General features: G+C 42.6%; 2 protein-coding genes and 1 long non-coding RNA gene across 6 annotated transcripts; all 3 read left to right on the forward strand.

Annotated features, from left to right (window-relative positions):
* Window positions 1-10,553: 10,553 nt before the first annotated feature.
* Window positions 10,554-25,487, forward strand: LOC118385487 (uncharacterized). Of its 2 annotated transcripts, none has more exons than XR_004826037.2 (3): window positions 10,554-10,693; window positions 20,156-22,911; window positions 24,800-25,487. It is a non-coding gene; the product is annotated as an uncharacterized LOC118385487 (long non-coding RNA). The 2 variants fall into 2 exon arrangements; XR_004826036.2 differs by having other exon boundaries at window positions 10,561-10,689.
* Window positions 25,488-33,909: 8,422 nt separating this feature from the next.
* On the forward strand, window positions 33,910-49,513 carry LOC118385493 (HHIP-like protein 1). Its single transcript, XM_035772678.2, has 9 exons — window positions 33,910-34,483; window positions 38,657-39,303; window positions 39,499-39,642; window positions 45,603-45,931; window positions 46,104-46,230; window positions 46,464-46,609; window positions 47,014-47,095; window positions 47,499-47,581; window positions 47,705-49,513. The coding sequence occupies exons 1-9, from the start codon at window positions 34,196-34,198 to the stop codon at window positions 48,856-48,858; spliced, it is 3,000 nt and encodes a 999-aa protein (XP_035628571.1). The 5' UTR covers window positions 33,910-34,195; the 3' UTR covers window positions 48,859-49,513.
* A 1,634-nt stretch (window positions 49,514-51,147) lies between these two features.
* On the forward strand, window positions 51,148-59,424 carry LOC118385500 (protein YIF1B-like). Of its 3 annotated transcripts, none has more exons than XM_035772690.2 (8): window positions 51,148-51,644; window positions 56,705-56,925; window positions 57,039-57,143; window positions 57,313-57,391; window positions 57,495-57,552; window positions 57,640-57,795; window positions 57,982-58,075; window positions 58,206-59,424. In XM_035772690.2, exons 1-8 carry the CDS (start codon window positions 51,572-51,574, stop codon window positions 58,359-58,361), a joined length of 942 nt encoding a protein of 313 aa, XP_035628583.1. In that variant the 5' UTR covers window positions 51,148-51,571; the 3' UTR covers window positions 58,362-59,424. The 3 variants fall into 3 exon arrangements, with proteins under 3 accessions (XP_035628583.1, XP_035628603.1, XP_035628593.1); XM_035772710.2 differs by having other exon boundaries at window positions 51,159-51,624; XM_035772700.2 differs by having other exon boundaries at window positions 51,163-51,614.
* Window positions 59,425-72,089: the final 12,665 nt, after the last annotated feature.

A 72,089-nucleotide genomic window follows, 5' to 3' on the forward strand; every position in this document is an offset into this window, starting at 1 on the left:
GGTCTGGATTTGGAGTCACACTCAAAATTAAAGTGGAAAACCACACTACAGGCTGATCCAACGTTACTGTAAAGTCCTTGAAACAAGTCAAAATGAGGCTCGGTAGTGTGTGTGGCCTCCACGTGCCTGTATGACCTCCCTACAACGCCTGGGCATGCTCCTGATGAGGTGGCGGATGGTCTCCTGAGGGTTCTCCTCCCAGACCTGGACTAAAGCATCCGCCAACTCCTGGACAGTCTGTGGTGCAACGTGGCGTTGGTGGATGGAGCGAGACATGATGTCCCAGATGTGCTCAATTGGATTCAGGTCTGGGGAACAGACGGGCCAGTCCATAGCATCAATGCCTTCCTCTTGCAGGAACTGCTGACACACTCCAGCCACATGAGATCTAGCATTGTCTTGCATTAGGAGGAACCCAGGGCCAATCGTCCCAGCATATGGTCTCACAAGGGGTCTGAGGATCTCATCTCGGTACCTAATGGCAGTCAGGCTACCTCTGGCGAGCACATGGAGGGCTGTGCGGCCCCCCAAAGAAATGCCACCCCACACCATGACTGACCCAACGCCAAACCGGTCATGCTGAAGGATGTTGCAGGCAGCAGAACGTTCTCCACGGCGTCTCCAGACTCTGTCACATGTGCTCAGTGTGAACCTGCCTTCATCTGTGAAGGCACAGGGCACCAGTGGCGAATTTGCCAATCTTGGTGTTCTCTGGCAAATGCCAAACGTCCTGCAGGCATGCCTTGTTAAAAGTTAATTTGTGGAATTTCCTTTCTTCTTAATGCATTTGAGCCAATCAGCTGTGTTGTGACAAGGTAGGGTTGGTATACAGAAGATAGCCCTATTTGGTAAAAGACCAAGTCCATATTATGGCAAGAACAGTTCAAATAAGCAAAGAAAAATGACAGTCCATCATTACTTTAAGACATGAAGATCAGTCAATCCGTAAAATTTAAAACCCTTTAAAGTTTCTTCAAGTGCAGTCGCAAAAACCATCAAGCGCTATGATGAAACTGCCTCTGATGAGGACCGCCACAGGAAAGGAAGACCCTGATTTACCTTTGCTGCAGAAGATAAGTTTATTAGAGTTACCAGCCTCAGAAATTGCAGCCCAATAAATGCTTCACAGAGTTCATGTAGCAGACACATCTCAACATCAACTGTTCAGAGGAGACTGCGTGAATCAGGCCTTCATGGTCGAATTTCTGCAAAGAAACCACTACAAAAGGACACCGATAAGAACACAAGCAATGACATTAGACCGGTGAAAATCTGTCTTTTGGTCTGATGAGTCCAAATTTTTGATTTTTGGTTCCAACCTCCATTTCTTTGTGAGATGCAGAGTAGGTGATCTCGCCATCACGGTTGACAACTCCATTGTGTCCTCCTCCCAGAGCGCTAAGAACCTTGGCGTGATCCTGGACAACACCCTGTCGTTCTCAACTAACATCAAGTCGGTGGCCCGTTCCTGTAGGTTCATGCTCTACAACATCCGCAGAGTACGACCCTGCCTCACACAGGAAGCGGCGCAGGTCCTAATCCAGGAACTTGTCATCTCCCGTCTGGATTACTGCAACTCGCTGTTGGCTGGGCTCCCTGCCTGTGCCATTAAACCCCTACAACTCATCCAGAACGCCGCAGCCTGTCTGGTGTTCAACCTTCCCAAGTTCTCTCACGTCACCCCGCTCCTCCGCTCTCTCCACTGGCTTCCAGTTGAAGCTCGCATCCGCTACAAGACCATGGTGCTTGCCTACGGAGCTGTGAGGGCAACGGCACCTCAGTACCTCCAGGCTCTGATCAGGCCCTACACCCAAACAAGGGCACTGCGTTCATCCACCTCTGGCCTGCTCGCCTCCCTACCACTGAGGAAGTACAGTTCCCGCTCAGCCCAGTCAAAACTGTTCGCTGCTCTGGCCCCCCAATGGTGGAACAAACTCCCTCACGACGCCAGGACAGCGGAGTCAATCACCACCTTCTGGAGACACCTGAAACCCCACCTCTTTAAGGAATACCTAGGATACGATAAAGTAATCCTTCTCACCCCCCCCCCCCTTAAAAGACTTAGATGCACTATTGTAAAGTGGCTGTTCCACTGGATGTCATAAGGTGAATGCACCAATTTGTAAGTCGCTCTGGATAAGAGCGTCTGCTAAATGACTTAAATGTAAATGTAAATGTAGGTGTACGGAATATCTACACATGTGTAGTTTCCACCATAAAACATGGAAGAGTGGTGGGGGTAATTTGCTGGTGACACTGTCTGTGATTTATTTAGAATTCAAGGCACACTTAACCAGCATGGCTACCACAGCATTCTGCAGCAATACGCCATCCCATCTGGTTTGCGTTTAGTGGGACTATCATTTGTTTTTCAAAAGGACAATGACCAAGAAGGAAAGTGACGGGAGTGCTGCATCAGATGACCTGGCCTCCACAATTACCCGACCTCAACCTCAAACCAACTGAGATGGTTTGGGATGAGTTGGACCGCAGAGTGAAGGAAAAGCAGCCGACAAGTGCTCAGCAAATGTGGAACTACTTCAAGACTGTTGGAAAAGCATTCCACGTGAAGCTGATTGAGAGAATGCAAAGAGTGTGCAAAGCTGTCATCAAGGCAAAGTGTGGCCAGAATCTAAAATATATTATGATTTGTTTAACACTGTTTTGGTTACTACATGATTCCATTTGTGATATCTCATAGTGTTGATGTCTTCACTATTATTCTACAATGTTGAAAATAGTAAAATTAAAGAAAAGTCTTGACTCAGTGGTTATGTCCAAACTTTTAACTGGTACTGTATACTGTATATTTCTTTTTTTTTTGGTGAGGGGAATTGATTGGCCGGCCTACAAAAGGGGGACATGGCCCCGGCCCACCAGTAGCATGGCAAACCAGTCCAATTAATAGGGGATAACATAGAGGAGCAGATGAAGTTACTTATATAACCCAGAGCCCTGTTTTGAGGCGATGACAAACCCCTGTGTTAACAAAAATAATCTACGGTTAATTCCCTCACGAAAAAAAAGGGATCGTCCATCCACACACACACCAGATAATCTGACAGTGGCGGAGCAATGGACACACTGCTTTGTGCTGCTCACTGGGATGAGAGAAGAGATGGAGGATTTAAGAGCTATTCAGGCGTTGAAAAGATGAGGGTGCATTAGCGGAATCTGATGCCCTCAGAATGGACATTCTATCCCAGTGCTTAATACTGACCATAGGTTTACATACACACCAATAATCGTTCCATGCTACTTTAGTACAAGAGAATCACCATGGTTATCCACCATCACATGGAACAACAATAGGACATCATCACATCCTCCTTTTGAACGCACAACGTCTCCTGACCTGGAAATCAAGGGACCGTAGTGTTCCGTTCAATTATGACTAGATGAAACTCAAAACAATGCTTGTGTAGCGGCCTCATCTCCCACCAATGAAATGTATACATGTATACAAATACATCTCATGCGATGCTCTCAACTCAGCCGTTCTCTTAAGCATGATGAACATGCATGTGTAGAAAAGCTTAACAGTGCTGGTATATCAGTTCAACAGAGGAGGGTGTAAGCAAATTGAGCTGGATAGACCATGTCCAGGGAAAGAGTGATCAAAGTGTGTGTGTGTGTGTGTGTGTGTGTGTGTGTGTGTGTGTGTGTGTGTGTGTGTGTGTGTGTGTGTGTGTGTGTGTGTGTGTGTGTGTGTGTGTGTGTGTGTGTGTGTGTGTGTGTGTGTGTGTGTGTGTGTGTGTGTGTGTGTAAGAGCGAGTATGTGAGCAATGGTTGAAAAAGTACCCAGTTGTCATACTTGAGTGGAAGTAAAGATACCTTAATAGAAAATGACTCAAGTACAAGTGAAGGTAATCCAATAAGAAGTCTAAAACTATTTGGTTTTAAATATACTTAAGTAAGTATTAAAAGTAAATGTAATTGCAAAAATATATTTAGGTATCAAAAGTAAACATAAAAGTATAAATAATTTCAAATTGCTAATTTTAAGCAAATCAGACGGCACAATTTTCTTGTTCTTTATTTATTTACAACGACACACTCCAACACTCAGACATAATTTACAAACAAAGCATTTGTGTTTAGTGAGTCCACCAGATCAGAGGCAGTATGGATGAGCAGGGGTGTTCACTTGATAAGTGGTAAATTGGACCATTGTCCTGTCCTGTTAAGCATTCAAAATGTAACGAGCACTTTTAAGTGTCGGGGAAAATATGCAGTGAAAAGTACATTTATTCTCTTTAGGAATGTGGGGAAGTAAAAGTTGTCCAAAATATAAATAGTAAAGTACAGACACCTCAACAAAATACCACACATTTCTTGTTAACAAACTATAGTTTTGGAAGGTCGGTTAGGACGTCTACTTTGTGCATGACACAAGTCATTTTTTCCAACAATTGTTTACAGACATATTATTTCACTTATAATTTGCTGTATCACAATTCCAGTGGGTCAGAAGTTGACATACACTAAGTTGACTGTGATTTAAACAGCTTGGAAAATTCCAGAAAATGATGTCATGGCTTTTTGACATAATTTGAATCAATTGGAGGTGTACATGTGGATGTATTTCAAGGCCTACCTTCAAACTTAGTGCTTCTTTGCTTGACATCAAAAGAAATCAGCTAAGGCCTAAGAAAAACAACTTGTAGACCTCCACAAGTCTGGTTCATCCTTGGGAGCAATTTCCAAACGCTTGAAGGTACCACGTTCATCTGTACAAACAATAGTACGTAAGTATAAACACCATGGGACCACGCAGCCATCATACCACTCAGGAAGGAGATGCTTTCTCTCTCCTAGAGATTAATGTACTTTGGTGCGAAAAGTGCAAATCAATCCCAGAACGACAGCAAAGGACCTTGTGACGATGCTGGAGGAAACCGGTACAAAAGCATCTATATCCACAGTAAAACGAGTCCTATATAGACATAACCACAAAAGGCCGCTCAGCAAGGAAGAAGCCACTGCTCTAAAACCGCCATAAAAAAAAGCCAGACTACGGTTTGCAACTGCACATGGGGACAAAGAATGTACTTTTTGGAGAAATGTCCTCTGGTCTGATGAAACAAAAATAGAACTGTTTGGCCATAATGACCATTGTTATGTTTGGAGGAAAAAGCGGAAGAACACCATCCCAACCGTGAAGCATGGGGGGTGGCAGCATTATGTTGTGTGGGTGCTTTGCTGCAGGAGGGACTGGTGCACTTCAAAATAGATGGCATCATGAGGAAAGAAAATTATGTGGATATATTGAAGCAACATCTCAAGACATCAGTCAGGAAGTTAAAACTTGGTCACAAATGGGTCTTTCGAATGGACAATGACCCCCAAGCATACTTCCAAAGTTGTGGCTTAAGGACAACAAAGTCAAGGTATTGGAGTGGCCATCACAAAGCCCTGACCTAAATCCTATAGAAAAGTTGTGGGCAGAAATGAAAAAAGCGTGTGCAAGCAAGGAGGCCTATAAAACCTGACTCAGTTACACCAGCTCTGTCAGGAGCCAAAATTCACCCAACTTATTGTGGTAAGCTTGTGGAAGGCTACCTGAAACGTTTGACCCGAGTTAAACTATTTAAAGGCAATGCTACCAAATACTAATTGAGTGTACGTAAACTTCTGACCCACTGGGAATGTAATGAAATAATTCAAAGTTGAAATAAATCATTCTCTCTACTATTATTCTGACATTTCACATTCGTAAACTAAAGTAGTGATCCTAACTGACCTAAGACAGGGAATTTTTACTAGGATTAAATGTCATGAATTGTGAAATACTGAGTTTAAATGTATTTGTTTCAGGTGTATGTAAACCTCTGAATTCAACTGTAAGTAGTACTTTAAAGTATTTTCACTTTAGTACATTACACCACTGACTTTGTGTGTGTGTGTGTGTGTGTGTGTGTGTGTGTGTGTGTGTGTGTGTGTGTGTGTGTGTGTGTGTGTGTGTGTGTGTGTGTGTGTGTGTGTGTGTGTGTGTGTGTGTGTGTGTGTGTGTGTGTGTATATGAGTGTGCAGTTGACATTTTTAGAAGTGAGGTAAAACAAGTCTGTGTACCCCGTCCTTTCTGCCCTCGCTCCAGGCCAAATCCAGCCACTTGTCATGTTCCGAGTGTATTTCCCTGGTCAGGGGCTCTTCAATAAAAGATAACACACGCCCATTTATTTTTCCTGTACGTTTTTGCCAGTGAATGTTCTGAAAACAAATTGTGGACAATATAGCTCACCTCAAGAGTAGGCTACACACCGAGACATGCCAAATCAGTGAGATTGGACTTTAAGTGGGTGGATAGACTGGTGTGATGTAGAAAAGTCCACTGTTGTCTCTGTCACTTCATGAAGACATCCTTTCAATTCAATTCAAGGGGCTTTATTGGCATGGGAAACGTGTTAACATTGCCAAAGCAAATGAGGACACCCTCACTGACATTTAGATGGACAATTATAATCCCCCACAAAATCTGTTTAGGTCAATGTTGGAAACTCATCACTACATATAGTACTTTACACTTGTCATTGGGGTAATCTATCTGTAGAAAACTGGGTCTGCGCTTTTCCCTATTTGTTTTGTGTATACTTTCTGTCACATTGACAGTTTAGACAACAGAATGCCACACTATTCGCCCCACAGCTCATCTCTTTCTAGCTGAAGCTGCTTGAAACATACAATATTTATATTCCACATTTTTCAACAATAAATATGCCCAAGACTCTATTGTAGACTGATGCCTTTTCTCTTGCTGATGCTCTTACCTTTAAAATGTGTCCACCACTTTGTTTTGAGGCAAACTACTAAAATGGGACAAACAGTAAATTTCTGGAACAGATTACCTATCGCTGAGACTGATGTTACAGAGGGGAGAAACATCTGCTTGCTCTGCAGCCTTTTCCCCTCGCTTCTCAGAAGGGGCAGGGGAGACAAGCCACAGCCCCTTCAATTTCTTCTATATAACAGCACTTTAGAGCTGGCTAATTACACTGTAAACTGTCTGGTTTCGGTCAAAGGGCTCTGTACTGTAGCAAATTGGGCTTGTTTTTGTGGTTGTCAATGTATTTTTAACACCCGTCATAAATGTACGAGGGGTAGAAGGAGCTGTGATGATGCTGTTCATGTGAGAGAGTCGGTCCATTGTTTCCCCAGCGTAGAATGTCATTACATAATTGGTACCTTTTGAATATTTTAGCTTCTTTGTGATGGCATCCATAATTCATGTTAATGCAGGCGCAACAGGCTGGTGGTTACATATATACAAGTCCTTATTTTCTTGTTTTGCTTCTCTCCCTCTTTTAAACACAATCTTTTACTAAATAATAGTAAAAGATTTACAAAATACAATTACAATGTACCCTAAAGCCAAATGTATCAAAATAAAATACTAAATACTTTTGCAAGTACAGTATCTATTTTCAAAATACATTTGCAATTTTCCCCCTTAACCTCAAAAATATTCCCAGTAATGGTAGCAAAAATGTTTGACTTGCTATGACTGTGATCTGTGGTTGTTTATCTACTTTAGTTGAATGCACTGGATGTAAACCGCTCTGGATGCTAAATGACCTAAATGTAAAAATGACCAAGCTAAGCGTCAGCATAGAGACAAAGTAGAGTCGCAATTCAACGGCTCAGACACAAGAGGTATGTGTATGTGGCAGGGTCTACAGTCAATCACGGATTACAAAAAGAAAACCAGCCCCATCGCGGACCAGGATGTCTTGCTCCGATACAGACTAAACAACTTCTTCGTTCTCTTTGAGGACAATACAGTGCCACTGACATGTCCCGCTACCAAAATCTGCGGACTCTCCTTCACTGTAGCCGACGTGAGTAAAACATTTAAACGTGTTAACCCTCGCAAGGCTGCTGTTCCCACATGCTTCAAGAGGGCCACCATTGTTCCTGTTCCCAAGAAAGCTAAGGTAACTGAGCTAAACGACTACCGCCCCGTAGCACTCACTTCCGTCATCATGAAATGCTTTGAGAGACTAGTCAAGGACCATATCACCTCCACCCTACCTGACACCCTAGATCCACTCCAATTTGCTTACCGCCCCCATAGGTCCACAGACGACGCAATCTCAGCCACACTGCACACGGCCCTAACCCATCTGGACAAAATACCTACGTGAGAATGCTTTTCATCGACTACAGCTCAGAATTTAACACCACAGTACCCTCCAAACTCGTCATCAAGCTTGAGACCCTGGGTTTCGACCCCGCCCTGTGCAACTGGGTACTGGACTTCCTGACGGGCCGCCCCCCAGGTGGTGAGGGTAGATAACAACATCTCCACCCTGCTGATCCTCAACACTGGGGCCCCACAAGGGTGCGTTCTGAGCCCTTTCCTGTACTCCCTGTTCACCCACGACTGCGTGGCCATGCACGCCTCCAACTCAATCATCAAGTTTGCAGTTGACACCAAATGTGGTTGGCTTGATTACCAACAACGACGAGACGGCCTACAGGGAGGTGGTGAGGGTCCTCAGAGTGAGGTGTCAGGAAAATAACCTCACACTCAATGTCAACAAAACAAGGTTGATGATCGTGGACTTCAGGAAACAACAGAGGGAGCACCCCCTATCCACATCGACGGGACAGTAGTGGAGAGGGTGGAAAGTTTTAAGTTCCTCGGCGTACACATCACCGACAAACTGAATTGGTCCACCCACACAGACAGCGTGGTGAAGAAGGCGCAGCAGTGCCTCTTCAACCTCAGGAGGCTGAAGAAATTTGGCTTGTCACCAAAAGCACTCACAAACTTTTACAGATGCACAATCGAGAGCATCCTGTCGAGCTGTATCAACGCCTGGTACGGCAGCTTCTCCACCCACAACCGTAAGGCTTTCTAGAGGGTAGTAAGGTCTGCACAACCATCACTGGGGGCAAACTACCTGCCCTCCAGGACACCTACACCACCCGATGTCACAGGATCTTTATGATCATCAAGGACAACAACCACCACTGCCTGTTCACCCCGTTATCATCCAGAAGGCGATGTCAGTACAGGTGCATCAAAGCAGGGTCCGAGAGACTGAAAAATAGCTTCTATCTCAAGGCCATCAGACTGTTAAACAGCCACCACTAACATTGAGTGGCTGCTGCCATACATGTAAAACATGTATCACTAGCCACTTTAAACAATGCCACTTAATATAATGTTTACATATCCTACATGACTCATCTCATATGTATATACTGTACTCGATACCATCTACTGCATCTTGCCTATGCCGTTCTGTACCATCACTCATTCATATATCTTTATGTACATATTCTTCATCCCTTTACACTTGTTTGCATAAGGTAGCTGTGGTGAAATTGTTAGGTTAGATTACTCATTGGTTATTACTGCATTGTCGGAACTAGAAGCACAAGCATTTCGCTACACTCGCATTAACATCTGCTAACCATGTGTATATGACCAATAAAATTTGATTTGATTTGAAATTACCACTTTCAAAGCATGCTGGGTATTATTGTTCTAATGAGCTCCACCCCCAAATAAGTATACATTTGAATGACTAGAGATGGGCAAAGATAAATCAAAATGTATCTTATAAAATACCATAAAGAAATTATAAAAATAAAATACTAAATATTGTTGTCAACAATACATTTTTAAAATACAGAAAATATATTTAAAGTAGGCATAAAAATGTATAAAAATAATAGACTATTTAAGTAAAATATCCTCTGCAGTTGTCAATGGAACAAATACATGTGTGAACACCGTTTTTTCAATTTCAACTAATTTTAGAAATAGACCATATTTTTTTTATCAGGACTGCTGAAAAGTATTTAGAAAATACAAAATACAGTTCTCTAGTGTATATTGTTACAAAATAAACTGAACTGTAGTTCAAGCCAGTGAATTAAAAATGGCAAAATACTCAAGTTATTTAAATACGTATTTCAAATACATAACATTCAAATACGTAGCATAATACTCCCCATCTCTGATTAGTATGACCCCACACCTTCTGCAAGATGAGCTCCCTTCATCCCTCGATTCACGATCGGCTCTTTTCATGTGTCTCCATCTCCTCTCAACCAAGTAATATTACATAAGATCATAATGCAACTACCGCTCCATTGCCTGATTAGCCACCTTCTCTCCCCTTCCCTGAATGGAACCGAGAGTTTAAACTTATTAGTCCATCAGAGCCAAGGCCCACAGCAATGTCAGGATGTCTACTGTGCATGTCAGGAGTCCATCGTGTCAACTGTCTTTGCAGGGCTTTGCACATTAGTGTAATAATGATATTATTTGCAAAGGGGGAGGCTGCTGGGGAAATGGTGACTTAGTGTGGCTGTACCCAGGTCAGATCCAAGGTTGGGACTGGGACCAGGTGGACTTTGTTTGTTGGGGCTTTAGATTCCCAGAGAGTTAGCTCTAAGCGACCGCATCATTCTAGATTGACCTTAATCTGTTTACTGAAGTCCCACTGCTAAATGATAGACTCACCCCTGTTTCTCTGCATCCCTTGCCCCTCCCTCATGCAGACCAGACCAACACAACCATGACTTAGTCTCTCTGCACTGGTCCAATCGCTGCTCAGTGCCGTCTGAGTAGAGCGCTCTCCTTTTAAATCCCCCTCTCTGTGGTGAATCAGCACTCGCAGCACAGCCCTCCGGTGATACAGCAGGTGGTAGAGGAGTCTACTGAAACAGCCTACAGTAGGTACTCACACCTTCTCTCTCTTCCTTTTTCCCCACTCTCTCCCCCTCCTCAAATATTACGTCTCGTCCCCATCACCCGTTCCCCTGGGTCGACTCTCGACTTTGTGTGTGTCTTTCGTTGTCCCTGCATCCTCTAACGTAGCTCAACTTTGCACTTTGCTTGTTTGGCTGACAGTGTGGCGAATGCGGTTCACGGTGCAGTCAGTTTCACTTGAAGCGGCTCTTGTGCTTTCAATCACCTTGCCTAGTGATTGTAATGCACATCGAAGAACGAACACATGGGCAGAGATTGTTTGGGACATGCTAAACAAAGTACGATTGGTGCATGTGACTTGTGAAATGCATTAAAAAGTTAATAGTGCATGGCAAAATGACCTAGGCTTTTAGCATTCTGAGCTAGTTGACTGACTCTCATGACGGACTTTACATGGTGGTATTAACATTTAAGCTGATATAACCGTCACTTTCATTTTTGCTGGGTTGACAACAGCCCCATTTATGTCAGTCGTTTCTCTCCCGTGTGAGTGGAGACGTGGTAAATAAATCATTAGACCAGGGATTAAATGTTGTTCTCAGAATTATTCTGACACATCCCTATGTCTTAAGATGTTTTGGAATTGGAAGCATGACTTTGCATACAAAATGTCAACAAACAAGACCAATAGGTCATAACTGCTAGTTGTCTTACTCATTGATGTTGCGATACAGGGGTAATGAGGATAGATAGTTAAACTTCAACCATATATAGATATTTAGTTATTTCTGTCTCTGTCTTGACTACGAAACCAAAAAGGGGAACTACAGGCACTCAAATCTCTTAAACGGCCTTCCTTTATTCTCTGTAAAATCTTGGCACTAATAAAAAAAATACATTTTAAGAGGTTTATGGAGATTTATTAGCTTTTTTTTTTTCAAACATTTTTATGAAAATGGAATGTTATACAAGGGCCCAGAAATGTTTTTTTTTTTGCAATTTCACTTGTTTTTAAGAATCTTAAACACAACCAGCAATACATTTTCTCATCGTCGTTGTGCGTTATGGGGGCTCTGAAAAAACATGAACAAAGGCTCTAAAAACACGAAAATACACCTCACTCAAAAAAGCTCTCAATATAGTGATGCAGGTCTTTACATGTTGTTCACATCAAATTGTGTCGTTCCAAACATTTTCCGCAACGTTATTTTTATTTTATTTATTTCACCTTTATTTAACCAGGTAGGCTAGTTGAGAACAAGTTCTCATTTGCAACTGCGACCTGGCCAAGATAAAGCATAGCAGTGTGAACAGACAACACAGAGTTACACATGGAGTAAAACAATTAGCAAGTCAATAACACAGTAGAACAAAAAATGGGCAGTCTATATACAATGTGTGCAAAAGGCATGAGGAGGTAGGCGAATAATACAATTTTGCAGATTAACACTGGAGTGATAAATGATCAGATGGGCATGTACAGGTAGAGATATTGGTGTGCAAAAGAGCAGAAAAGTAAATAAATAAAAACAGTATAAAAACAGTATGGGAATGAGGTAGGTGAAAAAGGGTGAGCTATTTACCTATAGACTATGTACAGCTGCAGCGATCGGTTAGCTGCTCGGATAGCTGATGTTTGAAGTTGGAGAGGGAGATAAAAGTCTCCAACTTCAGCGATTTTTGCAATTCGTTCCAGTCACAGGCAGCAGAGTACTGGAACGAAAGGCGGCCAAATGAGGTGTTGGCTTTAGGGATGATCAGTGAGATACACCTGCTGGAGCGCGTGCTACGGATGGGTGTTGCCATCGTGACCAGTGAACTGAGATAGGGCGGAGCTTTACCTAGCATGGACTTGTAGATGACCTGGAGCCAGTGGGTCTGGCGACGAATATGTAGTGAGGGCCAGCCGACTAGAGCATACAAGTCGCAGTGGTGGGTGGTATAAGGTGCTTTAGTGACAAAACGGATGGCACTGTGGTAGACTGCATCCAGTTTGCTGAGTAGAGTTATATCCATTTTGTTCGACGCAAGCCGTTACCAGCTGTCCATTCTCAGAGTAACCTGCTGCTACAGGTAACTGCCAAAATAAAGGAAACACCAACATGAAGTATCTTAATACTTTGGGCCACCATGAGCTCATGGTGGCGTTGGGCTACCAGAACAGCTTCAATGTGCCTTGGCATCGATTCTACAAATGTCTGGAACTTCCTGTGTGGATGCGTCTGCTTTTCATATACTTTGTATCCCTCATTTACTCAAGAGTTTCCTTTATTTTGGCAGTAACCTGTAGACCGGACAGAGAGGTATCACTCGAGTCGCAACTAAATTGAATATAACGTCGCGGATAAAGTTTGTAATCACACAATTTCATGTGTACAACATCTAAAGACCTGCATCACTATACTGAGAGTGTTTCCGTTTCTAAAATGACATATTTGGGTGTTTTTGGAGCATTTGTTCATTTCTTTTCAGAGCCTCCGTTTATGAGAAAATTAATCGCTGGTTAGGGTAAGTTCCTGAAAAACAAGTGAAAGCAACAACAACAAAAAGTGGCTGGACCCCCTCATTCACTCAATTGTTTCCTTTATTTTGGCAGTGAGAATACAAGTTAGTGTGGTAGCCTTCTGTTGCCTAGCCCTGCACAAGGGGCAATCGACAGGGATGTAGCTGTAGCGCTGAACGGAGAGGTATTGCTCGAGTCACAACAAAAATAGAGATGTGGTAGTGAAAAAGCAAACGTCTCCTGTAAAGGTTGCTTAGAAATGATTGTCCCTAGTCTAAATTGCATTTTAGTTCTTCTTCTTCCCTGTCATCGCTATTGGAATAAAGAGTATCTGGAGCACAGCAATTGAGTGGAGACAGATGATGAACCTCTGTTGTAAGAGATCACTTAAGTGCTGCTATGCATACGTGAATAACTATGACGTTCAGGATGTTTCATAGATATGTTCTTTCATCCTTCACACAGGCCTCCTCTGTGTGACCATGTGAGTTGATATTTTCTATTCTCTCTTAGAAGATGATACCTAAACCATCTGGATATTGTCTTCCATAATACAAATAATTTTCCACTGTGAGAAAGGTCCTTGTTTAGAAATTTCGCTTTGACACCATGGGCTGTACCCGAGCCTTAGATTAGGTTTCGTTATCTGCACTGATAATTGGTGAGGTGAGGGAGACTTTATTTCAACCCTGCAGGCGCGACACAAAACGCAGAAATACAAAATATAATTCATGCCTTACCTTTGACGAGCTTCTTTTGTTGGCACTCCAATATGTCCCTTAAACATCACAAATGGTCCTTTTGTTCGATTAATTCCGTCAATATATATCCAAAATGTCCATTTATTTGGCGCGTTTGATCCAGAAAAACACTGGTTCAAACTTGAGCAACGTGACTACAAAATATCTCAAAAGTTACCTGGAAACTTTGCCAAAACATTTCAAACTACTTTTTTAATACAACTTTAGGTATTTTTTAACGTAAATAATCGATACAATTGAAGACGGGATGATCTGTGTTCAATACAGGAAGAACAAACTGAAGCATGCTTTCTGGTCACGCGCCTCTATCTAACAGTACACTTCAAGTGACCCTCATTTAAGATGGCCGTACTTCTTCATTACACAAAGGAATAACCTCAACCAATTTCTAATGACTGTTGACATCCAGTGGAACCGATAGGAACTGCAAGAACGTCCATTAGAAATCTGGATTCCCAATGAAAGAGAGTGACCTCAAAAAAGAAATCTGAATGGTTTGTCCTCGGGGTTTCGCCTGTTAAATAAGTTCTGTTATACTCACAGACATGATTCAAACAGTTTTAAAAACTTCAGAGTGTTTCCCATCCAATACTAATAATAATATGCATATCTTACCTTCTGGGGATTCATCCGGACGTGAAAATACTACCCCCTGTCACCAAGAAGTTAAGTAAAATCATGCAAAACAACACAGTCGTGGAGCCTGTATGTTATTAACTTCAACATTTATTGTCCCTGTCATGACACTAGAGGTAGACCGATTATGATTTAACGCCGCTACCGCTACCGATTTATTGGAGGACCAAAAAATGCCGATACGATTAATCGGCTGATTTCTTTTATTTATTTGTAATAATGACAATTACAACAATACTGAATGAACACTTATTTGAACTTAATATAATACATCAATAAAATCAATTTAGCCTCAAATAAATAATCAAACATGTTCAATTTGGTTAAAATAATGCAAAAACAAAGTGTTGGAGAAGAAAGTAAAAGTTCCTTGCTCAGAACATGAGAACATATGAAAGCTGGTGGTTCCTTTTAACATGAGTCTTCAATATTCCCAGGTAAGAAGTTTTAGGTTGTAGTTATTATAGGAATTATAGGACTATTTCTCTCTATACCATTTGTATTTCAAATACCTTTGACTATTGGATGTTCTTATAGGCACTTTAGTATTGCCAGTGTAACAGTATAGTTTCTGTCCCTCTCCTCGCCCCTACCTGGGCTCGAACCAGGAACACATCGACAACAGCCACCCTCGAAGCAGCGTTACCCATGCAGAGCAAGGGGAATACCTACTCCAAGTCTCAGAGCGAGTGACGTTTGAAACGCTATTAGCGTGCACCCCGCTAACAAGCTAGCCATTTCACATCTGTTACACCAGCCTAAGCTCGGAAATTGATGGGCTTGAAATCATAAACAGCGTAATGCTTGAAGCACAGCAAAGAGCTGCTGGCAAAACGCACGAAAGTGCTGTTTGAATGAATGCTTACGAGCCTGCTGGTGCCGACCATCGCTCAGTCAGACTGCTCTATCAAATCATAGACTTAATTATAACATAATAACACACAGAAATACGAGCCTTACGTCATTAATATGGTCAAATCTGGAAACTATCATCTCGAAAACAAGACGTTTATTCTTTCAGTGAAATACGGAACCGTTACGTATTTTATCTAATGGGTGGCATCCATAAGTCTAAATATTCCTGTTACATTGCACAACCTTCAATGTTATGTCATAATTACGTAAAATTCTGGCAAATTAGGTGGCCCAAACTGTTGCATATACCCTGATTCTGCGTGCAATGAACGCAAGAGAAGTGACACGATTTCACCTGGTTAATATTGCCTGCTAACCTGGATTTATTTTAGCTAAATATGCAGGTTTAAAAATATATACTTCTGTGTATTGATTTTAAGAATGGCATTGATGTTCATGGTTAGGTACACATTGGAGCAAGGACAGTCCTTTTTCGCAAATACGCACCGCATCGATTATATGCAACACAGGACACGCTAGATAAACTAGTAATATCATCAACCATATGTAGTTAACTAGAGATTATGATTAATTGGTTGATTGTTTTTTATAAGATAAGTTTAATGCTAGCTAGCAACTTACCTTGGCTTACTGCATTCGCGTAACAGGCAGGCTCCTCGTGGAGTGCAATGAGAGGCAGGTGGTTAGAGCGTTGGACTAGTTCACTGTAAGGTTGCAAAATTGAATCCCCGAGCTGACAAGGTAAAAATCTTTCGTTCTGCCCCTGAACAAGGAAGTTAACCCACCGTTCCATGGTCGTCATTGAAAATAAGAATGTGTTCTTAACTGACTTGCCTAGTTAAATAAAGGTGTAAACAAATATATAATAAAAACATTTTTAAATTGGCCAAATCGGTGTCCAAAAATACCAATTTCCGATTGTTATGAAAACGGCCCTAATTAATCGGCCATTCCGATTAATCGGTCGACCTCTACATGACAACACACATCTCTGGTGGCCCTGGGGTGCCCTTACCTGTGTGTTCCTCCCAGGGTTTAATAGCACACTGAAATGGGATGACATAATCAAAGACATGATTTTTATTTAGCTGGGATCTCCTCTCGTGTTGTGACAGGAAGCAGAAGCTTGTCAGTTAGGCTCCCCAGCCTGCCAGTGAATGCTTGGCTCTTTTCCCATTGCCTTGTTACAGAGTATTAATTACAACTCCTAACAGCGATCGCTATTGATGAACCTCAAGTCTTAATTTGCTCCTTCCGTCTGTCTGTTTCAATGGGTTTCTCATTGGCCTCTAGGGACAGACAGAGCTCATTGTGAGCCAATCAAAGTAATTTGTGTCATTCCCTCACTGGGCCTGTGTCTCTAACAGTCTTTCACAGTAGCTCAGGGCCTTAGACACATCCTCACCATTGAGAGGCATTGGGCAGGTTTCCATTAACCCGGGTTTATTTGACAGAAGCAATCATTGCAACCCGTGTAATGGAAACGGCAGATATAGGAGACATTTTCTAAAGATTGACGACATTTGTTGTCTTAACTATTTATTGTGACAAATTATAATGGAAACTGTTTTTCGAATACATTATGATTATCAAATACTTTTGAAGGTAGGTTAGGCATGTGATGTCATAACATAATTATTAGCAAATTTACCAGATATTGAAAACCAGTCTATAACTGGTGTGACCAACATTTGCCTTATGCAGCACGACTCATATCCTTTGCATAGAGTTGATCAGGCTGTTGATCATGGCCTGTGGAACGTTGTCCCACTCCGCTTCAATGGCTATGCGAAGTTGCTGGATATTGGCGGGAACTGGAACACGCTGTTGTACACGTTGATCCAGAGCATCCCAAACTTACTCAATGAGTGACATGTCCAGTGAGTACAGTGGCTTGCGAAAATATCCCCCCTTGGCATTTTTCCTTTTTTGTTGCCTTACAACCTGGAATTAAAATGTATTTTTGGGAGCTTTGTATCATTTAATTTACACAACATGCCTACAGCTTTGAAGATGCAAAATATTTTGTATTGTGAAACAAACAAAAAATAAGCCCCAAAAAAACTGAACTTGAGCGTCCATAACTATTCACCGCCCCAAAAGTCAACACTTTGTAGAGCCACCTTTTGCGGCAATTACAGCTGCAAGTCTCTTGGGGTATGAGTCTCTAGACTGAAACAGGTTTCCCCCAAGAATTTCCATGTATTTAGCATCATCCATCATTCTTTCAATTCTGACCAGTTTCCCAGTCCCTGCAGATGAAAAATATACCCACCACATGGTGCTGCAACCACCATGCTTCACTGTGGGGATGGAATTCTCGGAGTGATGAGAGGTGTTGGGTTTGATCCAGACATAGCGTTTTCCTTGATGGCCAAAAAGCTCAATTTTAGTCTCATCTGACCAGAGTACCTTCTTCCATATGTTTGAGGAGTCTCCCACATGCCTTTTGGCGAACAACATACGTGTTTGCTTATTTCTTTCTTTAAGCAATGGCTTTTTTTCTGGCCACTCTTCTGTTAAGCCCAGCTCTGTGGAGTGTACGGCTTAAAGTGGTCCTATGGACAGATACTCCAACCTCCGCTGTGGCGCTTTGCAGCTCCTTCAGAGTTATCTTTGGTCTCTTTGTTGCCTCTCTGATTAATGCCCTCCTTGCCTAGTCCGTAAGTTTTGGTGGGTGGCCCTCTCATGGCAGGTTTGTTGTGGTGCCATATTCTTTACATTTTTTAATAATGGATTTAATGTTGCTCCGTGGGATGTTCAAAGTTTTGGATCTTTTTTTTATAAGCAAACCCTGATCTGTACTTCTCCACAACTTTGTCCCTGACCTGTTTGGAGAGTTCCTTTTGTCTTCATGGTGCCCCTTGCTTAGTGGTGTTGCAGACTCTCGGGCCTTTCAGAACAGGTGTATATATACTGAGATCGTGTGACAGATCATGTGACACGTAGATTGCACACAGGTGGACTTTATTTAAGTAATTATGTGACTTCTGAAGGTAATTGGTTTCACCAGATCGTATTTAGGGGCGTCATAGCAAAGGGGACTATTTTGTGTATGTCCATTTACATAATAAAAATCCATTTAAATACAGTTTGTAATGCAACAAAATAGGAAAAACACCAAGGGGGATTAATACATTTGCAAGGCACTGTATACAGGCCATGTAAGAACTGGGACATTTTGAGCTACCAGGAATTGTGTACACATCCTTGCGACATGGGGCAATGCTTTATCATGCTGAGGTGATGGCGACAGATGAATGGCACGACTGATGGGCCTCAGGATCTCGTCACGGTATCTCTGTGCATTCAAATTGCCATCGATAAAATGCTATTGTGTACTTTGTCCCTAGCTTATACCTGCCCATACCATAACCCCATCGCCATCATGGGGTACTCTGTTCACAAAGTTGAGTCATCCGTAAAAAGCACACTTCACTAGCGTGCCAGTGGCAATCGAAGGTGAGCATTTGCACACTGAAGTCAGTTACGACACCAAACTGCAGTCAAGTCAAGATCCTGGTGAGGACGACGAGCATGCAGATGAGCTTCCCTGATCCGGTTTCTGACAGTTTGTGACAACTCTACACAACTTTAACTGTTGATCAATTGAAACTTTGGTGGACACCAAGTTCTCCCTGATCACTCGTCATGATAGGAGGTGTAGTGGAGGGAGCCCGGTGGTTCCTCCTGGTTCCTCTCTCTTCTTATCAGTGGCAGATGGGAGTAAGAGAATGATGACCGTGTCCCCTCCTGATGGATTGAGCCTGTCCCTGTGGAGACTGTGGGGGCAATGAGGCGCGGGGACAAGGAACAGCTAAATGATTGAGCCATCACTACGTGCAGTTGTCCCGTCTGGCTGGTCCAGCCATATGTTAGAGCTGGGTGGGCCAAGTCAGACTTTAGCTGATAAATGGGTGTGTGTTTTAAGCCAGGCAAGGTGAAGAGGGGTGAAGAAAACAAACCTGGCCGTGTCCTCCGAACGTTCCTCAGAATAACAACAGGAACACTCTTGTCTGGTGAATCATTTAGCTAGTTCAAGGCTGCACATTTGCAAGGATCACAAAGAAAAAGCCACAGCAAATATATTTTCCTTTCATATTGTATATGGTTATGAAATCCCGTAGGTGGTTTACTGCACCTTTTTAAAATTGTTCATGGATTTTAATCGCGAGTGGTATAGTTTAAACTCGGTAAGTTATTTGAGGACGTCTTCCGTACAAACATTGGTGAGTCCCATAGGAGAGAGGGAGACGATGCCTGACTGTGTTGTACAATATAGGTCATGCAGCTGTGATCGTCAGAATAGGACACAGGGTAGAAATGCCACAGTGACTAACCAGATGCTCTGGATTGTTCTTGTACCCCTGTCTGCCCTCACAGCACTCAGGGTATTCCCGTTCACATCATACAGTTCACATTGTACATGGCATGTTCCCATAGTAGCTACATGCACATGTCTCTCCGACACGTGTTTCTATTCTCATCTCCCTCTATCGATTCCACTTGATATACCCTTTTAAAACACATTTAGTGTTCAGTACTTCATTAACTGAGTGGTGGACCTCATTTTGTCAACCTGTTACCCTCCAGATGCTATTTTTGGACAAAGGGTTTAGAGAGCTACTGTACATATAGCCTGTCTCTGATATGCTATTATCCTGGCCTCGATCCAAGTCATCTTCTCATCTCGCTCTTTTTTTTGTCCCTCAGCATTTTCCGGCTGTGAGTGGGGCCTTCATGGATTCCCCGTACAATGGCAACACGTCCCTCCAGACCTCCACCTCCAACCTCAACGCCAACTTCTCCCGGCCGACCGAGGCGGAAGAGGAGGGCAAGTACTCCAGCGACGCCATCTGGCTTTGGGTGGCCGTCATTGCAACCATCGGCAACATAGTAGTGGTAGCAGTGGTTTGCGCCTGTGCCTTCTAAGACCCGTTAGTTACAAGCACACAGCCGAACCTCCCTCTTGCCACCTTTTCCCCCTCCTCTTTAACCTGTCCCCTGTATTCGTTTTCATCTGGTATGTGTCCATCCGTAATATTAAAGCCAAGGGCCTGTTCTGAGGGTCGACGGAGTATGATCGCGGAAATATAGGGATTGATTTAACTGATGTTCTGTAGGACTATGAATGCGTTTGTAAGTCTGGGAATGAGAGAGAGAGACAATCCTCTGGAGTTACCATACCGTATCTTACCTAAAGCCTATGTCTCCCACTGTGTTTTTTTGGGGTATTTTTATGATAAACGGGGAAGTGAGCTGATGTGGGCTGTGCCTTTGTATAATGAACATTTTGTAAATGATTTATGGAAATGGGCATTGTATAAAGCGGCCTCCCTTCTGCTTTCCAATCGGAGGGATCACCAGAGGTCAGCCTAAAGGAAGGGAAGTGGAAGTGTAGGGAAGTGGGAAGTGCACAGGGAACGTGTACAGCTGTGAGATCCCCTCTGCCTATGATTCTGAACAGAACACCACCCCATATATCTTTGTCTGGTTGATGTCATGTGCCTGTTTGTCTGAAATGAATGTGTTGATACTGCTGTCTTGGTCCAGGTCTCTCTTGAAAATATATATATATTTTTTTTGGGGGGGGATCTCAATGAGACCAACCTGGTTAAATAAGGGTGATATAAATAAACACGGTATCAGCAGTTCCCGTTGTGGTTGGCCACTGTCTCGGAGACCAGTGGAGAGATATGTGACAGATGGTGGCCGGTAGGAGTGCTGAGGGGACAGCAGAGGGGCCCAGGGCAGACTTGGCAGTACCCCCAGTACTCGGTGTTCTTTCCTGTGACTGCTGCACCACTGCACTACCATTCACCATTACTGCTCTGTCCTGTCCTCATCGGCCTCTGTGATAGAAATCTCCCGAAGCACTTTATAAAAACCCAATAAACTGGGGAGTTTTCTTCCATTTTAACTGCAGTGTTCTGGGCTCACCTGTTGCATCTCTGCAGTGGCTGTAGACCTGTGCCAGTTGAACTATGCAGTGATGGCATCCCACTGGGCACACACTGGTTGAATATGGCACGTCATTTCAATGAAATGTTCCCCGTGGGATAGCTGTGGATAATGTTTTATAAGTGAGACCGATGTACACAAACACAGTATCACCCACAAGCCAAAATGAGGGAATTAAGTTGTCAGCACACATCTTATGTTATACCACCCCTGCTGACATTATCTGCATTTACGGAGCCACCAATTACATCGCACTAAATCACTGAGCCGCCCACCATAACCAGACTATCCCAAATGACCAGACCGCCGCTACGAAGGCCCCACGCTGTTGAGCTAGCAATGAAATGGTTTCGCTCCTGTCATAAGAAACCCCATTGCTGTTAACGTTAGTTTTTTGTTGTTGTTGTGCCAGGCAGGCAGAATCTCACATTCACCTCAGATTGTCTCTCAGTAGACTAGTGTGTGTAGGTGGCAGCCTCCCCAGTAGTTCTGTGCTGTGCTGTCTCCCATGCACCCAGCGGAGTGGGGCCACAGACTTGTCAAGCGGCAGGGCTGTAATGAGACGTAAATGCCTTTCTCTCTCTCTCTCTATCTCTTTCCTAAAGCGAACACTGACCTCTCAGTTGCGCTGCGGTGATCAGAGCAGATCTGATCCCTGCTGCACTCGGCTGCGCTGAACAAGGATAGTGCTTCAAAGTGCATTTTTAGTGTGTGACTTCCTCATTTAATCAGCACTCGTTGTGATTGAAAGGGAGAGGAGGAGAAGAGAGGAGTGGCCGCATGGGATTGGATTTGTAACTTCCATGTCATCGCTTTGAATTACAGGACTTTTTTTGAAGTACAATGGAAAATAGATCTTTTTTTTTATTGAAACCAACGAAGTGGAATAAAAGGTTTTAAGATGGAGAGATTTAGGATCAAAGGTCAGGCTGAGACATCACTCATCACAGCTAATTGCCCTGATCTCACTGTACAGTAGAGTTAATGAAAACAAGAGACAGATTCATCATGGCGTCTCTGAGCGGTCCTTTTCAGGTTCCTTAGAGAGCTTAGTCTGAAGAAACCCGAGGGAACAGTAATGCATCGTCTCTTAACCATAAACAACAACAAACCAAAAAACCGCTACTTTCTCTATTGCACAGCATGGGGCGTCATAAGTATCTGCTGGCAATAACTCAAGATGACGCTAACAAGTTAGTATTATACATCCCCACTATATGTAGTTACTTTAATACCGTAACTATTCTGAAACAACATGCATATGAACTAGGTGAGGAATCCCAAGTTAGCTATAATATGAATTTCTTCTACCCTTGTGTCGGCTGTGTGCTTTGACATGGGACTGGTTAAGGCTCAGGTGCCCACTGTCTACGGCTCGAATTATGTGTCTGAGCTGACTAACACAACACCTCCCCGTCAACTGCTTATTGACCATGGACGCCACTTGACCACCATGGGACGATGGTCCTCCTCCACACGACGAGACGTCATCACAGCCTCAAGCCCAGGTACCGCGTGACCCCGTTTGCAACACCACGTAGGCACGGTTCACCGGACACAGGCGAATAAAAGCTAATCCTGTACTCCAAAAAACATTCCGATGGAGATTCTCTATTGAGCCTAATGTTTAATTCCAACACTAGGCTTAAATAGTGTCCGGGAAACTGCCCTTTTACTGTTTTTAAGATTTACTTTTAATTACCGCCTCCAGGTAAAAAAGTGAATTGTTGAGCAATACAGTATGCATCTGCCTGTTAAAGGGAACAGTTCTTTTTTTTAGTGTTGGGGAACTTGGAGTGATGCTTCATTCATAATCACATTTGTTTTCATGTACTGTTTCTTTATTTCTATAAGTCAACATTACTTCAGTTGTACTAAGCCTACTGTAGATCTTGAGTTTAAACATTCTTATTCCTTCTAATGGATTAGTAGTGCATCTCAATGCGGTGTTAACTGAGAGCATGTGTAGACTTGTCATCATGTATCCTCTACTGCATTATATGATAAATGTCACATTCGTAAAGAAATACTACTATGACAAAACTCATGTAGTTACAGCTGTTAAATGGGGGAGACGTGGCCATAGGGTGCTCCCTCCACCAACAGATGCATTTCACCACGTTTGACTTCCTCCCTCCATAGGCCCAGAGGGGACTGCTTAATTACAGCCCAAAGAGCACTGCACGTTCCATCCTCCTTCTCCTTTCCCCTCTGTTCTCTCTTCTTCCACCCCTCCATCCATCCATCCATCCATCCATCCATGCAGAGCACTAGACCGTGGTGTCTGCGTTGGCACTGACCTCTAACTCAAGGCAGGGCACCTTATGCCCACATGCCTCTCTCTTCCTTCCCAGGCAGCAAGAAATAGTCCGGCCGTTTCTGGGGATATGGACGAGTCACTCCTACGAGAGGAGAATTGTAGGAGCAAGGGAGCAGCTGGGTATATAAGCGAACACACATACAATGCTATGATGTCATTATGTGCTCTCAGGGTTTGTATTTGTTCGTATCTTTCAATAGACTTGAAATGTTTTACACCATTTTTCTCACCATGGTCCTAATTTTTCTCACCATGGTCCTAATTAGCAATGAGAACATTTTATAGGGGCCATTAAAAGTGGAGCTAGTCTTCCTGGGCTAAATGAGTTACGCTTCAATTTTGGGCTCTAATTCAATCTTTATCTCTGAAGCGGTACAGATTGCGCAACAGAAATGTAAAGGTCATTTCCATATGAGCCAACGTATGCAGCCTTTACCAAGAATACAGTCGCCACTAACATTGCCTTTAAATTTCAAGCACACTGCTACACTGAATTTCCCCGATACGGATTGAATAGAGGCCTGAGGCGAATATTCTCTCCAATTACACGAGTTATAATTTCGCTTTAATTAATAAGCACTGTATTGTCTAATGTCATAGTTATTCACACACAGTCAAACATGCTTACTGCTGAGGTATAGCCCTAGACTATGTTGCATAAATATGCTGCCCCACACTAACTTGGAAGTTCTATAATTCATAAGCATGATAGTCTTTGTAAATATTTAATAGCTTATGAATACAACCGTTCACATATCGTGATTTACCCATGTATGAATTGACAAATGACCTAGCTAGCGGGGGGTAATGAAAATATGTTGTTGCTATGGTAACGCCCTCCATAGATCACCTCACTTTTGTGGTGTTCTATTGCTCTGGGGTCCTAAGCATCCCGGCCTCTCATCCTCGGCGGAGTGTTGCATTATGCAACGAGGCTACGCTGCATGTTTTTATTCAGTCGGAGGTATGAGAATGCTTCTTGCCTTGAATGCTGCCGGATATCATATGCACTCCCTTCCCTCCTGATTCACAGCGGCTCCCTTAACCCGTGGCTTGTTTGTGTTTTGTCTCTGCAGACTCCCAGGAATTGTCCATCCTTCCTCTGCCCCCAGGAACACATAGGCTCATTAAAAGCAGACTTCCTGTATCCTCAGTACAGCAGAGACAGTATGGGTGACTAGGGGCTGTGACTTTTTTTAAAGCACATACAGGGAACCCATAAAGACTACATGGGGGCTAGGAGGGATATTTTGGAGGAGGTGGGACTTGAGAGGTGACGGACATCATATTCATGACTTCAGCAAATAATAGCATATCTTATCCAAGGTTACTTAGTAGTTGACTTTCTTTTAGAATGTGCTGTGACTCATAACACTCAAAAGAACGTAGAAAGTGAAACCACAGTAGGAAAAGAGCAAGAACCTTCTGGAGTCCTATACGTCTTGTTTTAGAAATGGATACCTGACAGCGATTCACACATTCATTACAATGAATGGAGATGGATATACATCGACTTTGTCGACTCTGAACAGTTGAATTCTACTTTTCTGTGCATCCAGTTGCAGGGTTGTACGTTCTGATTACCTCCCTGTAGGTGTCAGGGTTACCACTATGAAATACTGATTATCAAAAGGCTATTGGCCTAATACAGTCACTGTGTTTGTTAAATTCATTCACAATGTTCATTCACAAAAGCATTCTATAACAATTACTTCATACAAAATACTGCAGAGTCACATTACTGCAATGTGTTTTAAATGATATTTCCCGGGGGGGGGACTTCCCATAAATATATGACCTACATTCCTTGTATAAAAAAGGAAATGAAACATTTAGGGATTTCTTTAATTTCAGTGTGTAATCATGATTGCAGTGTACAGTATAAGCACTATGAGAGTTATTGAAACCAGTTTTATTTGAAACCTGATATTTGAGGCTCGTTATTATTTTGTTCCCATGCTAGATTAACCAAAACACACACACACACACACATTGTGGCTTGCATTACATGAGCCAGGATTCAATACGTGTACCTTTTTATAAGGATAATGGTTGTGTGCACGTCAGTAAATTAGACCAGCTCTGTTGTTCATATGCTCCTCATTAGTCCCAACATCCAAGCCATGTGTGCATGCTCATTGGAAAGACATCTTAATATGGAAAACACTTAAATGCAGCTGGTGCGAGACCACGTGACAGTTCAACAATGATCATTTTTTTGTGTTTTCAATTTCTATTGTGATATTTTGATTTAGTATAAGCTTTTACTCACCTAGCTTGTTTGCACGTGTTGGGTTATTTCCATCCCAACATTATGTTCGTTGACTACTCTGCAAGCTGCGTTCCAGTAAGGGATATGTAAAAAATCATGATCTTATTTGATGGAATATTGATTGAATGATGAATTACTTTGTACATGAACAAATATGTACAACTAATGTTTATTCCTTTTGAGGAATATTTTTTTTGTAAACTTTTTATCGATCGTGTATTTTTTCCCCCAATGTTTTAGTAATTCAGTCCGTGCAGAAACATTGCTGCTAAAAGCCTTGATGTTTTTATTTTTTATTTTTACACACTTGCAAGCGAACAGAAAAGCGTTAGAAGGAGATGTGTTTTTACCTGCATAATTCAAAATCTATATTGTCCGTTAACCTCATGGTTTTACCATCCTTTATAATTCCATTAAATTGATAGGAATGTGAAAATGATGGGCTGTCCTGTTCGGTTATTCTTCATATGAATGTGAATAATATCACAAATTCTGTCAATGTCATGCTCATATCGGGTTGAATCCACAGTGGACTAATTTCATCCTCTGAACAAATGTTTTCCCCCAAACTCCTTGTAATGGATTACTCATCAGAATTTAAAGAGGGGACATTTTCTTGTTCTTTCAGAATTAGCTCTGAAATGGCAACTCCAGTTCAAAACTGAAATCAGCTTATTCATTCTGGCACATCCACACTCAAGTGGCCATCTGGAGATATGGAGTGTTATAATGCAATATGAAATTAATGTGGCTTTTTCGATTTCTCATATATACAATTAAAAACGGCAATCAATTAGTGTCAGTAGCAATTTGACTGAAAATTTAATCCTGGGCTTTTTCATGGCCATTTGAGCATTTTGTCAAATATTTTTTCTCTGAGAGCAACTGGGGTAAATCACGAGGTAAAAGCACTACATCCAACTCAGGCTTTAGAGCTGGAACCACCTTGGATTGTGGGAACTAACTTTGCTTGGCTGATAGGTTACATAATAGGTCAGGAAATGGATTTACATAGGAATTAGGAATATTAATGCCAAAAGTATTGGTATATTAGATTTGAAATGCATGCTTGGTTAGTTTTATAGTACGGTAAGCAATTGATGTGTATACGTAAGAGACACTGGGTGTGTGTTTTGTACTGTTTGGGATGTTTTGGCTCCTGGCAATCCATGATATATGTGTAGTCACGCCATGATGTGTCTTTGGGGAGAGAATATGCACACATTGGGAATACCCTTCTCTGTTCGTCCACTGGGCATTCTAAAGCTTAACAAAACATGTTCATTTGCTGCCATCCCCATGATGTCACAGCAATGTACTGTAAAGTGCCATCCTCAACCCTCAATACAGCCTCCACTGGTCACTGGTCCACAATGAAATATCTGTCCTTTTGTTGATTTTACCACTGAAAGGTACCTTGTAATTCAGGTCAGAGTATCTGGATTGCTACAGTCTACACAGACACAGTAAAACCATACGTAGCTAAAAATGTTCAGTCGCTGGAGCCGGGTTCGAGACCCTGTCGGAGCTACTCCCGAATTCGCTACATTGACGTCAGAAGTCGGGATGGTGCCTGGGAGGCCATCGCAGAGGCGTGTTCACGTGAGGAACTTGGTATAGAGAAGCTTGGGGACACAGTCTCTCGAAGGAAGTGGGGGTAGTGTAGTATGATTGATCGAGACACACAAATGAACTCTAAAGGTTAATACAGTCAGTCGTCTCATACCTTTTTATCACCACTTTTATCAAGTGTTGGAATTGCGTAACAATCATGCAGTCACTGTTAATCAAACCAAAATGTAACTTCATTAGAAATAATTGTTAGTGATGCTAAACTAAAGGGTGGATTTGGCTGTGTATCATTCTGAAAAAGCAGCGCAGTATACTGGTTTCCCCTGAACGACCCCAGACACATGACTTTCCTGTGCGAGCCGAATGCACCCTCTCCCTCCTTCACTCACACGGTCTGGCTCTTAGGTTGGAGATGGAGGGAAGCGTCAGAGCATGAAATGCACTGCTCCAGCGTTGTCTCTGGAGTTAATGGATACTCAACCCTGAGATGATACTCTGAGGCAGGCAGGCAAGGAGAGGAAGAGGACGATAGCAAGATATACACTGAGTGTACAAAACATTAGGAACACCTTCCTAATATTGAGTTGCACACCCTTTTGGCCTCAGATCAGCCTCAATTCATCGGTGCATGGACTCTAGAATGTGTTGAAAGTGTTCCACAGGGATGCTGGCCCATTTTGACTCCAATGCTTCCCACAGTTGTGTCAAGTTGTCTGGATGTGCTTTGGGTTGTGGACTATTCTTGATACACACTGGAAACTGTTGGGTATGAAAAATCCAGCAGTGTTACAATTCTTAACACAAACTGGTGCACCTGGCACCTTCTACCATATCCCATTCAAAGGCACTTAAATATTTTGTCTTGCCCATTCACCCTCTGAATGGCACACATACACCATCCATGTCCCAATTGTCTCGAGGCTTAAAAATTATATTTAAAAAAAAACATTTTTTATAATATGTTCATTATTTTCCAATAGATTACCGGCCAAAAAAAAAAATACACTGATTGAAGTAGATTTAATAAGTGACAATAAGGGATCACAGCTTTCACTTGGATTCAGCTGGTCAGTCTATGTCATGGAAAGAGCAGGTGTTCTTGATGTTTTGTACACTTCAGGGCAGTCTAGAGCCCCACCTGTTTATAGCAACAACAAAAAAACACAACTAATAATTGTTTGCCTGTTATTTTGGCATTAATACGTGTCACATATCAGTGTGCAAACAATGAACATTGAGTTATTAAAGCCGCATACAAACTCAGTCTCTTCTTTGCTTTATTGAGGAAAGCTGCTCCAAAATGCCGGTGTGTCAGCCGAGCTCAGTGCTTTCTGTGGTCCTGGGGCAGCCAGCGGAAAATATGTAGTGTAGGGGTTGGTAATGTTCTCTACTTGCGCCGTGATTGGCTCAGTATTCTGTCACTCATGGGGACACTACGTCACCGCAAAATCTATGTGTAGACCTAAACAAATTCAAGCCCCTTGGATGCTGTTATAGAGTTACATTAGAAGTGTCCATCCAAGAAGGCTCAAGGTCAATGGCCACAGGTAAAATGATGTCAAATCACATATCTACAGTAGCTTTGATTGGAATAATCATGTCAACATCATACTTTCAAAATCTTAGCTAGCAAGCTAGCAGTCATCACGAATCAAGTCAACAATCTACTGGCAAATCATTTTCATATGACGAGAAATAATTAAGTTAAATGATAGATTAAACGTATCCGTGCTTATCGCCCATTGAACATGAACATTACACAAGTTGGAAATGGAAAATTCAATGAGTGGTTTGGAAGAAATCAGTGGCATTCTCTCAAGCAGCTTCACCTGAAATGCTTTTCCAACAGTCTTGAAGGAGTTCCCACATATGCTGAGCACTTAAAGCGACAAGTGTTCAATGACTATGTACAGTGCCTTCATAAAGTATTTACAACCCCTGGATTTGGTTGTGTTACAGCCTGAAATTAAAATCAAATAAATGTATATTTTTTTGTCACTGGCCTACACACAATACCCCATAATGTCATTTAAAAAAAAAATACTAAAAAATGAAAAGCTGAAATGTCTTGAGTCAATACTCATTAAAGCCCTTCGTTATGGCAAGCCTAAATAAATTCAGGAGTAAAAATGTGCTTAACGAGTCACATAATAAATTGCAATAATAGGGTTTAACATGGTTCTTGAAGGACTACCTCATCCTTGTACCCAACACATACAATTATCTAAAAAATAAAAGATATTGAATATGCCTTTGAGCATGGTGGAGTTATTATTTACACTCTGGGTGGTGGATCAATACACCCAGTCCCTACAAAGATACAGGCGTTCTTTCAAACTGATTTGCCGGAGAGGAAGGAAACCGCTCATAGATTACGCCATGAGGCCAATGGTGACTTTAAAACAGTTACAGAGTTTAATGTTTGTGATAAGAGAAAACTGAGGATGGATCAACAACATTGTAGTTACTCCACAATACCAGTAGTTTAAAGTACATAAGTAAAAATAATTGAAAATACTACATACTACTAATTTAATATTTATATTTTGGACAACTTTTACTTCACTACATTCCTAAATGTCAGGTGTGCTCCCTCTCCGGCCTCTAGGTCACCAGGCTGCTCGTTTATGGCGCAAACCTGTCACCAGCGCCACGTCCATTTGCGCATAATGACACTCACCTGGACTCCATCACCTCATTGATTACCTGCCCTTTACATGTCACTCCATTTGGTTTCTTCCCCAGTCGTCATTGTTTCTGTTCCTGTTCCATGTCGGTGCACTGTTTTGTTCATTTTTTTATTAAATGTATTCACTCCCTGAACTTGCTTCCTGACTCTCTGCGTACATCGTTACAGATGTACTTTTTACTCCATATATTTTCCCTGACACTCAAAAGTACTCAATACATTTTGAATGCATAGTTGGACAATAAAATGGTCTAATTCACACACTTGTCAAAAGAACATCCCTAGTCATCCCTACAACCAATTATTTAGCGAACTCACTAAACACATGCTTCGTTTGTAAATTATGCCCATGGCTATCCATACATTTAAAAAAAACAAGAAGATGATGCCGCCTGGTTTGCTGTCACGGTTTTCATATGGTGAAGGAGAGTCGGACCAAACTGCAGCGTGTCGATTGCGATCCATGTTTATTGAAAATAAACGTGAACACGACTAAACACAAATGCTACAAAACAAATAAACTAAACGAAAACCGAAAACAGCCTATACTTGTGTCAACTAACATCGAACAAGGACATCAAGACACTCAGGACAATCACCCACAATACAACCAAAGAATATGGCTGCCTAAATATGGTTCCCAATCAGAGACAACGATAAACACCTGCCTCTGATTGAGAACCACTTCAGACAGCCATAGACTAACCTAGAACACCCCACTAAGCTACAATCCCACTATCGACACACCACATACAAAAACCCATGTCACACCCTGGCCTGACCAAATACATGAAGAAAAACACAAAATACTATGACCAGGGCGTGACAGAACCCCCTCCCTAAGGTGCGGACTCCCGAACGCACCTCAAATCAATAGGGAGGGTCCGGGTGGGCGTCTGTCCATGGTGGCGGCGCGGGACATGGACCCCACTTCACAATTGGCTTAGTCCGCCTTATTGTCCGCCTCCATGACTTTCTCACCATGGCCACCCTTATCAATGACCCCACTGGACAGAGGGGCAGAAGCTCTGGTCAGAGGGGCAGAAGCTCTGGACAGAGGGGCAGAAGCTCTGGACAGAGGGGCAGAAGCTCTGGACAGAGGGGCAGAAGGTCTGGACAGAGGGGCTCTGGCGCCGGACAGGCGGGAGACTCCGGCAGCAGCGCCGGACAGGCGGGAGACTCCGGCAGCAGCGCCGGACAGGCGGGAGACTCCGGCAGCAGCGCTGGACAGGCGGGAGACTCCGGCAGCAGCGCTGGACAGGCGGGAGACTCCGGCAGCAGAGCCGGACAGGCGGGAGACTCCGGCAGCAGCGCTGGACAGGCGGGAGACTCCGGCAGCAGCGCTGGACAGGCGGGAGACTCCGGCAGCAGCGCCGGACAGGCGGGAGACTCCGGCAGCAGCGCTGGACAGGCGGGAGACTCCGGCAGCAGCGCTGGACAGGCGGGAGACTCCGGCAGCAGAGCCGGACAGGCGGGAGACTCCGGCAGCTCAGGAGAGGCGAGGCGCACTGTAGGCCTGATGCGTGGTGCTGGCACTGGTGGTACTGGGCCGAGGACACGCACAGGAAGCCTGGTGCGGGGAGCTGCTACCGGAGGGCTGGGGTGTGGAGGTGGTACTGGATAGACCGGACCGTGCAGGCGCACTGGAGCTCTTGAGCACCGAGCCTGCCCAACCTTACCTGGTTGAATACTCTTGGTCGCCCTGCCAGTGCGGCGAGGTGGAATAGCCTGCACTGGGCTATGTAGGCGAACCGGAGACACCGAGCGCAAGGCTGGTGCCATGTAAGCCGGCCCAAGGAGACGCACTGGGGACCAGATGCGTAGAGCCGGCTTCATGGCATTTGGCTCGATGCCCACTCTAGCCCGGCCGATATGTGGAGCTGGAATATACCGCACCGGGCTATGCACCTGCACTGGGGACACCATGCGCACCACTGCATAACACAGTGCCTGCCCGGTCTTTCTAGCCCCCCGGTAAGCACAAAATACTACGACCAGGGCATGACATTTGCTTGGTATGAGGACTTTTAAATGATTTATACTTTTACATTTGATACTTAAGTATATAATACTTTTAGACTTTTACTCAAGTAGTATTTTACTGGGTGACTTTCACTTTTACTTGAGTCATTTTCTATCTTCTATCTATCTTTACTTTTACTCAAGTTTGGCAATTAGCTACTTTTTCCGCCACTGCACAATACTAACCTAATTGACAGAGTGAAACGGAGGAAGCTTGTACAGAGTAAAAATATTCTAAAACATACATCCTGTATGCAACAAAGCACTAAAGTAATACTGCTAAAATAAATGTGGCAAAGCAAATACAAAGTGTTATGTTTGGGGCAAATCCAATACAACACATTACTGAGTACCACTCTCCATATTTGTATTAATAGTGGTGGCTGCATCATGTTATGGGTAAGCTTGTAATTGTTAAGAACTGGGGAGTTTTTCAGGATAAAAAAGAAACAGAATGGAGCTAAGCACAGGCAAAATCCTAGAGGAAAACCTGGTTCAGTCTGCTTTCCACCAGACACTGGGAGATTCATTCACCTTTCAGCAGGACAATAACCTAAAACACAAGGCCAAATCTACACTGGAGTTGTGTACCAAGAAGACAGTGAATGTTCCTGAGTGGAAGAGTTACAGTTTTGACTTAAATCTGCTTGAAAATATATGGCGAGACCTGAAAATGGTTGTCTAGCAAAGATTAACAACCAATTTGACAGAGCTTGAATCATTTTGAAACAAATAAGGATGAGACATAACTTTTTCTCTAAAAATAGCATTCTGTGGTATTTAACTAATTCCCAGAAAGCAGATGAACTCACTTACTCTGTCTCGCAACCATTTCACCTCAATAAAGCACTAAACACGGACGACAATGCAAGGTCTGAAAACATCCTAGAAGGAATTAAAAATGATGATACCGATTTGAATAACCAATATTTGATTAATGAGCTTGTCCTCTAATTATATGGGGCTGTATTTATATCTTGGGATGCATATGGTTTAATATCCACATGTTCAAAATGTGTAATTGAAAGAGGAAATATAAACAGTTCCTAAGTTGTTACCAGAGTGTGCTCTGCAAATGTGTCACATCTGAAGCCAAGTACATGGGAGGGAGGTGGCTGAGTCAAAATGAAAGACATACAACAGTGGTATTTGTATACTCTGTAGGTCTAGGACACAACCCTTAGGAACTGTAGCAAGTCAATTCAAATGCTGTCTTGCCCCTTATCGCTCGCCTCAATTCACTTTAGGGTGGATTTTCAGTTTCAGTTGGAACCAAGTGGTTCACAAATGCCTGTTGAATAACGGCAGAAGCCTATATCAGACAGCGTTATCCATGTGTACTCCATCGTATACATACAGTTTCGTATAGGCTTGTTTGTGGTGTGTGGAGGAACCATTGCTCTCCTCTTTCAGCACAAGGTCCCGAGTCATTCAACCACACACACCCCAAGTCTATTCCCCTCAGTGAGGCAGGGGAGAGAGGTGTGTGGGAAGTAGAGAAAAGGCGGAGTATGTAGAGGGGGAGGGAAGCTACAGCAGGGTGATAAAGATAGGCTGCAATGGGAAAGAATGCCATGTGTCTGTGGAGGACAGACAGAGAGCGAGTGAGGGAGAGTAAGGGGAGGAGGGAGCAGAGGGAGGGGGCAGAGGGAGGGATGGGAATAGGATCTGAGTGGAGAGTGGAAGCAGCGTGGCTGGCCGGGGCTGACTGCTGAATGAAAGGGCCTGTTGCTCTCCACCACCGTTCGTTTTTTTTTGTCCCACAAAAGAGCACATGTCCAGAGCAAACATAGGAAGGCTCTCCAACAGTCAGGCACCAGGGGGAAGGGACAGAATCACCACTATACACAGACCTTTTGGAATTCTGCATCACTCCATTACTTAGCCCTACAGGTGGCAGGGTGAACTACCATTGCTATGAGCGGGGTAAGTGTAAAGGGAGTTGAGCTGATGTCCCGGTGGCTGTTGGTCCTACTGGTCCTACTCGCACCCCGACATGGGAACACACACCCCCAGTGCTTGGATTACAAGCCCCCCTTCCAGCCACGGGAGCCTCTGGTCTTCTGTAAGGAGTATGCCAAGTTTGGTTGCTGTGACCTGGAGAAAGATGACAAGATCTCCCAGAACTTCTACAAGATCATGGACTACTTTGACTACTTGGGTTACGTGACCTGTGCGAAATACATACGCACCATCCTCTGTCAGGTAAATTGAAGTCTGTCAGTAGTCAGATGTTAGCTAATGACTCCTTCTCTGAAACAGTCCACAAAATTGCAGGATATTTGTAGAATGGATTACCTTCTTGCACGGTTTTAAAACCTTTTCACTTGTTATAAAATTCATCACAGGACATGAACAATGTATACAGATTAAGCTATCGCATTTCATGAAACTATATTTCATTCAGATTTGTACAACCCTGCGCTAGTGAAATGTATGTGGACATCATGATAATAACATACCCCAGGCCTTTCCAAATGTGCACGCTGTAGATTGGAACAAATTATAGTTGGAGGTATTATGTAAGACCTTGAGTTGACTGTTCGAGCATGAGAAACGACAGCACTGTTAACAATGGTGGATTTAGGGTCCTGAACCACAGTAGCACAACATCACTACTGTAAACGGATGACTTGTTTCTCCTCTCCAATGATGAGAATCACAGCCCCTCACAGGAGGTCGGTGGCACCTTAGCTGGGGAGGACGGGATTGTGGGAATGGCTGGAATTAGTGGAATGGTATCAAATACATGGTTTCCATGTGTTTGACGCCATTCCATGTACTCCGTTCCAGCCATTATTATGAGCCGTCCTCCCCTCAGCAGCCTCCATTGGTGGAAGTGAGCTGTTGTGCTTGGCTCTCAGCTCTCCTATCAGCCATGCTGAGATACAGGCAGTGTGGTCAGTGGCTGGAGACCCAATGCCTAGGGCCACTTAGCCAGGGTAAACTCTGCTCAATGATGCCCTTTGTCCGAACAGTTATCATAGATACAGGGGGCTGCTTGTGATCTGTCAAGAGGTCCACTGACCACCAGCGAAACATTGATTTCCTGTCTGGCCACTGAACAGGATATACAGTATCAAATTTTCACTGGAGGGAGGGAGGGAGGGAGCGCAGGAGGGAGAAGCAGGTGAGGAGTTGAATCCAGCTGAAGTAGTTGAAGGAACTACAACTTCTACTTGTGGTGTGATTAAGGCTGACTATTGGGATACAAAACAATTAGTAACATTGACGTCAACCATTTAACTCAATATAGCCTATCCTATACCTCCTTCCCAACGTTGGAAGCTGAGAAGTCTCACATTTACCGTGATCGTGGCAACGTGGAACTCTGAAGGTTTGTCCTATACGATGTGGCACATGTGCACTCTCTCATTACCGCCCACCTCTTTTGGAAGGAGGGCCTTTTTAGAGTTTAGAGTGTTCTTTGAGTGTATTTATGTTGACTTTTGGTGACTTATGGAGGAAAGGAAACCAACACACACAGCATTAACCCTACCAGCTCATCCTGCACTGTGCAGTTAACCTTCTTTACAATCACAGTGTTTGTGAGTGTGCTAATCTAGGTTTTTTCCCCATGCTAAACTGTACAAATTCTAATGCCACATCTGGTTGTCATCTCTGTGAACAAAAGGCACGTGGATTTAAGTTTGACGGATTGCTGTTGTCAGAACTCCCTATCCCATCCAACACCGGCCTAATTTACAGTATTTCCGAAGGATTTAAACAGAACGTTATAGTTCTGCATTATCAGGGCTGCCTACAGTAGAGGCCAGAGGAGTCAACACCCATTTGATGAAACGAGATGAAACAGGGCAAAGAACAATGACCAGGGTGCAGTTCTTCAAAAGTTATCTATCTGGATTAGGATTACATGCATAGAAATATAATGGCTAGAACTGTCAAATCATTGACTTGAATGTGGACTCCAATTCTGCTCATTCTATTTTATATGCATAGATTTTTTTTATATGCATTTAACATTTTTTTTAAACTTGGCCCTGTTGATTTTGGGCTGAATTACACAATAAATTATATGGTTAAGGGTAGCGCTGGTATGTTTATTACACAGAGTCATAGAAGGGTAATTGCCACCTAGAGGTTTGTGTCTCCAGTGCCTTGAAAAAGTATTCATCCCCGTTGGCGTTTTTCCTATATTGTTGCATTACAATCTGCAATTTAAATGTATTTGTATTTTTATTTTATGTAATGGACATACACAAAATAGTCCAAATTGGTGAAGTGAAATTAAAAAAATTACTTAAAAAACAGAAAAGTGGTGGTGCATATGTATCACACCTTTGCTATGAAGCCCCTAAATAAGATCTGGTGCAACCAATTACCTTCAGAAGTCACATAATTAAATAAAGTCCACCTGTGTGCAATCTAAGTGTCACATGATCTCAGTATATATACACCTGTTCTGAAAGACCCCAGAGTCTGCAACACCATCAAGCAAGCGGCACCATGAAGACCAAGGAGCTCGCCAAACAGGTCAGGGACAAAGTTGTGGAGAAGTACAAATGAGAGTTGGGTTATAAAAAAATATCTGAAGCTTTGAATATCCCACAGAGCACCATTAAATTCATTATTCAAAAATGGAAAGAATATGGTACCACAACAAACCTGCCATGAGAGGGCTGCCCACCAAAACTCACGAACCAAGCAAGGAGGGCATTAATCAGAGAGGCAATAAAGCCCAGACCTCACTCCAATTGAGACTCTGTGGTATGACTTAAAGATTGCTGTATACCAGCGGAACCCATCCAACTTGAAGAAGCTGGAGCAGTTTTGCCTTGAAGAATGGCAAAAATTCCAGTGGCTCGATGTGCCAAGCTTTTATAGAGACCTACCCCAAGAGACTTGCAACTATAGTTGAGGCAAAAGGTGGCTCTACAAAGTTGTGACTTTTGGGGGTGGTGAATAGTTATGCATGCTCAAATTTTCAGTTTTGTGTCTTATTTCTTGCTCTTTTTTTTAAATTCCAGGTTGTAAGGCAACAAAATAGGAAAAATGCCAAGGGGGATGAATAAATTCGTAAGCCACTGTATGTTTGGCGTAGTTCAATAGCATCTTAGATTCAGACTCAGAGATTCCCTTTTTTCACCTTGGTTTGAAATTGAACCAAATAAGCATGGCATGATATTAACCCTGCTTTGCTTAGCTTCACTGAACACTGGGCTCTTTTGATACAATTTCTCTGGATAGTTCCAAAACATGTACAAAGGAAATGGGACTCACCATGGCCGGGTTTGTTTGTAAAGACATGAAAGGGATTGCACCCTGCTGGGAGATAGCTGGGAAACTATTTCAGATCTGCAGAAACAAAATGAACCCCTCAACAAGAGCCAAATCTAGATATTTTAAGATCTAACAGAAATGATGTAAGTAATAATAAAAAAAAACATTTACCACAAGGTGCTATGATGGGATATATCATACATTTTGTATATAATCAAGGCATTTCATGCATGCTTTTATGTTATTTTTAGTGGCTATATCCCCACATTTGTCAGCTCTTACCTACTAGTTTTTACTGTACCCCCAACTCAAACACACAGTGTGGCCGTGCATAACACACATACCACCTCCAGATTGCCCCCTTTTGTTGACGTCACTGCCTGACATCATGTGACTGCATAATCCACCTAAACAATTTATGGTCAGCAACAGATTTCAGCCCAGAGTTGGCCAGTGCTGTTGATTTTAAAAGCTTTGATATTGAGTTTTTGAGCAGTGGTTTGAGGGTACCTTTTGAGAGAGCATATCCCAGATTTAAATATAAAGAAGTAAATAAATACTCAGCAGAACTCCAGAACACATTATGCCCACTTTGCCTTAGAATCATATGATATATCATTCATCAGAGTCTTTGTAACAGAACTGTCTTTTTCAGTACCAGTCTTTAAGGTGGTTTATATGTTTTGCATAATTGTCCCAACGGTTTACCAGTGTTAAAATGAGTGTAATTTTGTGTCTTTGACGTAATAAGGGATTGGACGTTCCAAGATGCATTTAAACAGGCCTTATTTATTTCGAGAATAGTTATTACTAGCTGATCTGGTTAGTACTGGGATGAGAAGAGGACATGCTGAATTACAAATGTTTTCAAGCTTAGGGAGAGTACATCATGAAAATAGCTGCACAGTATCACGAACAGACATGGCATAGTATTAACCTGTGGACTATACTTTTGAAGATTATATACGACATTACACAAATCAAGTGGCTATATACTACAGCGTAAGCGGTAGCTCATTATGAAAGTTATCAGCCGATAAGGTAGGTCTACTGATCATGAAGTTTTGCTCAAAAGCGTGTGTCGTCCAAGCCCCAAAAGCTCTGCCACTTTCAAACAAGGTTTCCTTATCCTTGCAGGAGTGCTCTCCCTACTCTGCCCACCTGTATGATGCTGAGGATGCCAACACGCCCATGAGGGAGCTGCCAGGCCTGTGCGGAGGTTACTGCTCTGAGTTCTGGCACCAGTGCCGCTACACCATTAGCCTGCTCACCGATAACAACGCCACGGTGGGCATAGAGGAGGACCGCAATAAGTTCTGTAACTTCCTGGAACTCAAAGACAGGGAGTACTGCTACCCCAACGTGCTCTCCGACGACAAGCTCAATGCCAACCTGGGAGATGTTCGGGCGGACCCCGAGGGCTGTCTGCAGCTGTGTCTGCAGGAGGTGGCCAACGGCCTGAGGAACCCGGTGGCAATGGTCCATGCCGACGACGGGACCCACCGCTTCTTTGTGGCCGAGCAGCTGGGCTACGTGTGGGCGTACCTGGCCAACGGTTCCCGTATTGACCGGCCCTTCCTCAACCTGACCAAGGCAGTGCTCACCTCGCCCTGGGCGGGGGATGAGAGAGGCTTCCTCTGCATGGCCCTCCACCCGCGCTTCACGGTGGTGCGGAAGGCCTATGTCTACTACTCTGTGTCTGTGAAGAAGGAGGAGAGGATCCGCATTAGTGAGTTTACACTGTCCGCTGATGATATGAACCAACTAGACCACTCCTCAGAGAGGTAAGAGAAGTATCACCAAATGGCATGGACTGAATCAGAACCTGTGGTGTCATCGGCTCCATTCACATGAATGCATTTGACATTTTGAAACAAATCTGAACGAACCAGCAGATTTGAAATAGAGATCTGCAACTACACTCATCCCATCAGATTTCTAATTTAGTGATGTTTAGTCATGAGTGGTTTTCTTTGTAGAACTATTTTGGAAGTGGTGGAACCTGCCTCGAACCACAACGGGGGCCAACTTCTCTTCGGGCACGATGGCTACCTCTATATCTTCATCGGTGATGGCGGAAGAGCAGGGGACCCCTTTGGCAAGTTTGGGAACTCCCAGAATAAGTGAGTCACTGTGCTCTATACATTTCAAACACATTCAGGGGAAACAAATTAGTGGATGACATTTAGTAATTTAGTGTATTTCTAGCCTTCACCCCATGTTGATGTTTTTGGAAGGTCAGAATGATATGTTTGCTTCAGAGACGTCCATTTTTCAAGTGTTGAAGGTACAGTTATCATTCAACTAAGGACACCTAAACAGTAGTGTTGGAGTATTAGAGATAGTAAGTGGATGGAAACGCTTAATGTGATGTGCTGGCTCTTTAAAGTATACTTATTTACAGACAAGAAATTACGGGAAAAATAAGGGTTCAAAACATTCAACCTATAGCGTGACATATTTTTTTTATGCCAGGAGAGTTCTAAAGCTACAGTAAAGGGGACCATAGGGCACAGTTAGTATTTTAGTGTGTTTGTAAACTGTAGTACTCAACTCTCACACTATGTGACCTTCTCATATGATACTACAGTGATACATGATTCTATAATTAGGGCTAGGCGTCCCGCTAGCCGGACAACTTCCGGTGAAACTGGAGGACGGCGCAATTCAAATAAGTAATCATAAAAATCATGGATTTTAAACATTTAGGTACATACAAGTGTCTTATATCGGTTTAAGTCTTGAATTCTTGTTAATCTAACTGCACTGTCCGATATACAGTAGCTATTACAGCGAAAGCATGCCATGCGATTGTTTGAGGATGGCGCCCCATATCAAAATATTTTTCCACAGGCACAGGTTTCATAAATTCACAAATAGCGATGAAATATTCACTAACTTTTTGAAAAATTTCCTCTGATTTGTCATCCAAAGGGTCCCAGCTATAACATGTAGTGTCATTTTGATTAAATCCTTATTTATATCCCAAAAAGTCAGTTTAGTTGGCGCCATCGATTTGAGTAATCCACTCGTTCAACCTGCAGAGAAAGGAATCCGAAAATCTACCCCTGAACTTTGTTTCAACAAGTCAAAATACATTTCTATTTACTCCTCAGATACTCTAAAATGTAATCCAACTATAATATTTCTTACAGAAAGAAGTATGTTCAATAGGAAATCAATTTTAGCAGGTGTGTCTTGTCTTCATGGCTCACCCAAACACGAATTTCCAGGATTGTGTCCCTGTACTAAAACTGATATTTCTTATTCGTTTTGGAAGTTACAAGCCTGAAACCTTGAACATAGACTGCTGACATCCTGTGGAAGCAATAGGAATTGCATAATGGGAGCTAGAATTTAGTATGCCCCTATACTTTCCATTGTAAGAGCATGATCTCTCAAAAACAAAAAGGATTCTCGTATCTATTGTGTTATATTCTCTTACATTATTTTAACATTTCTACAAACTCCGAAGTGTTTTCTTTCCAATGGTACCAATTATATGCATATCCTGGCTTCAGGACCTGAGCAACAGGCAGTTTACTTTGGACACATCATTCAGACAGGAAGTGGAGAAAAAAGGGGCCTAGCCCAAAGAAGTTTTTAAAAGAATGGAAAATCCTGTTGCCATGGTAAATGTCTAGTAATTATTATATTTATGGTTGACTAATACACATCATAGATTAACTTTATGTCTGAGTTGTCACAAGTTTAATATTACAGAATATTAATTGACTCCAGAGGGTAGAAGAATATTTTACTAGAAACTTTGACGAGACATTTCTCTAGGCCTTGAGGGAGTGACACATTTATGGATTTAAGCTCAACGTTTTCCAATTACATTTATACAGGACCTTCAGCAATGCCACTCAGCAGCTATTCATGGAAGTGCGATTTTATGACGCTACTTGTCAGTGGTGCCAACGCTTTGGCAAAATTGGGAGAGAATCGCCATGTATGACCTAAACCCCCGAGCATTTGACATGACAAACATTCAGCTCAACGTTATGTGTGCATTTATGCAGACAGAGACGGTACAGTTGTTCAAAATATTAGCCTTGTAGGTTTAGCTTTCTCCTGGCAAGGGCAGGGGTTGGCAGTGCCCAGAGTCTACAGAGTGTCGCAGGGCCATTCAGAAATGACTCAAAGCCTCTATAGTTATAACACAATGGCAGAATTGTACACACAGTGATATTATGAAAAAAAACATCACTGAGCTTTGGACAGTGTGTCTTAGAATGCATTTTTATTTTGAACCATGGGCAAGGACAGGGCATAGCATTGCCAGTCAGGTCCTAAGGGAGTGCCACCCCCACAGAGTATTGGTCAGTGGCCAGTGTCTGGACCTGCAGTGCCAGGCCAAAAGTAATACTTATGGGGAATGTTGTCAGACGATGTCTGGCCTTTTCGTACCATGTGATAATCACTAAAGTCTTGTGTAGTTGAGCTTTAAAAGGGACGTTTACCTCTCCTTTTAAAGACCTGAGTGGAGGTAAAATATCTGCTGCTCTGTTCAGAATATTACAACGTATATGTAAATGTGGTGCAGAGGAGGCTGGTGAGAGGAGCTATAGGAGGAAGGGGCTCATTGTAATGGCTGGAATGGAATAAATGGAACAGTATCAAACAAATCACAAAAAATATGGAAAACGCATGATTGATTCCAGCCATAACAATGAGCTCATCCTCCTATCTTCAACAGCAGCAAGACGTACAGTAAGAGCAGGTGCTCTAAATCAAACCTTGTTATGTGTTATTCTCAGAAGAGGGTAATGTCTAGTTTATAGTTGGGTAGCTCTAGTGTATAGCAGAATGCATGCATGCGGAAATAAGGGGATCTTTACATCACAGCTTTACCACGGGGGGCGGTACTTACGGTAAAGGCATTCTATTGAGTTCCATTGGGTGGAAACATCCCTTTCAGTTCATCGCAGGAGAAGAAAGATGAGCAGAGGGTTCCTTGACAGCCAATGAATGGGAGGCCAGGGATATGAGGGTTGTGGAACCTGCCAAGGCTAATATTTACACAAGACGCGACGCTGTGGGCCGCATAATAGTATGTGTATATGAGAGAGAGAGAGAGAGAGAGAGAGAGAAAGAGAGAGAGAGACAGAGAGAGAGAGAGAAAGTCATTGTTACAACACTGTATATATATATAATATGATATTTGTAATATCTTTATTATTTTGGAACTTCTGTGAGTGCAATGTTTTCTGTTCATTTTGATTGTTTATTTCCCTTTTGTATATTATTTACTTCACTTGCTTTGGCAATGTTAACATCTGTTTCCCATGTTAATGAAGCCCCTTGAATTGAATTTGAATTGAATTGAGAGAGAAATTCCACTATTTATTTGGACAGTGAAGCTAAAATGATTAATTTGGCTCTATACTACAGAATGTTGGATTTGAGATTAAATGTTTTATATGAGGTGACAGTACAGAATGTCGACTTTTATTTGAGGGTATTTTCATACATATCTGTTTTATCGTTTAGAAATGCAAGCACTTTATGTATTTAGTCATAAGTATTTGGATACATCCACTTATAGTGTTAAATATAGTCAAAAGTTTAAAATTAGGTTCCATTTTCCTAGCACACAATGACTACATCATACTTGTCTACTCTACAACCTTGTTGGATGCATTTGCAGTTTGTTTTGGTTGTGTTTCAGATGATGTTGTGGTCAATAGAAATGAATGGTAAATAATACAAAAATAATTATTGTAAATAAGAATAGAACATGTTTCTGGATACTTCTACATTAATGTTGATGTTACCATGATTACGGATAATCATGAAGGAATTGTGAATAATGATGAGTGAGAAAGTCACGGAGGCATAAATATCATTCCCCCAAAAATGCTTTAGGGTCATGACCTTTGTGCATCTATAACTCATCATTACACTAGCCTGGTCTCGTAGACTAGACGCAACATAGTAAACAGAAATCCGAGACACTCAAATTAGCATGATATGTTACGTTTCGTATGGTTACATAAGACAGATGGTTACTTAAAGCAAGAATGAAAGTATGGCAGTATGTATGATGCGAAAGTCTAGCAACAAAGGTTGTGAGTTTGAATCTCATCATGGACAACTTTAGCATTTTTGCTAATTAGCAACTTTTCAACTACTTACTACCTTTTCAGCTACTTTGCAACTACTTAGCATGTTAGCTAACCCTTTCACTAACCCTAACCTTAAACCTTTTAACGAACCCTTCCCCTAACACTAACCTTAATCCTTGTCCGTAATGAATTTGAATCTCATCCTGGATAACTTCAGCATTTTAGCTAATTAGCAACTTTTCAAAGACTACATTTCTTTCTACTTTGCAACTACTTAGCATGTTAGCTAACTCTTCCCCTGACCCTAACCCTTTAACCTAACTCCTAAACATAACCCTAACCCATAGCCTAGCTAATGTTAGCCAGCTAGCTAGAATTCATTATATCATACATTTTGCAAATTCGTAACATATTGTACATTTAGCAAATTCACAACATATTGTACATTTAGCAAATTCACAACATATGGTACATTTTGCAAATTCATAACATATAATGCAAATTGTAAATTGTGACATACCATACGAAATGAGTGATGAACAAATTAATACATGTCATATGAATTGTAACATACAGTGCCTTAAAAGTATTCACCCCCTTGGCATTTTTCCTATTTTGTTGCATTACAACCTGGAGATTAAATTGATTTTTATTTGGATTTCATGTAATGGACAAACACAAAATAGTCCAAATTGTTGAAATTGTTTTAAAAAAAAAATCTAAATTTTAAAAGGAAAAGTGATGTGTGCATATGTATTCAACCCCCTTTACTATGAAGCCCATAAATAAGACCTGGTGCAACCAATTACGTTCACAAGTCACATAATTAGTTAAATAAAGTCCACCTGTGTGCACTCTAAGTGTCACATGATCGGTCACATGATCTCATTATGGATACACCTGTTCTGAAAGGCCCCAGAGTCTGCAACACAAGTAAGAAAGGAGCACCACCAAGCGAGCAGCACCATGAAGACCAATGAGCTCTCCAAACACGTCAGGGACAAAGTTGTGGAGAAGTACAGATCAGGGTTGGGTTATAAAAAAATATTAGAGACTTTGAACATCCCACGGAGCACCATTAAATCCATTATTAAAAAATGGAAAGAATATGGCACCACAACAAACCTTTTAGCTCACCAGAACTCACGGATCAGTCAAGGAGGGCATTAATCAGAGAGGCAACAAAGAGACCAAGATAACCCTGAAGGAGTTGCAAAGCTCCACAGCAGAGATTGGAGTGTCTGTCCATAGGACCACTTTAAGCCGTACACTCCACAGAGCTGGGCTTTATGAAAGAGTGTCCAGACAAAAGCCATTGCTTTAAGACAAAAACACATTGGTGTTCTCCAAAAGGCATTTGGGAGACTCCCCAAACACATGGAAGAAGGTATTCTGGTCAGATGAGACTAAAATGTAGCTTTTTGGCCATCAAGGAAAACGCTATGTCTGGAGCAAACCCAACATCTCTCATCACCCCGAGAACATCATCCCCACAGTGAAGCATGGTGGTGGCAGCATCATGCTGTGGGTATGTTTTTCATCTTGAGGGAAACCTGTTTCAGTCTTCAAGAGTTTTGAGACTGGGACGGAGGTTCATCTTCCAGCGGGACAATGAACCTAAGCATACTTCTAAAGCAACACTCGAGTGGTTTGAGGAGAAACATTTAAATGTCTTGCAATGGCCTAGTCAAAGCCCAGACCTCATTCCAATTGAGAATCCGTGGTATGACTTAAAGATTGCTGTACACCAGCGGAATGTTGTGTAAATCAAATGATACAAACCCCTCAAAAAATCTATTTTAATTCCAGGTTGTAAGGCAACAAAATTGGAAAAATGACATGGGTTGCGAATACTTTTGCAAGCCACTGTATCATACTAGAGTGTCTCAGATTTATAAAATGGTCTGAGACCAGGTTGGATACACAAACACAAATGAAAAACAACGACAGAAGCACACACTAAAACGCTCGCACATTTTCATATGAATAAACTGCACCCCATGTGTGCGTAGGTCCACTCTGTTGGGCAAGGTGCTGCGTCTCGATGTGGACAACAATGATGACATGGACCCCTACAGTATCCCGTCGGACAATCCTTTCCTGGGGGAGAAGGACTCACTGCCTGAGATCTATGCCTACGGGGTGCGTAACATGTGGCGCTGCTCCATCGACCGGGGCGACCCCATCACCGGGCAGGGCCGTGGCCGACTGTTCTGCGGGGACGTGGGGCAGAACAAGTTTGAAGAGGTGGACCTCATCGTCAAGGGTGGCAACTATGGCTGGAGAGCCAAGGAGGGCTTCTCCTGCTATGACAACAGGCTGTGTCGCAACTCCTCTCTTGGTAAGTAGGCTACTCCTCCTACAGGCTTGGTAGAAGTGGCAGGCTGATTCTCTATCAAGCATCAGTTCATTTTAAGTTCAGATATCTATTAAATCCCTTAAGCGGTGAAAACATTCTTGCAGCATGTTTCCAAAGCGAGATGTATTGTTGTATTAAATTTTTTTCTCCTCAGATGACATTCTACCTATTTTCGCTTACCCCCACAAACTGGGGAAGTCGGTCACTGGAGGCTACATATACCGAGGCTGCCAGATGCCTAATCTCAATGGCCTCTACATATTCGGGGATTTTATGAGTGGGTGTGTGTTTATACAACATAACCTACATTTATCCAATGTTATACCGATTAATATGCTTAAAATGTTCCATAGATTGTCATGCCTCGAAAAGAAGTTGATAGACAAATGTTCTTAACATTGAAAGATCATTTCCAAATGTTTCAAATGCATGAAAACAATAGCATTACAATAGTTTTTTTGCCCTAACACTCACTTGACACATGCACAATCTGAGTGACTACTTGTCTGCCTAGGCGCCTAATGTCACTGAAGGAGAACCAAAGCACTGGGAAGTGGGAGTACAAGGAGATCTGTATGGGAAAAGGCCAGACGTGCCGATTCCCCAAACTCATCAACAGCTATTACAAATACATAATCTCCTTTGCTGAAGATGAGGCAGGTAACCTTGACAACTAGCTTTGCATGTTTTTGTGTCTCTTTGTGTTTTGTTCGTACTGATCCGTACATAAAAAGGCCATTAGGGGATGCATGCTGCTTGTGAATTCACTCACCCAAGGCAACCATGATAAATTGCTTCTCTGAGTTATTTCATGATGGGCGCCTGCTGCTTTTGAACAGCAATAAAGAAATAAAAACACCCAGTTCAAACCCAGTGGTGCACAACTTAGTGCATGCTCTTTAACTTCAGATACGTTTCAAAAAGCAATCTTGTTCAGAATTCCTGACTTCAAAGCTGATTAGAGTGGGAAGAGGTTCAAAAGAAACGGTCTGTCTTCATTTCACTTTGAAAGTGTTGCATATCTTTGTGCTGGGTCTTAGATCCTTTTCCCCTCTTGTTTCTAGGGGAGCTGTACTTCCTGGCAACGGGAGCTCCCAGTGCGTCTGCCAGAGCGGGGGTGATCTATAAGATAGTAGATCCATCCAGGTATTAAACTAGGGTCCCAATGTCCCAACAGCCAGGGGGCTCTGGGAATTAATCTTGAATTAATTAAAGATTCCCAAAACAGATATACCTTTGCCAGATATACTAATGTCTATTGTCCATCCAATTATTTATGTGGTCTTCAATCCCCCTGTGTTTGTTTAGTACATATCTTACTTTAACTATGTAATCACAAATGTAATCGCTCTGTGTCACGCTAAAGGGAATATCTGCTAAATCCTTTACCCTGAAATGCAATTTACTGAATATAATGTGCTTATCTATGATATAATAGTTTTTTTTTCATGTGGTTATGATAACGTATGATTAAAATCACACAATACTGTATTATTAGGAGAGTTATCATGAGCAGCTTTGGAATCAATGGATTTCTCTCACCATCTAGGAGAGCACCTCCAGGCAAGTGCAGCTTCAAGCCCACTCTTGTCAAGATTAAGGGCAAGCTGATTCACTTCCACCCGACGGAGGGTAAGTGACACCATAAACAAACACGAGTTGCTCTGTGTTTGCGGGCTATCATGAGTCATAGTGCAACACATCTCGATCAGTGCTCTAAAGGGCTGTTTCTCTCGCTTGACTTCCTCTCTACAGAGTTTGTCATTGACAAGAAGCCGATGACCACCGCTGTGCCCACTACTACGGCTAGAACAACAGCTACTACCACTCTCCGTACTCCTCCGACCACCATGCGTTCTACGACGACAAGACCTACCTACAGACCGCCAACTGCAACCCTGAAGGCTACCGCTAAACCTGCAACGACGCGGGCTACAGTTAAACCTTCAACGATGAGGGCTACTATTAAACCTCTGACGACGCGGGTTACAGTGAAACCTTCAACGATGAGGGCAACTATTAAACCTCTGACGACGCGGGTTACAGTTAAACCTTCAACGATGAGGGCTACTATTAAACCTGCAGCAACACCTTCCAACCCCACCTCAATGCAGCAGAGGCCTACTGGTACCGCTACACCTGCCCTGACCACCTCATGGAGGCAGGTAGTGACGGCCAGGCCAGGTCATGCCACCACTCTTTCCCGGCAGAGAATGTCGTTGTCCTACACCAGGCCCACTGTTACCCCGAAGCCCCGACCACGGTTGACAACTGAAGCCAGAAGGCCCTCTCCACCAACAGCACGACCCTTGACCCGACCACAACCACACGACACGGTCAGACCCCCACCACTAGGGGATACGACCAACCGGCCCCAGACCACACCAAGGCCCATGTACTGTACAGCTTCAACAAAGCCCACCACCCAGAGGCCTAACTTCACCCTCTCAAAGGTCCAGGACAAGCTCCTGAAAGGCCAGAGTGACAAGATAGACCGTTCCACAAGGAACCGGTTCAACAAGAAGGACCGGGGCTCCCAACCTGGGAAGCAGCGGCGCCGGAAGCACCGGGCCGGGTCTGTGAGGCTGATCAGTGCAGAGCAGCTATCGGACCGTGGGAGGGTGGAGATTTACATACGGGGGGAGTGGGGTACAGTGTGTGATGACTTGTTTAATAGTAAAGCGGCTACGGTGGTCTGCCAGCAACTAGGATTCCCTGTAGCCCTGCGTGTGGCTAAACGGGCGGAGTTGGGGGGCGGCAGTGGCAGTATCCTGCTAGATGATGTGGAGTGTGAAGGCACAGAGAGGACGTTACTGGACTGCAAACGGGCAAAGGTGGGCAAGCACAACTGTGCACACGATGAGGATGTGGGGGTGGTGTGTGGCTACCACCACGACGAGGATAAATAATGAGCCAAAAGACGTCTAACTGGGGGATCATTGCTTACTCTCCTGTGCATGAACAGAATCTTCCTCTATGTACTGTACATCAGGGCACAAATTGTGGTCAGACACATCTCACCCTTCTACTCCCCCACACATACTCACACACACTGCGAATTCAAGATGATTAACAACAATTGTTGATTGTAGACTAGACATCCTGATACTTTACTTCAGAGGCAGAATCCCTTTCCTTCCTTGCCTCTCTTCCAGAAAAAAAGTGTATCACTTTACAATACTGTCCTCTGCTGGAAGAAATGGCATATATTTTGTTGAAATTATATTTTTTTACATTGTAGGAATTGATAATTACACACACACACATATATATATATATGTGTGTGTGTGTGTTTTCTTTTTCATAAAACAAAATTCTACATGTGAAGAAGTGATGTCAAAATAATAATGATAATGAAAAGGAAAATGCTGGACAATGTGTGCTTTATTATTGATTATATACAGTATGTAAACTGTTTAAGGCCATTGAGATGAATAAATAGAGATTTCAATTGAATTCTTGCTTCTCATTTCTACTATTTCTAAGCAAGCATACCCATGGACAACCCGATAAAACGATACTGTTATTCAGAGGACTAATGGCTGCGTTCACATGCTAGTCGGAACTAGGAAACTCAACTTGCTAATAGGTTGTAGTTATACATGTTTCCGACTAGCACTTGAACGAGGCATAATGCTGGACGATAAGGGAGAAGGGTGGTTTCATGTGCTCATGGTAAATGGAAAACTGGAAGTCTAAATCCGACATGAAAGCACCATTTTCTTGTTTTTATTTACGGCTAGCCAGGGGCACACTCCAACACTCAGACAATCATTTACAAATTAAGCATTTGTAAGAGCCGGCAAGAACAGAAGCATTAGGGATGACCATGGATGTTCTCTTGATAAGTGCTTAACTTTGACAATTGTTCTGTCCTGCTAAGCATTCAAAATGTAAAGAGTACTTTTGGGTGCCCAATGCTGTGCCCAATGCTGCCCCTCATCTCTGATTCTCTGCTGGGTGGGCTATATCAAGTGCGCCTATAGGCTAAGTGTGGTCTCAACCAAATTATCCATAGCCTGTAAACTATAGGCTACGAAATGCATGCCTGGAGAAGCACAGAGCAAAGTTATATTTCTAAGATGGCTGCTGGGATTGTGTAAATAAAACTGGGGTGCATTACACACTGCAATGGATATTCCAACACTGAGTCCAATGTCTGCTCTGCTCTTGCTGATCAAAAAGTTGTTGTGTTTTGCCTTACCAATGGCTGTCCTGTGTAGGCATATAGTGGCAGTCCAGGAGAGTCAAAGGCTTTCAAAAAAATGAGGCCTAGTCCATCTTGCGCATGGACAAGCCTATAGCCTATGTTCCGTTCAGTTTGAGAAAGAGAGCAGGAAGATGAGGAGGACCTGAGGTCAACTTTGATAGCTTGCTACTACTATAATTGATTTCATTAAAAGCAATATGTTTCTTGCCCATGTCAGCCTATTTATCAGAGTTATTGACCTCACAATAAGCCATATTTGAGTAATTTACATTGTGGTGCTGAAGCAGAAGCCGTGGCACAATCAGTCAGAAATGGACAGCTCATGATGCTGAAAGTAGGCAACTGAGTGGGCATAATTCATTTAATCCATCTTCATTTTAGATTTTACTAACAAGATTTTACTAGTTTAAGATTTTGAAGAAAATAAAATGAATGAGATTAAATAAAGTGATATGTAACATCGCTTTGGTCCGATGCTTTTTAAATAGGAACAAGCTGTAAAATACCCATGAAAGACATGAATCCGATACATATGGGGATATCATTGTTCCGTTTCTTGGATATTCAGAGGCTGAGCTACAACCTTCAATAGCCGAGGAGACAATACATTTACTTTGCTTGAGAATTAATCAAATTCTGTCACTATCAATTGACTAAACTGTTTAAACCAAGAGAGCTGGGTTTACTTGTGACCTCTCATTGGGTTAAGCCATGGAAGAAGAGTAGCCCGCAATTAAAGCTTATATTTGTTCTGCGTTGGTATGCCTACTCTGTCTGGGGTGGAAAGGTAGGCCTAACTTTTGAAAGTACAGCACCATGCTCAGATTGTATTATTTGCAAACAGGGACAGTTTAATTGCAAACAAGACACACTGATTTGGCGTTGGAGAAATATGATAAAATGAACAGATGCCTAACCTCTCTGTCCATTCTTATCTTGTAATTTCAGGTAACGTGTGGTATTAAAAACAGTTTCCGCTATTATATAACATAAAGTAGAATTGCATGAAATGTTTATAAAAGGCTATTTTTCATGTTACTATATAGGAGATCTTTCCACCCCTACTCTTGTCTATGGTAGTCTGCAAACCCACAACGGTTTGGCCCGCAGCCCTGTGCGCTATCAAAATGGCCATGTAATGACAAATACGTGTCTAAAACTGCATATCTAAGACTATGTATGGTCTGTCCAAGAAGTGATGGTAAATGGTAGACGTAGAAATAAATGAATTATAGTGGATTATTTCGATTGGTCCACATTTTTCCTGGAACAACTTCGTCTTGTCTTTTACGATTCTATCATTGGCCAGTTGACACATGGGTGTGGCTGTGTACACATTTTGTAGGAAGCATATTGAATGGTTTCATATCAGCGTTTTTATAGACGATATCCGAAACTACCTGTAATAATTGATGGACATGGATTACACCGCAACCCAAAGTGTGTCCAGACAGCGTAAGTTAACGTACGTTGATCAAACTATTGGTAAGATGTCTGAACTTTTTGGCCTAGAAATGTATCTAACCGGCATGCTAATACTAATAGTAATAGCTAGCTAACAAGCTAACTCACTCGATGGCTGCTCTTCAAGCCAAAGCTAAACTAACTATCTGGAAAATGTTCCTAGCTAACTTGCTTTTTGTGTGTCATATGCGGTGTGTTATCAATCATGACAGCTAATTTCTTACTAATATGGCTAGCTAACGCCATATTGCACAATACTGAGTTAGCTAGCTGGCTGGTTGTTAGGCACGTCATTAGGTAAACTATCTGGTGACGTTGTCATATTCCATGTAGACAGCGAATCTGAAACATGTCTGATCAGTTTCGGGCCACATTATTCAGGTGTAGGTTAGAAGGTCGCGCTATTCGCTCTCAAGAGTTACGATTTCAATCCTTCACGTATTACCTTGCTCCTAAATTGGGACATGGGACTGTGCCTCTTGTTTTGTTAGCTTCTTGTTGGTCTCCGCCCAGTGTTCAATCAGTACTTGTTCCCAATACACAGTATTCTGTTCCATATTTTGTTGCGTTACATCCTGAATTCAAAATGGATTCAATATTTCTTTCCCACCCATCTACACACAATACTCCATAATGACAAAATTAATACATGTTTCAAATAAGCACCTTTGGCGGTGATTTACAGCAGTGAGTTTTGGGGTAAGTCTCTAAGAGCTTTGCACACCTGGATTGTACAATATTTGCCCATTTATTAATTGTTAAATTCTTCAAGCTCTGTCAAGTAGATTGTTGCTAGACAGACATGTTCAAGTCTTGCCAAAACTGTAACTAGGCCGCTCGGGGACATTCAAGTCAAATTGTATTAGTCACATGCACCAAATACAACCGGTGTAGACCGTCCTTACAGTGAAATGCTTACTTACGAGCCCCTAACCAACAATGCAGTTAAAAAAATGTAAAATAAAATAAAAGTAACAAGTAATTAAAGAGCAGCAGTAAAATAACAATAGCGAGACTATACACATGGGGGTACCGGTACAGAGTCGATGTGTGGGTGTACCGTTAGTTGTGGTAATATGCACATGTAGGTAGAGTTATTAAAGTGACTATACATAGATAATAACGGAGAGTAGCAGCAGTATTCTAGAAGGGGGGCTTCCTTTTAGGGCCTTCCTCTGACACCGCCTGGTATAGAGGTCCTGGGTGGCAGGGAGCTTGGCCCCAGGGATGTACTGGGCCGTACGCACAACACTCAAATTTGATTTGATTTGATTTGCCTTGCGGTCGGAGGCTGAGCGGTCGAGATCCTCTCGATGGTGCAGCTGTAGAACCTTTTGAGGATCTGAGGACCCATGCCAAACGTGAGTGCTACGGGTCGGTAGTCATTTAGGCAGATTACCTTAGTGTTCTTGGGCACAGGGACCATGGGGGTCTGCTTTAAACATGATGGTATTACAGACTCGGAGAGGTTCAAAATGTCAGTAAAGACACTTGCCAGTTGGTCAGCACATGCTCGCAGTACACGTCCTGGTAATCCGTCTGGACCTACGGCCTTGTGAATGTTGACCTGTTTAAAGGTCTTACTCACATTGGCTGTGGAGAGCGGGATCACACAGTCTTCCGGAACAGTTGGTGCTCTCATGCATGTTTCAGTGTTATTTGCCTTGAAGCGAGCATAGAAGTAGTTTAGCTCATCTGGTAGGCTCGTGTCACTGGGCAGCTCTCGGCTGTGCTTCCCTTTGTAGTCTGTAATGGTTTGCAAGCCCTGACACAACCGATGAGCATCAGAACCAGTGTAGTGCAATTCGATCTTAGTCCTGTATTGATGCTTTGCCTGTTTGATGGTTCGCCAGAGGGCACAGCGGGATTTCTTATAAGCCTCTGGGTTAGAGTACCGATCCCTGAAACTGGCAGCTCTAGCCTTTAGCTCTGTGCGGATGTTGCCTGTAATCCATGGCTTCTGGTTGGAGTATGTATGTACGTACGGTAACTGTGGGGATGACATCATCGATGCACTTATTGAAGAAGCCAATGACTGATGTGGTGAACTCCTCAATCAAATCAAATGTATTTATATAGCCCTTCTTACATCAGCTGATATCTCAAAGTGCTGTACAGAAACCCAGCCTAGAAGCACGGTGGCTAGGAAAAACTCCCTAGAAAGGCCAAAACCTAGGAATAAACCTAGAGGAACCAGGCTATGAGGGGTGGCCAGTCCTCTTCTGGCTGTGCCGGGTGGAGATTATAACAGAACGTGGCCAAGATGTTCATAAATGATCAGCATGGTCAAATAATAATAATAATCACAGTAGTTGTCGAGGGTGCAACAAGTCAGCACCTTAGGAGTAAATGTCAGTTGGCTTTTCATAGCCGATCATTAGGAGTATCTCTACCGCTCCTGTTGTCTCTAGAGAGTTGAAAATAGCAGGTCTGGGACAGGTAGCACGTCCGGTGAACAGGTCAGGGTTCCATAGCTGCAGGCAGAATAGTTGAAACTGGAGCAGCAGCCGGACCAGGTGGAATGGGGACAGCAAGGAGTCATCATGCCAGGTAGTCCTGAGGCATGGTCCTAGGGCTCAGGTCCTCAGAGAGAGAGAGAGAGAGAGAGAGAGAATTAGAGAGAGCATACTTAAATTCACACAGGACACCGGATAAGACAGTAGAAGTACTCCAGATATAACAAACTGACCCTTGCCCCCCGACACATAAACTACTGCAGCATAAATACTGGAGGCTGAGACAGGAGGGGTCGAGAGATACTGTGGCCCCATCCGATGATACCCCCGGACAGGGCCAAACAGGAAGGATGTAACCCCACCCACTTTGCCAAAGCACAGCCCCCACACCACTAGAGGGATATCTTCAACCACCAACTTACCATCCTGAGACAAGGCTCAGTATAGCCCACAAAGATCAGTCCAAAATCTCTTTATATCCGAAAACCTCCGTTTTGTCTGCACATTTTCTTCAGTAATCCACAGTCACAACAGGCAGACAAAAAAATCCAAATTGTATCTGTAAAGTTCATAGAAACATGTCAAACGATGTTTATATTCAATCCTCAGGTTGTTTTTAGCCTAAATTATCGATAATATTTAAACCGGACAATAACGTTGTCAATATAAAAGGTAAACAAGAAAGGCACTCTCTGGTCGCGCGCATGTAAAAGCTCTTTGACATGGCAGGGTCCACTCATTCAGACTGCTCTTACTCCCTCATTTTTCAGAATACAAGTCTGAAACTATTTCTAAAGACTGTTGACATCTAGTGGAAGGCATAGGAACTGCAATTTGAGTCCTAAGTCAATGGGTACTGTAATGGCATTGAGTAGAAAACGAAGAAAAAAAAATCCTACTTCCTGAATGGATTTTTCTCAGGTTTTTGCCTACCAAATCAGTTCTGTTATACTCAGACATTATTTTAACAGTTTTGGAAACTTTAGAGTGCATACGCTTTCTTCTGGGCCTGAGTAGAAGGAAGTTTATTTTGGGCATGCTTTATATCCAAAATTCCAAATGCTGCCCCCTACCCTTGAAGTTAAATCCATTATTAAAAACTGGAAAGAATATGGCACCACAACAAACCTGCAAAGAGAGGGCCGCCCACCAAAACTCACGGACTAGGCAAGGAGGGCATTAATCAGAGAGACAACAAAGTGACCGAAGGTAACTCTGAAGGAGCTGCAAAGCTCCACAGCGGAGATTGGAGTATCTGTCCATAGGACCACTTTAAGCCGTACACTCCACAGAGCTGGGCTTTACGGAAAAGTGGCCAGAAAAAAAGCCATTGCTTAACCTCTTTGGAATAGGGGGCAGCATTTTCACTTTTGGATAAATAGCGTGCCCAATTTCAACTTCCTGCTACTCATGCCAGAAATATATGATATGCATATGATTAGTAGGTGTGGATAGAAAACACTGAAGTTTCTAAACCTGTTTCAATCATGTCTGTGACTATAACAGAAAGCGTCAGAGCTATGGGCCATTTCACTCACAAGACAAAATGGGACATGGATTGGCTCCACTTAATGGAATGGAATTGCAGTCATGAGAACGGCTAAGAGTACCATGGTAAACTTACTGATTTGGTAAAGGATATGAAACATTAGGGCTACCCATTTCAATAGGTCAGAAATAGAGAATCAGAGATGTGCTTCTAATGAATGACAAACATTGTATTTCATTATTTAGGCCTATAGGCTTTTTTGAGACAGACTAGAGCTGCACGATATGGACAAACATCTATATCGCGATAAATTGGCACGATAATGAGAAATTGAATAACTTTAAAACAGTGTGCACCAGTTACTTTTGTTATATGGAGCTTAACTACTACTGCTACTTGTAATATTGTACCATTTGTCCAGTTAGCAATAGCCCATATTAGCAGACGTATTTCATTTCAAACTTCACATTCCTATACTTAAAGTTATTGATATCTGTAAAATCCTCGGTTTGGTTGGTACCGATCATTTTTGGTTTATCGTCCCGGTTCTACAGTAGACCACGAGTGGAGATCTATAAGTGTGTCTGTTTTTGAAGTTTAATTTTGAAATTGAGCCTACTTGTCCTGGTTGACCTCTCTCTCTTTGAGAAAGAGGTTCCTAATCTCAATTGATCTCGTTGTTAAGTATTAATATTAAGATTAGTCTACGGTGCAGGCCAATGGATGTCTGTGAAAGAACAAAGTATACATTGATAGGAAGTGGCTGGGGTGACATAAGGGTGTCCATCTGCTTAGTGGGCGATGTGATTCTGCACTCGGGATAAAACACACCCAGAATTGATGACTGAGAACAGGGTTTATCTTACACATGGAGTGAAGAGACCCCTTTATAGGCACTGTCTGCTTAGGCCAGGCTATTTGTTGAATTGTGTCAATGTGCACTGCATAGCTCCTCCTTTTGCAGCTACATTTTGGGTTGTCCTTCAAAATGCATTGGACGTTTGCCGTTCGCCACCTTACAGCTTCACGTAACATCACAGGTATTAACGATGCATGCTTGTGTTGCACAGTACTTGCAGCCTGTATTCCCCACTCCACTGACCAGAATGTGCTTTCATCCACCTCTGGTGTGACAGATCCCGAAACGATGAGCACGTCAATGGACAGGACAGACCCCAGTCAGCTGTTTGATGACACCAGTGCAGCGCCGGGGGGGCAGCCCACTGGGTTCCAGGGCCAGGGTGTTGGGACGATGGGCCACCCCGGCCGGACCCTCCTCTCAGACCCCATGTCCAACTTGGCCATGGCTTACGGGAGCAGCCTGGCCAGCCAGGGCAAAGACTTGGTGGACAAAAATGTAAGACTCATGGTAGTGACAGTACATAGCTGTGGTACCAGTTAGTAAGTAGCAACATGATGTGTCATTAAGTGGGCCTAAATTGTCTTAGTTTTGCTCCGTTTCATCTACAGCTGGATCGTTTCCTCCCCATCTCTAAGCTGAAATATTACTTTGCCGTGGACACAGTTTACGTGGGCAAGAAACTCAGCCTGCTCGTCTTCCCCTACATGCACCAGGTACTGATGCCATGTCACCCTGTGTTACTATGGTCACCATCTGTTGGTATTGCTTGTGTCCATGTCCAGACTCAGAGCTACCAAGCTGATACTGAACTTATGCCCTAGGATGACTCTCATTGAATAGGTGACTGAAGAAGGTGTATGTTTTTGTTTTGCTTTTGATTAGAACTGGGAAGTGAGCTACCAACAGGACACCCCAGTGGCTCCACGCTTTGATATCAACGCTCCTGACTTGTACATTCCAGGTAAAGGAGATTTGGTCAGGTCTACCACCCTGACTGAAACTAAACAAATAAAACCTGCAACTAGCCTATTATTGTTTTAACATTGCTTTATATTATTTTGCAGCAATGGGTTTCATCACATACATCCTGGTGGCTGGGTTAGCGCTCGGAACACAGAACAGGTAAACTGGTCCACTTTGCACCTTTCTTCCCAGTTTTCTGTATAAAGAGTATCCTGAAATGTATATCTACCCTAATCTCCCCTCTAGGTTTACCCCTGAGATCCTGGGCATGCAGGCCAGCTCAGCCCTGGTGTGGCTCATCATGGAGGTGCTGGTTGTCCTCCTCAGTCTCTACCTGGTCACAGTCAACACAGACCTCACCACTATCGATCTTGTGGCCTTCTCCGGATACAAATATGTGGGGTATGGCTGGTCTCTCTCTCTCTCTTGCTCTCTCTGACATGATTAGTATGACATTGCGGTTTGTGTTTCTGGATTTCCCCGTCTTTCAACATGGAAGTTGTCTTAAGTATATACTAAAGTTGTAAAGACATGATGACACATCAACTACGCGGATGAATTGTGAAAGATTCCCTTGTGTGTGTGCAGGATGATTGTAGGGGTCGTGGCAGGGTTACTATTTGGTCGAACGGGATATTACCTAACGCTGCTGTGGTGCTGTATATCCATCTTCGTCTTCATGGTGAGTAGCAGGAAGAGCGGACGATTAGAATCGGATTTACTCCACCCAATGTCCCCTGCTAGCGCCTTGACTACTGTACGTAGGTTCACAAGCTTGATTTTGGCTCCCTCTGTCTTGGTCCTCTCTTCAGATCCGCACGTTGAGACTCAAGCTCCTGTCTGAGGCAGCAGCCCAAGGCGTGTTGGTTCACGGGGCCAGGAACCAGCTGAGGATGTACCTGACCATGTCCATCGCAGCTGCCCAGCCCATTTTTATGTACTGGTTGACCTATCACCTGGTCAGGTAAGACCACGAGCTGATCAGGAGTGTTTCATCTGACAAGACACTACCTCTCTATGGAAAAATAAGACTGTTCACTGACCATCACTTCTCCCCACCATTCGCTGCAGAGGTGCGGGACACATGCACGGATAAATAAAACCACACACAAATGGCATTGTAGAATTAGCATTGCGAAGTCTCACAGTACAAGTGTAACAGTAGTGTTGACCTGTCTTTTTGTATTGTTTTTTTAAAATGTAATTGTCTAAGAAGGATAATTGACTGGCTCGTCATGTTTTGTATACTGTAATTAGTTATGTTTTCTAAGTATTTGTGAACATATGGTTGTATATTAGCAATCCAGCTCGCAAAAGCTTTGACTGAGCCAAGGATGAAAGCACAGTTAAGGCAAATTCATAGCCTACGTAAGTAGGCAACGCAAGAACGAAGTTAGCTCCATAAAATGGCTGTCCTGCGGCATTGCATTGCAGAATTTGCAGCCCACAATTTGTAATGTGTCACAACTACGCAGGGAAACCATTTCATGTGGCTTATTGTGTTCTTGCGTTACATACTTACATTGACTCAAAGGCTTTAGCATAATTTGCCTGCGCCGTCCAGTGAACACAAAAAAAGCGCTCTTAATGTCCTTAATCACAGGATGATGTCTGTAAACAGATTTGTGGCTGTGTGTTTGTAAATACGAAAAATGCTTTTTGTACATGTCTTGGTGCCACGAACTGAAGCCCAAACAAAAGACTTTCAATCATGTAACAAAGTCATTAAGTCATCTTAAATTACAGCTGATGCTTTTTTAAACAAGCTTGACAAAATTACATGAGCATATGACACTGTAATTGATTTTCAGGCTTCAAACTGGAAAAAATATTTAATGGTTTAAGATGTTCAAATACTAGCCTCCACTTCAAATGTAGGCCTAATTACTAGAGATATCACGCTAAAATGGTGTTGCTTGCCATGCCTCAGTTGCTTTTATGAATATTTGATATACAGAGGCGGAATAACATGGATCCTCTAATGCTCTCTTCAACTTGATAAATAAACTGAAACTGGAGTACAAATTTGAATATGTCTTGTCCGGTATCACTAACATACACTCAAACTTTGCTTCCTATTGCTACAATTTTTTTCCCAACAGGAAATAAGCTTTAATGGACAATGGCTACATTGTATCTATGTAAGATTAACACCTTAGCCCTTTTCCCCCTCTGCCCCAGGTTAGGATGATATGGTAATTAATAAGGAAAGCCGGTGTGTATGATAAAGCCTGCTTACCTTGACATTAGCAGATGTATGTCAGATATTCCTGTCAATCTTGATCCAACACTCCTGCTCTGTCCGCACTGTCACATGGCACAATCAGATAACAGAAGTTGTGGTTTACACCTTGGATTAACATGTGGTTGTCGTCCGTTCTTGATCGGATCACTATCTAATCGAAATGTGTTGCGTTACACATGGTAATAAAATGTGTCTTATCCACCGCTGCTTCCACATTGTGCCCAGATGCCATGGTCCCTCCCTGTATGTAAATTAATTCAACCTGTCTTGGACCTCCCATTATGAAACAAGCTGTATAAATTGAAAGGAAATGGCACGTTTTGTTTAATACTCATTAGACTACTTTTTTTTTATCCAATGATATAAGACTGGCCATAATAGCCTACTGTCCCAATTATCCTTGACCTGTCCACGGCCGTACAAATAAATATTCTGAGAATCTCTCCAATCCCTAAAAAAAGTCACCACGCAAACGAGCTGAGTATCTGGATGTGTGTACAAAATATATTGAACAGTATAAATAGAAATGACACATAGGCCCTAATGCCCACGGTAAAAACCAAAACAAGTTAAAGTAGGTTAAAGTGCATCTGAGTGGCGCAAAGCATTATCCAAACAGGTTTGGACAGGGTTGTTCTTTACGCATGGATGTTGTCTTTATATTATTGTAATCTTGTATTGAAAATAACCCCTATATAGGCCTAAAAAGCACAACAAAAAAAGCGACAGGCTGGGAGTACAACTGTGGTTTAGTTCCCTCCAAATAAATGGGAACCTGAATATGATAACCTATAGAGAGACGTGGTCAAATTATGAAAATGCTTAGATAAAAGCTGCAATCGATATATTGGACAGTGGCCTTGTTCATGCTTACAGAAAGCTAATGTTACTTATAAATAATAAAATCAAAAAGGATTGGATTGTAATACCAATGTATTATTTTCATATCTGATAGGCCAATAGCAACTGAAATGGACTTCACTACCCGCTAACCTTTCATCCTGGCTAGATTTAAATGTACAGGTGGGAAAATTTGGCCTACACATTACACTTTGCCATACACAGTTCTTGTCATGCGCTGAGCTTTTCTGCTGCGACCCAAAGATTGTAGTTGTATTAATCTTTCAACATTGTGTTATATTTAAACTGCTACTTTAGGATTTTACTATTTGTTAATAATCGATGATTGAACATTTATTTACAATTTAGTCTTTGAATGCGAGAAACCAATAAAATCTACTTGCACTACTACATGGGTTTCTGACAATGTTCTGAGAAAGACCAATCTACATATTTCAGGTGATCTCTGTATAAAACTATTATTTGGTATTATGTTCACAATTAAATGTGTAAAATGAGGTCAGTTATGTCTCATGAAGATGGCTGTCCGTAGTCTGATTGGGTAGCGACAATATAGAAGACACAGGTGTGGTTTTACTTCGCAGACAAATATTATTCTCTATATGGCTGTCGACAAACTCCATAGACGACCCCTTAACTTTTTCCACATTTTGTTGTAGCCTTATTCTAACATGCATTTAAAAACTAATCTACACATTACACCATAATAACAAAGTGAAAACAGGTTCAAAAATGTTTGCAATACCTTATTGACATAACGATTCAGACGCTTTGCTAGGAGACTCGAAATTGAGCTCAGATGCATCCTGTTTCCCATTGATCATCCTTTAATAAACTTTATTGGAGTCCACCTGAGAAATTTGATTGATTGGACATGATTTGGAAGGGCATGACCTGTCTAATATAAATGTCCCACAGTTGACAGTGCATGTCAGAGCAAAAACCAAGCTGAGGTGGAAGTAATTCTCCGTAGAGTTCCTGAGACAGGATTGTGACGAGGCACAGAACTGGGGAAGGGTACCAAAAAGATTATGCAGCATTGTAGGTCCCTCAAGAACACAGTGATCATTCTTAAATGGAAGTTTAGAACCACCAAGACTCTTCTAGAGCTGGCCTCCCTGCTAAACTGAGCAATTAGGGGAGAAGGGCCTTGGTCCGGGAGGTGACCAATAACCAGATGGTCACTCTGACAGCACTCCAGAGTTCCTCTGTGGAGATGGGAGAACCTTCTAGAAGGACAACCATCTATGCAGCACTCCACCTATCAAGCCTTTATGGTAGTGACCAGACGGAAGCCACTCCTCAGTAGAAGGCACATGACAGCCCGCTTGGAGTTTGCCAAAAGGCACCAAAAGGACTCTAAGACCATGAGAAACAAGACTCTAGTCTGATGAAACCAAGATTGAACTCTTTGGCCTCAAATGCCAAGCATCACGTCTGGAGACCAGGCACCGCTCATCACCTGGCCAAAACCATCCCTATGTTGAAGCATGGTGGTGGCAGCATCATGCTGTGGGGATGTTTTTCAGTGGCGTGAACTGGGAGACTAGTCAGGATCGAGGTAAAGATGAACGGTGCAAAGTACAGAGATCCTTGGTGAAGACCTGCTCCAGAGCGCTCAGGACCTCCGACTGGGGTGAAGGTTCACCTTTCAACGGGACAACAACCCTAAGCACACAGCCAAGACAATGCAGGAGGTGCTTGTAACGTCATACCCAAGACTTGATGCTGTAATCGCTGCCAAAAGGCCCTTCAACAAAGTACTGAATACTTATGTAAATGTGAATGTTTTGCAAATAACAAACTTTCTAAACCTGCTTTTGCTTTGTCATTATGGGGTACTGTGTGTAGTTTGAGGGGGGGGACCATTTAATTTCAGAATAAGGCTGTAACGTAACAAAATGTGGAAAACGTCAAGGGGTCTGAATACTTTCCGGAAGGCACTGTTTGTAGTATACCATGGGGACACTTATGGCAAGGATACATTTTGGACAATATACATTGTGTACAAAACATCAAGAACACCTTCCTTAATATCCTACTTTCGGTTGAAAGTTTCAGGTCGTTTCAATGACTTAAAAATAAAGTAATTTCAATGTAGTTTCATTCAAATGGAAACCGTATCAAATTGGTCAATGAACAATTGTATTAATAATCACACATCAATTCAGTAAGTACACAGTATTAAGAACATTCAAGTGCTAATGGTCTTTATTCCACTACTAAAGAAGCATGACTAAAATCACCTGCTCATATTTCAAACATCCAGTGTGAGAAAAGACATGTTGTATTATTCTATGCCTCACCATTAAGTGAATTATTGCCAATACATATTAAACATAGGGGTTTTCATTCGGTTTAAATATTTCTTAATTACATTTCATGTAACATTTAGTCATTATTTATGCAACCAACAATTTATTTGTACAATTATATTGGTTTACGAACAATGGAGTAAAACAAGCTTATATTTTGGGGTGGACATTGCATCCTATTCTTAGTCAATGGCATCAACATATTCAAAAACCAACTGACCCATCAACCAACTCTTGCAAAACCAATGAACAAATATGTGAAAAAGCAACACATCTTAGTATGAAAAACAGTATAAATTCAGTACGTATCATCCACATTGTCAAAACTGTGCATGGTATAAGTGTACAAAACGTTGTGGACACCACGACAGACTGACCAGGTGAACGCTATGATCCCTTATTGATGTTAAATCCTTGAGACATGGATTGTGTATGTGTGCCATTCAGAGGGTGAATGGCCAAGGCAAAAGATTAGAGTGCCTTTGAACGGGGTATGGTAGTAGGTGCCAGGCGCACCGGTTTGTGTCAAGAATTGCAATGCTGCAGTCTTAAGCACTAATATTTATTTTCAAGGATCATCAATTTGTAATAGTTCCTATTATGCAAATGTTTTGTCGCCAAAAGATTACAGTATATCAACCACATGAAAAAAAAATACGTACTATTCATCACTACCTTACAAGTTCTACTCAATAATACGTTTCACTACTTATTTTTACTATACACAAGAGTGGTAAGTCAGTACTGATGATGTTGACTGATTTTCTCATATGAACTAACCCAGTATAATCTTTGACATTTTTGCATGTTGCATTTATATTTTTGTTCAGTGTACAATGATAATAATATTTAAATTGTCTTTATAAGTCGACATGTTGGGTCCCACAAGCTGTCCCAACACAATGACATGAATTCTGACCATGTAAAATGCCCTTCCTTTAGTTGACTCTAAAATGTTGCATTCTATACCCATTTGAAGAGATGCATGTTATTAATGTGTTTAATAAGATTAAGAACTCAGGGGGACCCTATTTAAAATTTTTGGGACCCCAAGTTTGGGTACAACTGTAATACTGTCCTCCGTCCCTGTTTGCTTCAACACTTCCTTCCTTTGCCTCCTTCATTGCAGCCTGACTTACCGCTGTCTGTCTCACTACCCACAGTAACACACAGCAGCAGTTTTGTTTAGATAGAGCTGCTGCTTTTGGGGGTTGGCTCAGGCCTGGCACAGCAACCGCAGCACCTGGACACACACGCAGTCACACACACACAATCAACATTGTCAAGAAAATACACACATATCATCACAACACAAAAGACTCTGTTGTACACTCACCTGTATAAGTAGTGGCCTCTCCCTGTCCTGAGTCGGGTAGCCCAGAAGAATCCTCAAAACAAGAGTGAAGTTGAAGACTAACTATAACAGCTTTTTAAGTGGACTTTCTGTTCTGGACTTGGAACGGTGAAGAGACCTCTGGTGGCATGTCTTGTGGGGTATGCATAGGCGTCCGAGCTGTGTGCTAGTAGTTTAAACAGCTTGGTGCATTTAACATGTCAACACTTCTTACAAAAACAAGTAGTAATGAAGTCAATCCCTGCTTTACTTTGAGCCATGAGATATTGACATGCATATTATTAATGTACATTTAAGGGCCATCCGTGCCACCGTGTTCTGGGCCAGTTGTAATTTTCCCAAGTCCCTCTTTGTGGCAGCTGACCACATGACTGGGCAGTAGTCCAGGTGCTACAAAACTAGGGCCTGTAGGACCTGCCTTGTTGATATTGTTGTCAAGGAGGCAGAGTACCACTTTATTATGGACAGACCTCTCCCAGTCTTAGCTACTGTTGAATCAATATGTTTTGACCATAAGTTTACAATCCAGGGTTACTCCTGCAGTTTAGTCTCCTCAACTTGCTCAATTTCCACATTCATTACAAGACTTAGTTGAGGTTTAGTGAATGATTTGATTTATTCCACCTTTATTCAACCACGGAGGCAAGTTGAGAACAAGTTCTCATTTACAATTGCGACCTGGTCAAGATAAATCAAAGTAGTTCGACACATACAACGACAGAGTTACACATGGAGTAAAACAAACATACAGTAGAAAAATAAGTCTATATACTATGTGAGTAAATGAGGTGAGATAAAGGAGGTAAAGGCAAAAAAAAAGGCCATGGTGGCGAAGTAAATACAATATAGCAAGTAAACACTGAAATGGTAGATTTGCAGTGGAATAATGTGCAAAGTAGAAATACAAATAATGGGGTGCAAAATAAATAAATACAGTAGGGGAAGAGGTAGTTGTTTGGGCTAAATTATAGATGGGCTATGTACAGGTGCAGTAATCTGTGAGCTGCTCTGACAGCTGGTGCTTAAAGCTAGTGAGGGAGATACGTGTTTCCAGTTTCAGATATTTTTGTAGTTCGTTCCAGTCATTGGCAGCAGAGAACTGGAGGAGAGGCGGCCAGAGGAAGAATTGGTTTTGGGGGTCTGTCTCAAATACAATGCTTTAAGTTTTTTTAAATAGTTATGACTTTTTTTTGTGTATTCTTTACAAAAAATATTCAAACATAAAATCTATTTGCAGTGAAGCCACAACATTTACATTACATTCAGTCATCTAACAGACTCCCATCCAGAGTGACCAATAGAAGCAACCAGGATAATCATCCTGTCCAAGGGCACGTTGACAGGTCTCCCAACAGGTCAAAACAGGGACCCGAACCAGCGACCTATCGACCACCGGGCACAAGCTCCCAACCGCCGGGCCACCAACCCTCCAAGATCCCCCCACAGTTCCCTGAGAGCTGCCACTCAACAATTTACTTCAATACAAAACCTAGGAGGCTCACGGTTCTCACCCCCTTCCATAGACTTACACAGTAATACAACAACTTCAGGAGGACGTCCTCCAACATATCAGAGCTCTTGCAGCATGAATTGACATGTTGTTCATCCAATCAGAGGATCAGAGAATTAATCTAGTACTGAAAGCATAAACTACAGCTAGCTAGCACTGCAGTGTATACAATGTGGTGAGTAGTTGACTCAAGATAAAGAAAATAGTTGAACAGTTGAACAAATTAATTTCTTCCTAAATAAAGGAGAAGAAAGAGCGAGAGTGTCATTTCTTTTTGCTTTCAGTTTGACCTACTTAGCTAGCAAATGCAGCTAGCTAGTTTAGCCTACTGAAAGACCCTGCTCAAACAGCCAGCTAGCTATGTTGGCTAGCTGGTAATTACTATCCAACAACACTGGAACTCTTCCAAGTAAAAGGTGAGCTTTTGGTTTTACAAATGTATTGCCACCAGTGCAACTGCTTGCTGATGGACACTAACGTTACCGCATGATTTAGCGGGTTTACTAACGTGTTAGTTTTATTAGCTATGCTGATTATGATGTTAATTTTGCTAATATGGTGACAATGATGTAGGCTGTGTGTAACTTGGAAAGGATTTTTTGCCTTGAAACTGAACTGTGTTTACGTATGATCAGTGGTGTATTCAATCTGCCCATTCTGTTGAAAAACGTTTCTTAAACAGAAGCAAACTGAACAAAACGGGGATAAACATACCTGAATTTGTCCAGGTATAGAAACTCTTGTTTGCAACTGTTGGACTAACATTATCAGCTAGATGCAGGCAAGAGTGTGCAAGGCGGTATTGAATGTCACTGTCTGTCCATGTGTCACTGTCTATCACATCAAATTTGTCTCTCGACCTGTGTGCACGTTGTAAACGTTCATTCATAGGCTAGGTTGAAGCAACTTTATGATGGGTATAGGGAAAATGTTAGTATCATGTTGTAACCTAAACCTATCGTTGTTACATTTAACTGGCTGAATGGAATATGAATGACAGTCAACCAATGTGCTGTAAAACGCTAACGTTACTTTGCTCCGTGTCAACTTTAAGGTTTTTACTTTCAAAATGTTTAATAACCGTTTTATATTTTTTCCCCTCGTACAACTTTTTTCATTCAACTTTTTCAACTTGGATGCTATATCTGGACGTGGTTCTACAGGACCTCCACCAGACGAAGCTAAGTAGTAACATTATGCCATCTAATTGCAGTTGCTGTATTCATAATATACAGGAGAACTATCGCCTTATGGCCCCCCAATGGTGGAACAAACTCCCTCACGACGCCAGGACAGCGGAGTCAATCACCACCTTCCGGAGACACCTGAAACCCCACCTCTTTAAGGAATACCTAGGATAGGATAAAGTAATCCTTCTCACCCCCTTAAAAGATTTAGATGCACTATTGTAAAGTGGCTGTTCCACTGGATGTCATAAGGTGGATGCACCAATTTGTAAGTCGCTAAATGACTTAAATGTAATGTAAAATGTGACAATAACCGTGCTCCAAGCCCACCTTCAGACGCCATCGTTAGGCAAGGGTGTATGAAATTTAATTTAAGTGTAGGAAAGGATGAAACAGCGTCTGTGCCACCAATAAGTACAGATAGTAGTACATTTTCTCATGGCTTCTGGAAGAAAATGCTGTCGGAATGCTCAACTGGTGTCGCTCATTCAGCCGACAGAAACTTTCAACCAGTTCTCCCCATTAAACAACGAGTCGGAGTCAGAGGCTGAGCATTCTCACATCTCTCCTCCACCCGTTACGGGGTCTGAGCCGCCAAATCCTCCCACCATTAGCCCTGACAAATTGAAAACCCTAGTCATTTGCAACTCCATTACCTGCAGTATTAGACTTAAAACGAATCATCCAGCGATCATGCACTGTTTACCAGGGGGCAGGGCTACTGACATAAAGGCTAATCTGAAGACGGTGCTGGCTAAGGCTAAAACTGTAGAGTGTAGAGATAGGGATATTGTTATCCATGTCGGCACCAACGATGTTAGAATGAAACAGTCACAGGTCACCAAGTGCAATATAGCTTCAGTGTGTAAATCAAATAGAACAATGTGTCGGCATCGAGTAATTATCTCTGGCCCCTCCCAGTGAAGAGCTCAAAAGCCGAGTCTCAACTCAATTGCTGATTGAAAACGGTTTTCTGCCACTCCAAAAAGACAGAATTTGGAGATAATTGGCCCTCTTTCTGGAACTCACCCACAAACAGGACCAAGCCTGGCCTGCTGAGGAGTGACGGACTCCATCCTAGCTGGAGGGGTGCTCTCGCTCCTCTAGCTCCACAATGAGATAGGGTGCAGCTTAGTGGAGTCTGCCACTAGCACAGTCAGTGTAGTCCGCTCAGCTATCCCCATTGAGACAGTGTCTGTGCTTCGATCTAGCTTGAGCAAAACACGGCGGTATTCGCTTTAGCAATCTCATTGGAATAAAGATCTCCTCCAGTTCTGTCATTATTGAAAGAGGTTGTGATCTCACATCTCAATAGGGCTACTTAACGTTAGATCCCTCACTTCCCAAGGCAGTCATAGTCAATGAACTAATCACTGACCATAATCTTGATGTGATGGCCTGACTGAAACATGGCTCAAGCCTGATGAATGTACTGTGTTAAATGAGGCTTCTCCCCAAGGTTACACTAATGTCCATATCCCTGCGCATCCCGCAAAAGGCAGAGGTGTTGCTAACATTTCCGACAGCAATTTATTTTTTATTAACCGCGTTTTTGTCTTTTTAGCTTCTAGTCATGAAATCTATGCAGCCAACTCAATCACTTTTATAGCTACTGTTTTCAGGCCTCCTGGGCCGTATACAGTGCTCCTCACCGAGTTCCCTGAATTCTTATCGGACCTTGTAGTCATGGCAGATAATATTGACATTTTTTATGACTTTAATATTCCCATAGAACAGTCCACTCCATCATTTTCTCAGTGTGTTTTGTCCAAGGGTAGCCTAGTGGTTAGAGCGTTGGACTAGTAACCGAAAGGTTGCAAGTTCAAATCCCCGAGCTGACAAGGTACAAATCTGTCGTTCTGCCCCTGAACAGGCAGTTAACCCACTGTTCCTAGGCCGTAATTGAAAATAAGAATTTGTTAACTGACTTGCCTAGTTAAATAAAAGGTTAAAAATAAATGTCTCCGAATCAACTCTTTGCCACTGTCACACCCTTGATCTAGTTTTGTCCCGTGGAATAAATATTGTGGATTTAAATGTTTTTCCTCAATCCTAGACTATCAAACCGCCATCTTATAACATTTGCAACCACAACAAATAATCTGCTCAAACCCCAACCAAGGATCATCAAAAGCCGTGCTATAAATTCTTGGACAACCCAAAGATTCCTAGATGCCCTTCCAGACTCCCTCCACCTACCCAAGGACGTCGGAGTACAAAAATCAGTTAACCACCTAACTGAGGATGTCAATTTAACCTGGAATATTACCCTAGTGGCAGTCGCACCCATAAAAACAGTTGTCACTAGACATTTGGTCCCTGGTACACAGAAAATACCAGAGCAAGCTTCCATAAAATTGGGATGGATATGGCGCTCTACCAAACTGGAAGTCTTCCAACTACCTTGGAAGCCTGTGTTTCCAACTACCTTGGAAGCCTGTGTTTCAGACATAGTGAAGTGGATGGCGGCAAATGGTTTTACTTTTAAACTCTGACAAAACAGAGATGCTAGTTCTACTGTAGTTCCCAAGAAACAAAGAGATATGCTGTTGGATCTTACAATTAATCTTGATGGTTGTACAGTCATCTCAAATAAAACTGAAGGACCTCGGCGTTACTCTGGACCCTGATCTCTCTTCTGACTAAAACAAATCGGAAACTTTTTGTCCTAAAATGATACAGAAAAGCTAATCCATGCTTTTGTCACTTCTAGATTAGACTACTGCAATGCTCTACCCGGATAAAGCACTAAATAAACTTCAGTTAGTGCCAAACACTGCTGCTAGAATCTTGACTAGAAATTGATCATATTACTCCAGTGCTAGCCTCTCTACACTGGCTTCTTGTTAAGGCTAGGGCTGATTTCAGGTTTTACTGCTAACCTACAAGCATTACATGGGCTTGCTCCTAACTATCTCTCCGATTTGGTCCTGCTGTACATACGCTACGGTCACAAGACGCAAGCCTCCGTATTGTCCCTCCGCCTCGACCTTTAAGCCTTTACTGAAGACTCATCTCTTCAGTAAGGTCCTATGATTGAGTATAGTATTACCCAAGGGTGCAAAGTTGAATGGCAAAGAACTGGCACGACGAACCACCCTTGCCGTCTCTGCCTGGCTGGCTCCCCTCTCTCCACTGGGATTCTCTGCCTCTGACCCTATTACGGGTCTGAGTCACTGGCTTACTAGTGCTCTTCCATGCCGTCCCTAGGAGGGGTAGTTCACTTGAGTGGGTTGAGTCACAGAATAGATCTTCCTGTCCGGTTTTGAGTCCCCTCCGGCTCGTGCAGTGGAGGAGATCTTCGTGGGCTATACTCAGCCTTGTCTCAGGGTAGTAAGTTGGTGGTCTGTTGATATCCCTCTAGTGGTGTGGGGGCTGTGCTTTGGCAAAGTGCGTGGGATTATATCCAGCCTGGTTGCCCCCCAAGTCTCAGCCTCCAGTATCTATGCTGCAATAGTCTATGTGCAAGGGGCTAGGGCCAGTCTGTTAAATCTGGTGTAATTCTCCTGTCTTATCCCGTCCTGTGTGAATTTAAGTACGCTCCCTCTAATTCTCAGTCATCAAGACGACCTGGCCTGATGACTCCTGGCTGTCCCCAGTCCACCTGGTCATGCTGCTGCTCCAGTCTCAACTGCTCTGCCAGCGGCTATGGAACCCTGAACTGTTAACTGGACATGCTACTTTGTCCCGGACCTGCTGTTTTTGACTCTCTACTGCACCTGCTGTCCCGACCTCTGAATGACCATGCTGGTCATCTATGCACTGAACATCTTGAAGAATAATCTGGCCTTAATGGCCATGTACCATCTCCACCCGGCACAGCCAGAAGAGGACTGGCCACCCCTCAGAGCCTGGTTCCTCTCTAGGTTTCTTCCTAGGATCTTACCTTCCTAGACAGTTTTTCCTAGCCACAGTGTTTCTACATCTGCATTGCTTGCTGTTTGGTGTTTTAGGCTGGGTTTCTGTACAGCACTTTGTGACATTGACTGATGTAAAAAGGGCTTTAGAAATACATTTGATTGAATTGAAGTGGTAGGGTCTAGGGACTAGTTTGGAAATAAGCCCTAAACCCTGGTGCTGAGAGCACAGCAATCAGATTTAGCCTTCCGCCAGAAAATGCGAGTTTGAACTATTTTTAAATTAGTGGACAGTGCAACAGCCCGATAAAGGCATATGCCAAAACAGTGACAGTGTAAGTTAATGTTTGACAAGATTTAAATGTGTTGTTTGTAAACAGAATATAAAGCCTACTTACATGCTTCATTACCATCAACCTGCTCTTCACTCTCTGGGGTGCTGGATCTAAATTGGGACTCGTCAAGAAACACCGTGGAGCCACTAGAACTGCAGTGATAGTCATCAGTTAATGCATCACGGATGCTGTCGTTCGGTCCAGATCCAAACTCAAGGCGCCTTCTCTTCTCCCATTCAGCATCCTTGGGCTTTCTGCCCTTGGTCTTTTGAGGGGTCCGCACATTCTGTAATCTCTTCATCAGTAGTCTGGAGACAGTTTCCTGTTAGGACACATATGTAATGTCTCCCTTTAAAGGGATACTTTGGGATTTTGGCAATGAGGCCCTTAATCTACTTCCCCAGAGTCAAATGAACTTGTGGATAATTTAATCGTATCCAATAGTTAATCTAACTCAGGGGAAGTAGATAAAGGGCCTCATTGCCAAAATTCCAAAGTATCCCTTTAAATGCACATGACACAACAATGCAGAGATTACCACGGTTAATTACTGAATAGCTAAAGCCACAATGGTTAGACTAAAAGGAAGTGAACAAGATGATCACTCACCCATTCATATTTATAATGCACCGAATTGTCCCGCAGCATATGGTAATATTCTACCAGTCGTTTGGCCATAGAATTTACTTCACGCTTCAATGGACACTTTAAGTCCTCCATTGTGGCTCTCATTATGGATCTCATGTTGGTCATCGTGTTATGGAGTAGTTGACAGCGAAGTTATTTTGAGAGTGTGTAATCTTGCTCTTGCCCAACGAGCTGCTTTTTAAAATAATATATTCTGTTCTAACTCACTTTCTGTGAAGATGACATATTACAGTGGGGCAAAAAAGTATTTAGTCAGCAAGTTCCTATGATAAATTACAGGCCTCTCATCTTTTTATGTGGGAGAACTTGCACAATTGGTGGCTGACTAAATACTTATTTGCCCCACTGTATGTGCTGGGTAACTTCATGATGTTGGAGGGACTC

The sequence above is a fragment of the Oncorhynchus keta genome, chromosome 1, assembly GCF_023373465.1.
Source record: "Oncorhynchus keta strain PuntledgeMale-10-30-2019 chromosome 1, Oket_V2, whole genome shotgun sequence".
Classification (NCBI taxonomy): Eukaryota; Metazoa; Chordata; class Actinopteri; order Salmoniformes; family Salmonidae; genus Oncorhynchus; species Oncorhynchus keta.

Excerpts from the sequence above, each read along its gene's own strand:
- LOC118385493 (XM_035772678.2), top strand. The coding sequence starts at position 34,196 with ATGAGCGGGGTAAGTGTAAAGGGAGTTGAGCTGATGTCCCGGTGGCTG. Across the intron at positions 34,484-38,656 it reads TACGCACCATCCTCTGTCAG|GAGTGCTCTCCCTACTCTGC; the intron begins GTAAATTGAAGT and ends TTATCCTTGCAG. Across the intron at positions 39,643-45,602 it reads TTTGGGAACTCCCAGAATAA|GTCCACTCTGTTGGGCAAGG; the intron begins GTGAGTCACTGT and ends ATGTGTGCGTAG.
- LOC118385500 (XM_035772690.2), top strand. The coding sequence starts at position 51,572 with ATGGACATGGATTACACCGCAACCCAAAGTGTGTCCAGACAGCGTAAG. Across the intron at positions 51,645-56,704 it reads GTACGTTGATCAAACTATTG|ATCCCGAAACGATGAGCACG; the intron begins GTAAGATGTCTG and ends CTGGTGTGACAG. Across the intron at positions 57,796-57,981 it reads TCCGGATACAAATATGTGGG|GATGATTGTAGGGGTCGTGG; the intron begins GTATGGCTGGTC and ends GTGTGTGTGCAG.